We start from the raw sequence: 70,953 nt of genomic DNA on the forward strand, positions 1-70,953 counted from the left end.
ATATGATACAAGCCTGATTGCAGTAAACAAGTAGCTGTATATAGGAGTTTATGATGCTCAAGTTCCTACTGGAAATGTATTGCATCAGTAATAGTCAGCACTGGTGGAACTCCAGTGTTAGCACTAGCTGCATGAAAGGAAAGTAACAAAGATTAAGTATTGTTATCTGTATTAGACTAAAGTATTAGTATCATCTTCATATATCTTATATTTGTGCCTTGACAATTTTTTTTATTGTTTAATGGAGAGTGATTATTCCAAATATCTCTACATGATTAATATGGACAAGGAAATAATATCTCTATTCCCAGAAAAAGGAGACAAATTGTATGCATTTTTTAAGAGAGTAGAAAATGGCAAGCATTTTCAATTTATTCATATGCCTTAAGGTAGGCAGAGGACTGCCTGAGCTTCCCCTCACTTTCAGGTGTGCCAATTTATTAAGTACAGAAAACTATCTACCAAAATGATGACAATTCATTTTGGGTTGTGAAAATGAATCAAACCTTTTACATCTGGAATCATTTATTTATTTATTATTTAATGTTTATGCCACCCTTACAAAGTGACTCTGGGTGGCTTACAAGTTATAAAGTTTGACATTGATTAGGCATATTCATTGGAAAAAATATTTATGCTCAAACTCTTGTGTGTGTTCAGTGCATACGAAGGCATTCATTTCCCAGGCACGGACTTTTTTATTTTTTACTCATGATTATGGCAAAGAGATTATTTATGTGTTGAGAATATGTTTTGCATGCCTTCTGATACTGAATGTGCCGATATGATGTTTTGCATGCCTTTTGAGATTGACTGCGTTCTTTTTAACCGCACTCCAGATAGAACAAGCTGTGAAGCCTGAAGTTCCAAGGCTAAATCGTAGGAGCCATAAGTTCCCATAACTTCAAAAGAACTTTCTTCTTTTAAAAAACCCACCTGTTTTCAGCCTAAAAATGCACACCCAACCAACCCAAGATAGCGATGGCATTTCGTGAAAATGTCAAATGTGTGAAAAAAAATTGAAAAACTGAAAAACATCTGAAGTCCCATAATTATTATTATTTGCTTTATTCTCTTTTTATAGGAAGCAGAAATACAAGTTAATACTTAGATGCAGGAAAATTTGAACTAGCCGGGAGCAAAGATTTACGTTGTTTTTGCCAAAAAGCATTTATTTACTTGAAGTGAAAGCTTCAAGCTGGTATGCAAATCTAGGCTAAAAGAAAAAAGAGAAATCATAAGAAATTTGAAATATAGTAAAATATCCTGTTTATTAGTTTAGTGGAAATTCCAATGTAACCACAATAGATCCCATGCTATTCAGAACAAAACATCTTTTGCTTGTAATTCTTTCTTTTTTTAAAACCATTGGCTGTCTCCAGGAAACTTTTGTATATAGCCCATGTATATAGCCCATGATCTTTTGTATCTTTTGTATATAGCCCATGATCTTTCTTCTTTTACCTGCAAAGGTAAAAATGCAAAATTCCCCTGGAGATGGTTGTATAAAAATCAGGAAGCCCACTAATGCAACTGTACTTCAAATACTTTACACATTATTAAGTTTCATTTTAAAATTATTCCCCTTTTTTTCAGAACAAAGTACATTTTAATCAGTAAAAATCCTAGTTGTTCCAGCATTTACACCCAACGATCAGTAAACTGATTACGAAAAACAAGCACAAGGAAAGAAAATCCAATTTTTAATAAGTGAAATGCTTTTTAAGAATACCTTTGGCTATCATTAGTTATTATGGAAATATTTGGGCTTAGTAGTCTTTGGGCATTTTCTTCCTCACAGTTAAGTCTCTGTGTATAGTTTACAACTTCCATCATGCCCAGTTAGAGATTATGTGCTAAGCAGTCCATTTGGAAAGCAAAGCTGAAGTGCTCTGGCGTTATTCCAATTAAAAGATTGGAAGCCTGTTAATTTTGGATGTTACTACCTATGAAGATAAACTTAAAACCAAGCATGTCCAACCTTTTGACTTGCCTGGGCTGCACTGAGTGAATGTCTCAAGCATCATATAAAATATAGTTAATGTATGTCAATTACAAACTTCCTTTATTTTTTTTATATTTTATGATTTTGGGGGTCACATTAGTAGTTGTCCAGGGGCACATACAGCCTGTTGTTTGGACATGCCGGCTTTAATCCTATAACCCCCGAACCTATCTTTTCTGTGCTAAAACAAATTAAGTGAGAAATTATAATTACCAATATAAAAATAATGATGGGTTTGAATTTTCAGGATCTATTTTTTTATCTGAAGCGTGAAGTCCATCACTTGGAGTCAAATATAAATTAATAGTTCAGGAACTGGGAAATGGCAGCACCCGGCGATTCTGAGCATCAGTCTACAAATTTGTTTTTAGTAGTAGAGACTTACAAACAAATATAGTCATATTTCTCTCCCTAACCTAAGCATTCTTACCAAACATAGAAGAGGAAAAGGCTAGTTTTCAACCAAAGAAAATGGGAAAACTTTTTTTGATTTACAGAAAACACAATTTTCCAGCATATTTAATCAAGCTCTATCGTGTTAAATGACATTTTAGTTCCACTGTGTTAAATAAGATCTACTGTTAAGAAAGTTACACTTGTAGCCTTATATGCAGAAGAACTGTATGAAAAAAAATCCCATTCACAAGGATGAGATGAAAGGAAAACAAGTAATTGTGTTGTAAGAGTTCAATACCTTTTAATGCCTAGATAGTTTTTTAAATACAGTAAACTAATTGCTTTACAAAGGAATTGTAGCTCAAAGGAAGGCACCAAGAGGCTTACAATTGTAATAGAATCACAACTGAACAACAGGCATGTCCTATCAATCCAAATATTATTGGACTAATACTTCCACCATAAATTGATTGGGATGCTTTGAACTATAATCTAAATTAAGGTTATAAATTAAATACTCTGGGCCAGAATTCAAAGATTACTTCAATGATTATTATAGGATAACTGAGGATTTGATACATTGGCTTTCCCTAATCTTACATCTCTAGGTGTGTTAGCATGATTATTTATTTATTCAAATTATATGCTGCTCATCTGATTCTCAAGTGATTTTTGAGCAGCTTACAGTATTATAATAGCAATATAAAACAATTAGAAGGTCAAAAGCATAAAACATTGAGCATTAAACGTGAAAACATACAAATTAAGAACAAACTGGATAAAAAGGACCAACGTGTTAAATAGGGTGGAGGTAGGATCTTCTCCTAGACTATCAGCCCCTTCCAGAACGGGATGCCCATACTGGAGCCCCCATCAATTGCCAGAGTCTGGTTCTTAGAATTCCTGAGATGAATTCTGGGATTTGCAGTTCCAATACATCTGGACAATACTTATTTTGGAAAGACTCAATACATAATTAGCTACTGCAGATATATTTCACAAAAGCAGTAACAATGCAATGAATTTTAACATTTATTGTATGCAAGTTCTGTTTTCCATGATCTACTGTGCTAATACACTTGGTTATATTATTCCAATTATTCCAAATTAGTCCTTGTATCCCTGAACAGGAGTTGTAGCGCTAAACAAAGAAAGTGGCATTGGAACAAACTTTGTGGAGATGTAAGAAGCAGAAGACAAAGAAATTAACAAAGACAGCATGACACTAAGATCAGACGAAGCATAGGCAATTGTCCCTACCCTCCAGATACTGGATTTCAATTCCCAACAACAACCTTGGAAAGCAAGAAGCTGCTGAAACAAATAAAAGATGACAAATTGCCATCTTCTGAATTCCTCTGGGTAAGAATATAAGACAAGGACTCTATCATTTCAAATCCTAAATTAATTTTGAAACATTCTAGAGGGTTATAATATAGTGTACATAATACTGGACTTTGAATAAGATGATAATTGTTTGCTTAATTATGGCACTTCCTCACTGCCTGCAAGCCATGGTATGGTTTAAAACTATGTTTTGCTGAACATGCTATAGTGAGATGGTTCACACATAATACTATGTGTGAACCCATAATACTAAAACAAAGCAATGATGTACAAAATCCAATGTTTAAACCACAATGCTATCTGTTTGTTTCCATGAACTCAAACATTGGCTAAAGCTATTCTTGACCAGCCTGTTTTATCTCGGGTTCTACAAGAAGCTATTGAGTTAAGAGAAAATCATTTAGTTTGAGGCCTTTGATCCTTTGAGTTTAAATAATGGGTGAGAATAAATATCTCAACAATGATTGAGTTATAAAAAGGAGATGGTAACAATTATGCATTAGAAACTCTGTTAAAAAAGAACTTAAGTAAAGGCACTACAACACTGCCTGAAAAAAAAAAGAGCTAACAAACTGCACAATTAAAATGTAATAATTGTTATAACAGTCCCACAGAACCCACTGATCATTGTGCAGTTGTGTTTAATACACATTTTTAAAGGCACTTGTTAAACAGGGTAAGGAAGCTTGATGGTTAAAAACAATGGGAGTTTAACTCCAACAAATCTGGCATGATAAGGTTGGGCAAAGTTGGGTGCAAAAAATTAAAAACCAAGTTTCCTTTCACCTCTAATTTCTATTCTTTTGGACATAGAATACTGGATTATGTCTGCCTTTGACTCATCCTGGTTACCCGAGGAAGTCTGAAGGAAATAAAGGAGTTCAACTGCGTCAAAGTCCAAGGTGATTTCCCGGGGATGTTGCCATATAGTCCAGTCTGAATGAGATGAGTTGGTCTGTTCTTATGGAGATGATCATGAGGACTACCAATGTTCCAGACAAAGATGATTAGCTATTCTTTAGACTCTGTATTTTGCTTTGCCGTGGTTATTGATAACACATAAGTGCTGAAACAAGAGAAGTTTTAACATCGTCACTCACTGAAGGCAAATATTAGTTATACAACCAACTCTGGGCTACATTCCTTAGAAAATGCAAAGTACCGGAAGTTAAATACCATTGGGTCACTGGCTTTTTTAATCTATTGTTGTCTACATTGGGGTGCATAGCTACATTTGGCCTTAGAGTAGCATGCCTCAGATCCCTCCCAGATGCCAGCAGGGACCAACAAAAAAATAGCCAGGGGCAGACCAGTTACATACAGTTTATTCTTCAAGAATGTAATAATTTCTTCTATTGCCACATTAAAAATTTACTGTATTGAGAGTTTCTAGAGGCTATATTCAAGGCTTTGATAGGTCTCAATGAGTCCTGAATCTCATATCTGCATTGACTAGCATAAATTAAGAGTTTCTAGAAGCTATATTCAAGGCTTTGATAAGTCTCAATGAGTCCTGAATCTCATATCTGCATTGACTAGCATAAATTCTCCAGGATTTCAGATAAGAGATTTTGTCAATTTATTTGAAGATGTCAAAAACTGAACGTTTGCAGTCAGACCATACATTCTACCAATACTAATTTGCCCCCTGCTTTTCTTTTGCCCTTCTGTTAACATCCTGCCAAAAAAGCACTTTGCAAATTGCTACTGTACATTATTTTTTTTTTAAAAAAAGAAGCTTACTTCAGGAAATTGAGAATGCTGAAACTTACATTTAAGTCTCTGAAGTATTCATTGTAGTCTAAGGCATAACCCACCACAAATAAATCCGGAATTTCAAATCCATAATCTAACATAGGAGGAAGAAAAAGAAAAAGGGATATAGTGTTAAAATGATAAACTGAGATCATTTTTCTTTCTTTCTTTAAATCATAGTTCAGTAACTGAAAAAAGTCTTTATTAGCCAAATTCCAGCTATGTCTGATGTAAAAAGGCTTAGAGGAGAATGCTTTACAGCTGATCCCTTGAATGAGAGTTGACTAGAAGTGTCCAATTAGATCACATAAGCTGTCCCCAAGTGATCCTCTTGATTTTGACTTGGAACAGGGAAGAAAAATCTGAAATACTTTAAACTTTATTTTATCCAATCAAATTTCTGTTTTAATACTTTTCTTAATAACATTTTTGGAGAATAGAAGCTTGAGAATGAAAGTTTTCTTGACTATCCTTGAATATAAAGTAACTCACAGAAGGGTACTTACAGTCAGGTCTGAATCCATCTGGTAGAGCTGTTCTTTTCACCAACAAGCTGTAATTAAATGAAGAAGAAAATGTTTCCATTATTTAAAAAAGTTTCAAATAATTTGTCCCATAAAAGTAAAGATTCACTAAAGTGAACCATGGCCCATATTATGAACGGCCACCCTGCCTTATTTCAAGCTAAAGTATGGACATAATAATGTCTTTTCGAATGAGCAGTGACCCTCTTCAAATGCTAATTACTTCTTTTTAAGTGGCCACTGCACGGTTGGAACTTTGGTCTTCTCCTTTTCCCTTCCAGCAGAAGTTAGAATCGCAGAATTAAGAAGCTCTCTGTTCGATGCAAAAATCCAGGTTAAAATATCCCAAATAAATGTATATTCAACTTCTGCATGAAGACAACCACCAAAGAAAACCCACCATTTTCTGAATAATCTGCGTTGTTATCAAACTATTTTTAGCACTGAGAAGTTTTCTCTAATGGACGACTGGAATCTGCCTTCTTGTCACTTAAGGCTATTATTTTATGCCTTGCATTCTGGGGCAAAAATGGCTTACTCTGTGTGATACCTTTTCAAGTATGTGAAGAATGTTACCATGCTTTCCCTTCTCTTCTTAAACATAGCTAGTTCCCTTGGTATCTACTTGAGAAACCTAGTTTCTAACCCACTAATTGTTCTCCCGGCCTTCCTCTGTCTTCAGTCGAGTGGACTTTGTATCCAGCATCTTCATATTTCTGGTTGCTATTTGAGATTTTGAAAAACTAATCAGGACAAAATCTCAATCAATATTCTGACTTTGATTTCTGGTCTTTTGGCATCCGCATCAGAGGCCATCATAGAAGCCATCAAAAGTTGTTGGCATTACACTTGTGATAAATAATCTGTCTATCAAACCAAAAAAGATGCAATGGAAAACGATAACTACCTGAAAATCAATCATGCAAGATGTACCAACATTTATTTATTTATTTATTCATTCATTCATTCATTCATTCATTCATTCATTCATTCATTCATTCATTCATTCATTCATTCATTCAACTTTTATACCACCCTTCTCCCGAAGGACTCAGGGCGGTGTACAGCCAAGTAAAAACAATAATACAAAAGTTAAGAACAATTTTAAAAAACTAATTTTAAATTGGCCAAAATTGTAAAAATTTGCTAACTCCCATTAAAAACTGATTAAAACTATTAAAAAGCTATTAGGCTAAGCCTGCTCAATGAAATAAAAGAGTCTTCAGCTCACGCCGGAAGGTTCGAAGGTCAGAGAGTTGGCGCAACGTTGGAGGTAGTTTGTTCCAGAGGGCTGTGGCCCCCACAGAGAAGGCCCTCCCCCTGGGGGTCACCGGTCGACATTGTCTGGCCGACGGCACCCTGAGGAGACCCTCTCTATGGGAGCGCACTGTTCGATGGGAGGCCACCGGTGGCAGCAGGCGGTCCCGTAAGTATCCTGGTCATTAGCCATGGAGCGCTTTAAAGACGGTCATTAATACCTTAAATTGCACCCGGAAGACAACCGGAGCCAGTGTAGCTCGCGCAGGATAGGTGTTATATGGGAGCCTCGAGCCGTTCCCACTATCACCCGTGTGGCCGCATTCTGGACCAGCTGAAGACTCCAGGTACCCTTTAAGGGGAGCCCCATGTAGAGAGTGTTGCAGTAGTCCAGACGGAAAGTAACGAGGGCATGAGTGACTGTGCACAGGGCATCCCGATCCAGGAAGGGATGCAACTGGCGTATCAGGCGAACCTGATAAAAAGCCCCTCTGGCGACGGCCGTCATATGGTCTTCTAACAACAGCCGTGCATCCAGGAGGACGCCAAGATTGCGGACCTTCCCTGTGGGAGCCAACAACCCGCCCCCCACAGTCAGCGATGGAATCAACTGATTATACCGGGATGCCGGCATCCACAGCCACTCAGTCTTGGACGGGTTCAGTTGGAGCCTGTTTCTCCCCATCCAGACCCGCACGGCCTCCAGGCACTGGGACATCACTTCAACAGCTTCGTTGGGGTGGTTAGGGGTGGAGATGTACAGCTGCGTATCATCAGCGTACAGATGACAACTCACCCCAAAACCACGGATGATCTCACCCAGTGGCTTCATATAGATGTCGAACAGGAGAGGCGAGAGAACTGACCCCTGCGGCACCCCACACAGGAGGTGCCTTGTGGTCGATCTCTGCCCCCCCCCAACACCATCTGCGTCTGGTCAGAGAGGAAGGAGGAAAACCACCGAAAAACGGTGCCTCCCACTCCTAACCCCTCCAGCCGTCGCAGCAGGATACCATGGTCGATGGTATCAAAAGCCGCTGAGAGATCTAATAGGACCAAGGCAGAGGAACAACCCCTGTCCCGGGCCCTCCAGAGATCATCCACCAACGCGACCAGTGCCGTCTCCGTGCTGTAACCAGGCCGGAAACTGGATTGGAATGGGTCCAGATAGTTTCATCCAGGTACCGAGGAAGCTGATGCGCCACCACACTCTCAACAACCTTCACCACAAAGCGAAGGTTGGAGACCGGACGGTAGTTTGCCAAAACAGTTGGGTCCAGGGAAGGCTTCTTGAGAAGGGGCCTCACCACCTCCTCTTTCAAGGCGGCGGGGAAAACACTCTTCCTCAAAGAAGCGTTCACGATTCCCCAGAGCCAACCTCATATAACCTCCTACGTGGCCAGTACCAACCAGAAGGGACACGGGTCCAATAAACATGTGGTTGCGTTCAGCCGTCTCAGTATCCTGTCCAAACTTTATTTGATGTTAATTATATTCAAATGTAAAATTAAATCAAATTTAGTTTTTGCCCTAGCCATAACAGTTTATTGCACTGATTTCCATTTCTGGTCCTTAATACACCACTAAAATGCCAAATGTTGTTAAGATTCTTGTCTGGAAAAAAATGCTTTACATGGAAGTGCAGCCATAGAAATTAATTATTTAATACTTAGAATTGAGACTGATTAAAAATAATTTAACTTAGTTCTGAGTAAACAGAAGGATTATATCATATCTCTTCACCTTCTAAGTATAATCAATGAGGTCTTTTGTTTTCTTTCTAACTTTGATTATGCAAAATGACCCAAGTGTTAGTCTTTCAGTGCCAATAAAGAGCTTTCACAAACACACCCTAATATTTTAATATCAAGAGCAAAGAGTAAGACAGGCTATGCCTGCTTCCTTCTCTTAAACTCTAATATGGTTGTTCAGCTTTTGGATTAACGCTAAACAATTAATTAATTGAAAATGGCTGATAAAACTGTGGTTTGATACTACTTTTGAATTTAGCAAACAAATCAAAGTTAAGGAAATTTTGACTTGGCACCAGACTGAATTAAAACTGAATATATTCTTTAACAAATGGACACTTACCTTGCTACTTTAACCATGCTGGGTTTATATTTTTTAATACTGTCAAGGAGTGCTTTCATGGTTCTTCCAGTTCCAATGATATCCTTTGTAAAATGTACAAAGAATGTTAGCAAAGCGGTATAAAATGCTATATATTAATATTCTAAAATTTAAATTATATTAACAATAGACACATAAAACATATTGTTAATTTTTAAAAATAATCCAGTGATATTTTGTTTATTATAAAAGCCAAGGCCCACTCTTCCAATAACTTTTTAAATCTAGAATTTTAAATAGATGATTTACAAATATTCTATAGGTACTTTCTGTTAAATTATCAATTTTTGTTATTGTTTGACATTTAGCCAGCCATTCAAAAATTACTGGTATTTCTCTAATTAGAATATAATAAGAAATCCATGCAAACGGCTCTTTGACATAGACAAATATATGAACTTACCTCCACAATAAGCACATTCTGCAAAATAAGGAGAAAAACATTTATTTAAAGTAATTGAGAACACAATTCATTTGTTTAGCATCTCAACCACATAATTGCTTTCTGGTTCTCAACCCTTTCATCATGGCTAGCCCTCTGAATGCTTGTTCTATTTCAAGTCCACTTTCTTTACATATGAGTTATAAGACTATAGAAATCTAAGACTATATAAAATGTTAACTAGATAACCCATATTTTACAGGTGGGCAACAATGAAGATCAAATCAGCTAAACTCAATAGCAATTCATAAATAAGTTACTATATCACAGGATGTAAATGAAACTGTCATTATTTTCTTAACAACGCTTTGTTATCATAAAAAAATATCCTGAAAAATGGAGAATTCTTAGTCAAAGCAACTTCTAATTTGATATGTGAATCAGGTATTTAAGAAGATGCATCTGATGAGCCTTTCTCCATTGTTAAACTGAAAAATTCTCTACCTATCCTTGAATCAGAAAAAACTATAGTAGCATTTACTGTCTCGGCTTCTGATCCTTATCCTGATCCTTTTGCCCGTTTTAAGTCATTGTGATTGCTTGACTTCTATCCAAAGCCTAACAGGTTTGTATCTCGTCTGTCCTTGGACTGCACTGGAATAAGAAGGATAAGACTACTTCAGTACTGCTATAGCTAAAGATAACTTAAGCCTCTGTTGTTGATAGTCTGGAGATGAGATAAAGAAGCATAGTCAAAAAAAGAATATGTTGCCATTGGATTTTTATGCATTGATTAGGCACATGTTGGGAAAAATGTCTGAAGATTTTATTAAAATAATTCAATATGATTTAAAGGGGACTCTAATAGGTAATTTTGTTTGTCTACTATATTCTCAGAATCTTGCTTTGTACAGATGTGCACTCTATAACTATTAACATGCTATTTTAGGAACATTTGCTGGACTATCTTGAAGGCTGAGCTAAATTAAGTTGGTATTAATATAAGCACTTTAATATATCTGAAGACATACGCTAGCAAACACTACAGGTAGACCTCAATTTACAACAGTTCATTTAGTGACCATTCAAAGTTGTAACATCACTGAAAAAAGTGACTTAAGACCATTTTTCACACAACCATTGCAGCATCCCCATCCCACATGGTCATGTGATCAAAATCCAGATGTTTGGCAACTGACTCATGTTTATGACAGTTGCAGCATCCCTGGGTCATATGATCACCTTTTGTAGCCTTCTGACAAGCAAAGGACCTCTGTGGCTCAAACTGGTAAGACAGTCTGTTATTAACAGCAGCTGCTTGCAATTACTGCAGGTTCAAGCCCCACCAGGCCCAAGGTTGACTCAGCCTTCCATCCTTTATTAGGTAGGTAAAATGAGGACCCAGATTGTTGAGGGCAATAAGTTGACTTTGTATATAATATACAAATGGATGAAGACTATTGCTTAACATAGTGTAAGCCCCCCTGAGTCTTCGGAGAAGGGCGGGATATAAATGCAAATTAAAAAAAAAAAAAGTCAATAGGGAAGCCAGATTTCACTTAACAACTGTGTTACTAATTTAACAGCTGCAGTGATTCAATAACAACTATGGCAAGAAAGGTTGTAAAATGGGACAAAAGTCACTTAACAAATGTCTCACTTAGCAACAGAAATTTTGGGCTTAACTGTGGTCGTATGTCAAGGACTACCTGCACTCTGCAAATCTGTCACCACAATTCCCAACATTTTCTAATTAGTTCATACTTCACATACATGCTTACAGATTAGTAGCAGCATCAAGTTTACGTTTCTGATGGGGACAGAAGACTGACTTACTAATAAGGTCCCATGTAAGCCCCTTTTCCCCCAAAAGCCAGAAGAGAAGAACTATTAAAGAAAAAAACTGCTTGCTTCCTAAACAATCTGAAGAAAATGATTTACACAATATAATCCAGTAGGGCAGCTTCAGAGTAAATTGTAGTTTATAGATTTCAAATCTATAACCTCTTGCAATGTAGTGGCATCATTTCCACCAGCTAAACTATCAGTCTACTGTAGACTGTACTGTCTACAACTGTTTGTGCCCCCTGTTTTGGGAAGGAAAGGTCCCAATACTAACCTATATCATTAGCTGAAATGCCTCCATATTTCATTGTTATAGACTTTTCAGAAATTAATCTCAAAATTAGTTTGGGATGGTCTGAAAAATACATCATACAAAACACATCACAGATACATTTCATCCTTTAAAAATAAGATAACACATAGCAACTAGAAAAGGAAGAAAAAAAAACCCTTCCCTATCAGACAGCAAATTACCAAGATGTCTATGGAGATTCTCAGTCATCCAGGTCATGGTTGTCGCAAAGGTGCTTTTTCAAGAGGCAATTGGACTTTCTGGTTTTTCTTTGAAGATGCTTTGCTTCTCATCCAAGAAGCTTCTTCAGCCCTCAGCTCTGAAGAAGCTTCTTGGATGAGAAGCGAAATGTCTTCAAAGAAAAAAAAAACAGGAAGTCCAGTTGCCTCTTGAAAAAGCATCTTTGGAACTATCAAGAGGTTAAATTAGCAGCACAATCTATTTTGAAAATCAATTTGCAGATCACATGCTGGCCATTTCTTTGAAATAACTATGAGATGACAACAACAACATTGTTGTTAAGTCTTAACTCATGGCAATGGCAGAGTGTTGTTTTTAAATAGGCCATTAGTAGCAAAATTCTATGCCCTCTTTGCCAAGAAAAGCTCCAAACCTCAAACATTCTTGAGAGGAGGTAAAAATCAATTTACGGAGAAAACTACAGTCAGTTTTCTCCTAGTTCAAAACCATTTGTAAGGTCAGTATTTATAAAGCTCTAACAACAAAATCTCTGAAACTGGAACAGCCAGTCCAATTGTGACAGCACAATAGAACCTAGCAATTTACATGTTGCTAACAATGAGCAGAAAGTAAACGTTCCATTCTGGAGGTTGTGATGTGGATTCAGTTATGCACAAACCGATTTTCCTTTTTCTAATAGCTCCCACTTTTATTCTGCTTCAAAATAAACTCAATCATTTTCTCTCCTAAACCAAAACATGCAACTATGTTAATGATATTGGCAAGCAAGTAGCTGCTTGCTTCACGGCAGCAAGGAAAGCTGAACATGGAACTGGGAATTTCAATACCAGCAGCAAATCATAGCTGCCAGCCTCTTTGTCTTGGAGAACTGTAAAGAAGCAAAAGAATTTGGGTTTTCTAACAAGTGTATAAGTTGGCAGCATTTCTGGGTTCTTTGTTGAGGTAATTTAGATTGGAAGCTTCCCTTGCAAAGGGAAAAGAAGTTTTGGCCAAGGAGTGATCTTTATCACTTGATCATTCATGTGTCCTGAACTGCAGTTGTTCATAAAAGCAGACCTTGTCCCTACTTTCCTGACTTCTTAGCAAAGAAAGCCAACAACTACACTTCAGGTAAGAAAATAGACTGAAGAACAGTGTTTACAATTCAGCAGAACTTGGCTCTTTTTTTGAAGAATCATTTCATTTCATTCTTTGACAAAGTGCATAAATTAGTAGACCAGCCAAATACTGTGGACATAGTGTATACTTAGATTTCAGTAAGACATTTGACAAAGTAGACCACAATCTACTTCTTGGTAAGCAGGAATAGCTAAATAGCCCAAAAGGCAGGCTCAAGATCCAAATGGATCTCGACAGACTTGAACATAAAGCCCTATCTAAAAAAATGAAATTTAATGTTGAGAAAAACAAGGTTTTACACTTAGGCAGGAAAACCAAAGGTACAAATACAGGTTAGGTAAAACTTTGCTCAAAAACAGTAACTGCGAAAGGGACCTTGGAATCTTAGTGGACAATCACTTAAACATGAGCCAGCAGTGTGTGGCAGCAGACAATAAAGCTAATACAATCCTTGGTTGTATAAACAGAGGCACAGAATCAAAATCAGGTGAAATAGTAGTACCACTTTATAAAACCTCAGTAAGACCACATCTGGAATATTGCACCCAGTTTTGGTCACCACATTACAAAAAAGATGTTGAGACTTTGGAAAAAATGCAGAGAACAGCAACTAAGATGATTTAAAGGCCTAGAGACGAAAACATATTAAGAATGGTTGCAAAAATTGGTCTGTCTAGAGAAAAGGACTAGGGGTGACATGATAGCAGTATTCCAGTATTTGAGGGGCTGCCACAAAGAAGAGAGGGTTAACTTATTTTCCAAAGCACCAGAAGACTAGATGAGAGACAATGAATGGAAACTAATCAAGGAGAGAAGCAACCTGGATTGTGTTTGCTAAAAATTGGAAAAATGAGAAGTTACCTTTGCAAGACGAAATAATTAGGAAGATGATGGAATGTACAGAGATGAGTAAACTGACATTTGAAATTAGAGAACAAGAAGATAAGCAATTTTATAAAATATGGGATTTATTTCATTATTGGTTAGAAGGAAAGATATGTTAGAAAAGACAATATAAGATATACGTATGAAAGAGATGTTTATTTTGAGATTGCACAAAAAGATATGTAAACACCCCTTCAGCACATTGTAATTGGTTTGATGAGTTGTGTTTTTTTTTTTGTTGTGAAAAAAAATAAAAACTTTTTATAAAAAAAAAAGGAGAGAAACAACCTGGAATTAAGGAACTTCCTAACAGTGATAACAATTAACCAGTGGAACAGCTTACCTTCAGAAGTTGTAGTTGCTTCATCACTGGAGGTTTTAAGAAGAGACTGGGCAGTTACCTATCTGAAATAGGATCTCCTGCTTGAGCAGGGGGTTGGACTAGAAGACCTCCAAGGTCCTTCCAGCTCTATTCTAATTGAAACATTATATGTAAATATAAGGAGAGTTATCCTGGAATATTGTTAATATATGCCACACAATGGCCAAGTACATATATATCTAGGAATCTCAGAAGTTAAAAGTAACAGCCTGCTCTTCCATGAACTGATACACAATCTATGGATATGTCTTGTCTCTCTTTAAATCCATCCTGTCTGATGGCAAAACAGACCATAAGTGAGTTTGGTCTTGTGTAAAATATAGTTCTGGGTAAAGTGGGTAAAGGAGACCCAAGTAAAGGCATTGCAAACAACAGGTCCAAAGCCGAGACCATAAACTCTTTTTCTGTGATGACCCATTGAATTTATTTTTATTTATGTATGAAATTTAGAGGATGCTAATTTATAGTAAAACTATAAATTTAAAAATGTCCAGCAGTCAGACAAACACATCCCCTACAACAGAAAACAAAATTAATTGAGTATCTATGGAGATTTTCAATCATCCAGGTCATGGTTGTCCCAAGGGTGCTTTTTTTCAAAAAGAAACTGAATTTTCTTGGCTTTTTCTTTGAAAATATTTCGCTTCTCCTCCAAGAAGCTTCTTCTTCTAAACTAATTGAGGTTCCACATTCTGCAATGGACTATGACAATGATCTTGGAGGACAAGAGGAAAAGCCAGAGCCCAGGCAACCACCATGAAAAAGGTATTTCACCTACAGAAGGTCAGAGGGCATGGGAAACATTCCAGAAAAAAAACACACACACACACATCAATTTTCTGGAAAGTAAAAAGAAGGTAGAAATGCTTTCAGACTTGCAAGTTTTTGTTTCAATAAAGCTAATATAGGTTTGACATATTCTATCCGAGGCCTGGAGAACAGCCAATTTTCTAAAGATTTCTAGAATGTAGGTGGATGGGAGTCAGATACATGGCTAGGTGGGAATATCATTCCAATACTGACTGCAAAAGTCAACCATAGACAAAGGTAACGGCAGGTGTTAAAGTCTAACCAGGATATAATTTGCCTCTCTACCAGGTCATTTAGCACTGTATGCTATTCTAGTTTCTCTCTGCCTTGTATTTCTGTTTAGGCTACCCTGTTGCTGTGAATTTAATGAAATTAGTGTCCTATAAAATAAGACCAATGTCCTCACGCGAACTCAAAGATGCAGAATTCCCAATCTAATTTAAAGCTGTCACTAAAATAGGCTGAAAAAAAGCTTCTATCCCAGGGCAGTAACTATATTGAATTCTACAGTATAGTGCAATATTAATGCAATATCGGGTTTTCAATTTCAATTATATAGAATATGAAGGATTGTGTTTGTGTTTTTATTTTTACAGTTATAATGTACATTGAAGATGGCATTTAATTTCGTTGTACGATGTGCAATGACAATAAAGTAAACTAATCCCAATTATTTTTGCCTTTATGAGGCAAACTGAACAGAAGGAACTAAAATGGAGGAAAAAATGTAAAGTTCAAAGTATTTTGGCAGAATGTTTCAATTACTGTGCTTCACATAGAACATTTTTTCCTTCACAAAAATAAAGTTAATTGTGGGGCTTGAGCCAATGGATGTCTTCAGGAGAATTTTTGAATGAAAACAGCACAGGAGGAACGAATTACATTCTTTTCCATTCCCATTTCCCAGGCAAATTTGCACTTTGCTTTAGGTAAAGAAAAGAGACCTGTGCTAAACAGAGTGGATCAGAGATGAATGACTTTAATTGGGGTTTCTAGATTTTGGACAATAATGAGAACCACAGTGGGAGGGAAAATGATCCGAGATGGTTCAGATTGTCTTACATATAATGGCAGGTTCAGGATCTTCTGTTTTTAAAGAGGAATTTCTAAAAACAATGTTAGGCCCATTTGGAAATTTGTTTTTGGGTTTCCTACCTAATATGGCAGGAAGCTGCGCTACCTATTGTTTTAGGATTTGTTGCAGTGGGGACCTCCAGGGGCTGTAAAAGAAGAACTCAAGAGCCAAATACTTCAGGTTATACTTTTCTGAAGGTAGATAAAGCTCATCAGTAACATACTGGAATTTTGACACTTCTTCTGGCAAATAGTGATAGACCAAGAACCATCCCTGACCAATTCTTCCACCATTAAGTATCCTGCCGTTTCATGAAAGCAATTGGCAAACTCATGGGAAACACACCAAGGGACTTCTTTCAGCACAATCCAAAAATGGTATGGATTTACCAGGATTTACTCTCCTGTTCCCCAAAAATTTGGCTGTTGTAGTAAGTAGCTATGGAAAGTATTCATCTAAGAAGAGGAACATGGGGTTTATTTTCCAAACCACTCTTGTCTGCTTTAGATCGAATTCCTACCCACCAATTTGCGAAAAACTGGTCTTTATTATCTTTAAAGGTTGAAGGATTGAAGAACAGCCAATCTTTTTTTCTCCCACAAAATCAATGATTCAAGCATAAGAAGAGGTAAACTAGGAGTTAATATTTAGTTTCTCTGTTTAATGCATCTCAAAAGGTGGCATGCAAGCCTACTTCTGCAAAATAAAAACATAAAAATGTCTACACATTTTCTAATCTTAACTAGTTTGATACGGACCATCTGTAAGAAGCCACGAAAGTAAAGTATGTACTGTTTACAAACTACTTTGTTTTTGACAGATAAGGCTGCTGCATGTTTAACTGAAAATATTTATTGATTCACTTCTATAATCTTTGTGAGGAATGCATAATATTATTAGAAAGGAAAGCAGAAGCCATAACATATTAGTGATAAAAACCAAATTCATCCTTGACCATTGAAAACAACCTGGGTGGCTGGATGGTAAAATATTTACGCCTTTCTTATTTTTCAACGGAATCTTATTTTGTGGTTTTGCACAAAAATGTACATGAACGCGCATTTTACAAAGTTACAGGATGAACCAAGGATGGCTTTCAAATGGCCTATTTTTCCATAAAAAACGTCTTTTATAGCTTTGAGTAAATGTGCAGTTCCACAGCCTATTTCAGTAGTCGTAATAGGGCAGAGTGATTAAATTTTATATGTCAACTCACAAGAACCAATTCCTCATCCCAACCCAACAAGCACATTTCAGAACTTTACTTTTTTGTTTTGCAAGAATTTCTCCTTTCAATTAACTGGTAAAAATTAGACAGACGATTGAAAGACAGCTAAGGCAAATATTTCTTAATTAGACATTCCTACCAAAAAGGCCTCAGAGTTATCACCATTTTCATCACTCCTGACAATGGAATCCTGACTTTGGATGAAAGCACTATCAACTAAACATGGCAATTTTGATTCTAGAATTAAACTAACAGACAATATATGCACAAATTCTTTCCCATGATCATTTCTGAATTTAACCAATCAATATTTTAGATGAGAAAATTAATGACTTACACACGATTATCGGTTTAGGGTGAGGTTTTTACATGGGAATAAGCACTATTAAACACAAATGGAAGAAATATGCTTAGGCTCACTCTGTAAATCAGTTAAACTAATAAAAGATAGCAATCTGAAGACACGAGCTAAAGACATAACATAACATAACATAACATCAGAGTTGGAAGGGACCTTGGAGGCCTTCTAGTCCAACCCCCTGCCCAGGCAGGAAACCCTACATTTTTGTTCCATCGCGCAGGGCTGGCCTAATAGTTTTAATGGGAGATTTTATTAGAGTTTTAGTTCTTCTTAGCCAAACTGAATTAGTTTTTTAAAAATATTTTTAATTTTTGTGACTGTTGTTTTATTTGGCTGTAAACCGCCCTGAGTCCTTTGGGAGAAGGGCGGTATATAAATTAAAATAATAAATAAATAAATAAATAAATAAATAAATAAATAAATAAATAAATAAATACTTATGTATTTATCAGTAGCCAACCCTGCTGAACAAAATATAATAGGTTGACACTCACTGAACTTGTAAGACTGCAATCCTTTAAACACTTGTCTGAAAATAATAATTAAACAAATTTTGAATGTAGAGGATTGGGCACTAATCAATGTCAAATGTATCACTGTTTTTAAAAGCCAGAAAAGAACATTTTAATTATAACAATTTTCTTCTGGAATAGTCAGCTAAAGGAATACATAATCAAACAATTAAGCTACTTAAAAATTGTTTTGGATATGTTAGCAGAACAGAAAATAATAAAACATTTATATATAGACTTTTCTCTTATAGATAATTGTCAGTGGCAACTTTGCTGAATAAATTATAAATTCGTCTCATATTTTCTTCAGTAATTAAAAGTCTGAGTAAGATTTTGGTGAAGGAAAATGTAATACAATCATTTCATTAAAAGAAATTAAAATGAAATGAAATATTTAACCAGTTAAAAGTCAGGATATTATCAAAGAATAATTTACTTTTGGGATAAATTATTTTTGCTATTATCTTTCCTGTCATTTGCCTTTATTATTTTTACAAATAACTCAAGGCAACAAATGCATACAATACTCCTTCCTCCTATTTTTCCCAACAACTCTGTGAGGTGGGCTGAGAGATAGCAAGTGGCCTAAATTCGCCCAGCCAGATTTCATGCCTATGAACAAATGTGAACTCACAGTCTCTTGGTAATTGGCCCAAACTCACACAACCTAAGGGGAAGGGGAGACTAGAACTCAGTCTCCTCATTTCTAGCCCGATGCTTTAACCACTAGACCAAACCTGGTTATGATTTTCAGAAAAAAAATTATCCTGTAATCTACAACTTCTACACTGCAAAAACATAGGGACTACAAATTTTGATCAGGGCAAAGCAATAGATTCAATTTACATAAGACTTCTGTAAAGCCTTTGACTCAGAAGTACATGACAAACTACTTATAAAACTAAAATCCTACGGCATCTCCAGATCCCTCCATAATTGGATAACTGCGTTCCTGTCAAACAGGCAACAAGTGGTCAAAATAGGCAGCACCCTATCAAATCCTGCACCTGTTAATAGCAGTGTCCCCCAAGGCAGCTGTTGTGTCTTGCCCGCTCTCACCGCAGCCGGGGTCTGCTTATCTGCTTCCGAACGCTGAAGAATGTCCTCCCGGCCCCAGCCCTGGCTCCATGCCCAGACAGGCTGAGGAGAGGGCATCTCCCGGCCCCAGCCCTGGCTCCATGCCCAAGCAGGCTGCAGAGGAGGGAGCACCCCCCGGCCCCAGCCCTGGCTCCATGCCCAGGCAAACAGAGCAGCTAGACCCCTCCCCCTCCTCCACAGCATGTGAGACTGAGGAAAGTTTATTTCCAACAGCTGCTGATTGGAGTGACCCTCGCATCAGAAGACTGGATAGGCGGAGGCAACAGAAGGAAGGGAGGGGCAGGCCTTAATGAGTGCTGAGTCATGGAGCCACACCCCATGGCCTATATAAAGGATCTGCTTTCTGGCAGTCTCTGAGTCAGGCAAAGTCGAACTTATCTTGCTGAAGTCACTTTCTGGTCTCCTGCCTGCTCTGAGGACTTTGCTAGGACTTTGGGCAGAGCTGCAGAGGCAAGCCTGATTCGGATTTCCCTGACCCGGCCGTCAGCGGAGGAGTGGGACACGACAGCAGCATTCTAGGACCAACACTCTTCATATTATACATAAACGACCTTTGTGATCATATTATAAGCAACTGCGTTCTGTTTGCCGAGGATGTTAAACTATTTAACACTATCAACAATGCTGCTACCCTTCAAAAAGTCCTTGACTTTATGTCGGAATGGTCAAAAAATTGAAAACTCCAAATGTCAACCAACAAATGCTCTGTCTTACACATTGGCAAAAAGAATCAGAACACAAAATACAAGCTAAGTAGACATGACCTTGTAGATGACCCTCACTCTGTCAAGGACCTTGGAGTACTCATATCAAATGGCATCTCCAGATCCCTAAAGGGCCGGTTTAGCTCTGCCTGGTAAGGCCTGTTATTAAGAACACAAAGCCTGCAATTACTGCAGGTTCGAGCCCGGCCCAAGGTTGACTCAGCCTTCCATCCTTTATAAGGTAGGTAAAATGAGGACCCAGATTGTTGGGGGGGCAATAAGTTGACTTTGTAAATATATACAAATAGAATGAGACTATTGCCCTATACATTGTAAGCCGCCCTGAGTCTTCGGAGAAGGGCGGGGTATAAATGTAAACAAAAAAAAAATAAAAAATGATCTAAATGCCAAAGCCCGCTGTAACAACATCGCCAAAAAGGCATTAAGAGTTGTAAACCTAATCTTGCATAGGTTCTTCTCCGGTAAGATTACACTACTAACCAGAGCATACAAAACATTTGCTGGACCAATTCTCGAATACAGCTTATCTGTCTGGAACCCACACTGCATATCGGACATTAATACAATTGAGCAGAAATATTTCACAAGAAGAGTCCTCCACTCCTCTGCTAGCAACAAAATACCTTATGCCACCAGACTTGAAATTCTGGGTTTGGAAAATTTAGAACTACACCACCTTCGGTATGACCTGAGCATAGCTCATAAAATCATCTCCTACAATGTCCTTCCTGTCAATGACTACTTCAGCTTCAACCACAGCACACAATAGATTCAAACCGCTCCAATCTCGATTGCAGAAAATATAATTTCAGTAACAGAATTGTTAATGCCTGGAATGCACTACCAGACTCTGTGGTCTCATCCCAAATTTCCAAAACGTTAACCTAAGACTGTCTACTGTTGGCCTCACCCCATTCCTAAAAGGTCTGTAAGGGGCATGCATAAGAGCACTAGCGTTCCTACCGTCCCTGTCCTAATGTTCCCTTTAATTGTATTCATTTTATGTATTCAATTCATGCTTATACTTGTATATATTTTTTAATGTGTACTCAACAAAATAAATAAATGAAATAAATAAATAAATAAAATGATCCCAATGTTCTGAGCGTGAAATAAATATTTCATTTTTTGAATGGCTTAGCCTTGGAGCACATCTATAACAAAATGTAATAGTACACAAAATAACATGTTATATGGTGGAATCATCACATATATGTGATTACATAGTTGCATCATCACATATGTCACGGGCACATCTCAATCCTGTACTTTAACAAAGTTTCCATCCACTACTATCCTCCCCCTCCCAAATCATTACATTCAAATATAGTGGAAAAAGAAACACAGCCCAGGTGCTAGAAATGGAATCATCATAATAACTAAAACCATTAAAAAGTTCTGTAGTTTACTGCCTATTTTGATGACTCTGAAAACCAGAAACAGTATTTATTATTTGGTTTAGCACGAAGCACAGAAGAGACTCAATGAATAAATTATAATTTTTTTTTAGTAACCACTTTTTGAAATCATAAGTTGTTGATTTAATGAATGGAATGAAATTGAACATTAGATATCAATATAATATACACATATCACGCACACACATATACACAAAAAGTATCTGGAAGCTTCAATAGGTGTGGAAAGAAGCTGCACAAGCTGTACTAGGTATCCAGAGAAGGGCACATATATTAAATATCTCGGCTCCATGAACTGTACTGTGTTCTAGTTTGTTTCCGGGTCCAATTTAAGGTACTGATTATTACCTATGAAGCCCTAAGGGCATAAGGGCTGGTGACCTATGGAACTGGCTTTGCCCCATTGCATCAGCCTGTCCCACTCGATCAGGTATGGAAGGCATGCTATAGACTCAACAGTCAAAAACTTCTACTGACAAGAGGCAAGTTTCTGCTATCATTCTGCTTTGTGGAACATCTTGCCTCCAGAAGTGAGGAAAGCTCCCAATCGATTTGCCTTCCGCAAAGAAGTCAAAACTTGGCTGTGAAGGCCTTGTGTGAAAGGCACTGGCTGGTCTCATGAGAACCCCCTGCCACCTCTATAAACAATTCCTAGACTCCCTATCTTGGAACTCTCATTTTTTTGGTAATTTTTATAATGTTGTATTACATTTTTAATTTTTTTTAATCCTAATATAATTTTTTAAATGTTTTATTATATTGATTAAATTGTACGTTGCTCATAGCCCCTCCAATAGGGAAATGTACAGTTAAGAAGTTTGATTGATTAATTCTCTCTCTCTTTCTCTCTCTCTCTCTCTCTCTCTCTCTCTCTCTCTCACACACACACACACACACACACACACACACACACACACAGTGGGAGGTTATTGAATTTGTTGAAGCCTTTAGCCAATCCACAGATGCAGCAGGCAGGAACAGTTCAAGACAGAAAACAAACTGGATATAGGCCACAAAAACCATGGCTACTTCGTCTGTAAGCCTGAGCTGCTAAATACATAGCCCTAAGCTATAAATCACAGTTTAGAAATTACAATGGCTGCACAGCCATGCCCCATTCATCCAACAACATGGACTGTAGCTTAGCACAATGTATCAACCCAGCAAGTGACTTTGCTTGTTGCTAACTTGTCCAACAAACCATCAATTGGCAAAATGTGTAAACGGAGAACTACTGCCAAGACCAATGTAATGATACATTGTGAAGCCAAACAGACAATAGCTGCTTTCAGACACCACAATAAGTTATTGTTCATAATTACAGAGACAAGTTTACACAAGGTTTAGGCTCGCGTGCATCCTTCTTCAATCATGTTCTAACAATTGTTTCCATTTCTGATAAACAATAATTAATCATACTGTTGAAATCTGAAATTGTATTCAGGCCCAGGAGATATGAAGCTAGCTTGTTTTAGATAAGGTTAAACCATAGTTTAGCCACTTGAATGCAACATAAACCATAGCAACATAAACCATAGTTAAGTTGTGCTGCATTGGTAGGGAAATACACATATCCAAGATAAGCTACTAAGGCTTGTACCCATCATAAGAAATCAGCCATCCCAAACACAGTGTCTTCCAGCTTTTGTAATTCCCTGCCAGCAGAACAAAAGCATGGGAACCAAGTTCAACACATCTGGTGGATTTATAGGGAAAAAAATAATATATAATTTATCATGGCATTCAAATACAATCACATACATAATTGTATTTTTAATTGTATGGCTTCATGGTGGGTGTGCTGTGGGAATGATGGGGGTTGTAGGAATCCCAGGTCTTAGAAAGGTATTTGATTTACAGCACTACAAAACCGATCAAGTATTGGTAATTTATTACAGATGTTCCTTACTTAATTATAGCAATAGGGGACCAGCAATTCCTCCCCTCAGCGATGCAGACGTAAAGTACAATATCATCTGACTGCATGGATGTATGTTAGTCCCAGTGGTAGTCGGTGGAAAAAATCCTTGTGACTGTTAAATACAATGTTACATGATCACCATTTGTGATCTCTTGCCAGCGTCCTCATTGACTTTGGTTTGTGGAAGCTGGTAATGAAGACCAGAAATCATGATCTTGTGATTGTGAGATGCTGAAAATGCCATGAATGCATTGCCAAGTGCCTGAATTGTGATGATGTGATTGCAGGGATACCGCGATATCTACAATTACAAGGAATGTCTATGAGTTGTCCCCATTGTAACCTTGGAATAGTCACTGAATGAATAGTCACTGAACAAAGATTACCTATGTTTATAAATAATCGTGTATACATTCCAACATTCAACGTTTATTTTCATTATTAAACAAGCAGTTTTTAAAACTCAAACTCCTTTCAGATGTCTACAGACCTTTCCAGCCAGTTTTGAAAAGTCATCTCCTCCTATGATCCGAGTATCTTCCATAGATTGGTCATTCTGCAAAAACAGACATTATATAGCTGTTTTACTTTCAACATCAGTATGAACAAAAAAGAACTGGAATAGTAGAAACGTATCTTGTGATTTTCTAGTTTGCACTGACTGTTTTATCAATTATTCTTCTCTCTTTTTTATGACTTAAAAAATGTGTATTTTTATGCTTTATCATATTTAACAACTCATCAAATCTTTCACTGACAGATCCAGAGAAGCCATTTCAATGGAAAATGTTTTAAGATCAGGGGGATAATTTTTTCATCTGATATTCATTCTCCAGTAGATTTAAACCTATGCAAATGTAAGAAGAATTATAAATGAATTGAAAAGTAACAGCATATTCCTGTACACATCCATTCTAAAATAAGCCCCATATGCAACTAATTAAATATATTTGAATATATTGAATTGTATAAGTTATGATATGGCCAATACTCTGTTCATAAATTATGTATGTGTGTAGGGTGGGAGGGAAACTAAAAAATCAATAAAAACTTGTTCTAAATAAATAAATAAATAAATAAAATAAGCCCCATAAATTCAGGTAGGATAAATCAGTCAATCAAGGATGGCAGGAATGAAAGTTCTCTCCCACAGAAATGAAAGAGTTGTAAAAGACGATGATTCTGTAAAACAGAAATCAAAGCTACTTTTGAACATTTTTAATTAGAATTAATTAGAATTTTTTCAGCATAACAAAATGTATAAGTCTAAGGAAGAAACAAGAAATAAAAATAGAAGAAATTTGAAAAAAACGAAATGAAAATATGTACGCCTCCTGATCCTCTCTATATTTCTGTGACTGACATATGACAATTCCAGTTTCTCCCCCCCTCCCCCGAATTTTCCCCAACTTGTTTGCTCCCTTTTTAATCCCAAATTCCAATTGATTTTTTTCTTTTTTCTTTATAAAAACAACAAAGCTACATTTTGTGAAAATCACTGACAAACCACATTCCAAAATAAAACTATTGATGCAAGTTTTATTCACACAATGCAATAAAATCCAGTAGCATCTTTGGGTAGCAATCAAAAACAGGAATATGGTGGGGTTTCACTATGATTGAATCTCTGTCTCTTTTGGATATGTCCTATGGCTATACAAAAGGGGCAGGACTTTGATTGGGATAGCGCATTATCATCTTGCAGATTCTGATATCCCATTCTTGGTTCACAGGAAAATATAACCTGCTTAAATTAATTACATATTTTGCACCCTACAAAAATGATTTAGAGAGCAACCTTGAATCACTCAAGCCTTGTTGATTTTCTCATTTCTCTTCGGCTTCTATTCCTCTTCCCTTCCCCCAAAAAACTCTTTAATGCTTAATAAAAAACAAGCAAGTTGTTATTCCATTATATTTCAAGGGGTAAAGTAAACATGGAACTCTTTTTCCAAAATGCTGGACAGCTCATACACATGTTTTCCTTTCAAAATGAGGTTGAGCTAGTAGTTTGTATCACTAATGTTATCTCTACTTCAGCCTATTATCCTCCCCAATGCTCATTACGGATTTGCTTACTTTACTGGGCAATTTTCAAGACACTTAACAATTTTTGGATTCTGGATACATCACAGCTCTCCATTTCAAATCAAAAGCATCTCTTAATCTGTACAGAAGACTTCAGAGAAGCACCAGAGAATATAACTGCAAAGTGATTAAGTCCGACCTTGATGACAAGTAGAACTTGGGCAAAGGAACAGAGAAAAGAGTTCAAAGGCTTTGATTTTCTTTGAGCAGACTGGGCTAGCATAATCTGTGTCTGATCAAGACACAAGAACAGGCAATCTGGAGGCCCACTGAACTTTAACCTCGCTCAAACCAAACACTGTATCAAACAGCAAGACCTTGGATGTACTCTATATTGCCATTTAAAAAAAGAAATCTGGAAACCACTAGGTTTCCTGTCTTTGGAAGATACTTTAAAAATGTTGTCAGGTAACAACCCTCAATTCACAGTGCTAATGTGTGAGACAAGAATGCCTAGCCTCCTGCCACAGCTGGCTAACGATTCTGAGAGTTCTTATTTATTTTTCAGATTTATATCTTTTTTACAGGAGTACAAGGAATTAAGAAATGGGAGCTCCACAGTGCATCTCAAAACAACGTTTCCAAAAAAAGCTGCAAGGCTTATATGACAATCATAACAATACATCTTTTAACATTTCTCCTTGAATCTAGTAAATTATCCAATTATAAAGACCAGCTGGAATGAGTATGTATGTATGTGTGTATGTATGTATATGTATGTTATGTGTGTGTGTATATGTTTGTGTGTGTACACACACATTGTAACTGTCATAAATACATACCAGTTGCCAAGTACCCAAATTCTGATCATAGGACCCAGGGGATAATGTGCGTACTAGAATTTGTCTTTTTTTTAGTGTACTGTAATTTCAAACAAGGGACATGATGGCTCAGTGGCTAATATGCTGAGCTTGTCAATCAAAAAGTCGGCAGGTCAGTGGTTTGAATCCCTAGTGCCACGTAATGGAGTGAGCTCCCATTACTTGTCCCAGCTTCTGCCAACCTAGCAGTTCGAAAGCACGTAAAAAATGCAAGTAGAAAAATAGGGACCATCTTTGGTGGGAAGATAATAGTGTTCCGTGCACCTTTGGTATTTAGTCATGCCGGCCACAGGACCATGGAGAGGTCTTTGGACAGCTCTGGCTCTTTGGTTTTGAAACTGAGATGAGCACCGCCCCCTAGAGTCAGGAACGACTAGCACATATGTGCGATGGTAACCTTTACCTTTAATTTCAAACAGTTACTAAAGGAATGGTTGTAAGTCAAGGACTGTGTCTAAGTCAGCGGTCCCCAACCTTTACAGCTTGGCAGCCTGACGGGGAGGGAGAGGGGACCCAGCCCAGTTCTGAACATGCAACAGCCCAATAGTGGCCTGTGGCCTGGGGTTGCAGGACCCTTGCTTTAAGTAGCCTATTTCCCCTATATCAATCACATATCAATGTCAAAGGGCATGAACAGGAGCATCGATAGTGTAAATTATTTGTTCCCATGAAATAATTCCTCATATATAATTGCACATGCAAGATTTTCCTTTCTTGGCTTAGTTTAGGCTTGCTTTTCCATGTATGATCTTTTGAATAGAGAAAAATTCTGCATAATGTTCCAAAATCCACAGCTGAACAATTAGGATCCTTCCAAAATGTCACTAGTGTTGCTCAACTGGTCCTTACAGACCAGTCTAGCTTCCCTCTTTTATCTGCAAATTAAGATTCTGTAACCACTTGGTCAGAGTTTCTATAGCAACATTTAAGTTGCCAATTCTTCCAGTATTAGATCATCTCCACTGAATTGGGTGGGGCAGCTATTATCTTTTTTTTTCTTTCCTGGAGACCAGAGGGATCTTGAATCCATCAGGCTACGTGTGGGTGATCTCAAGAAAAGAAAGCGGCTCTTGTAACCAGGATTCCTGATGACAAGATTGTAAAAAGCAGCCCACATCTGTGGTTTGGGGTAGCTGAGAAGAAAATGGCCTCTTTTTAAAGTGTTCTGGCAGAACAAAAGCTACCTTATCATGACACAAACCAACAGTAATAAATTTCTAACCCTTTACCTCATTAAACTGTGATGGGCTTTTTACTGAAAGAGTAAGGACATTTAGTGAATGTCCTTTGGCTATCAGCTCAAGGCTTGGCACCTGCTTCTCTCTCTCTCTCTTTCTCTCTCTCTCTTTCTTTTCTTCTTTCTTTCTTCCAGAAACAAACCCAAGCAAGACAGCTAATTAGAGTTCATAGAAAAAGCATAAGAGAAGTTTTAAAAATATCAGTGGTTTCAGGGTATTTGAAGAATCTGTCTTTTAATCATCTTGTTTCATTCAATGTTACTGCTATCCTGAAGGCACCCACAGAGTTGGAACACAAAATTCAGTCAGTTCTTATTTTAACATAAACTGACCCAATTTTCACTTCCTAAGATAATATATAGACTGGCCTGCAGGCATATTTTCATTTTTGCACACCTCCAAATTTTGCAGTTTGATTCCCTGATCAGAAAATGTTGCAACCCTTACCTATGTAAAGTTTGCACACAAAAATGTAGATTGATTGTACTTATAAAAAAATAAGCATTATATTTTACACCTGTTTTAAATTTGTTGTTGCTTTATTTAATTTTACTTTGCATGCCAGGTTTTTCCCACCAAACTTTTCCCTCCAGATTTACTTCAATTCCCATAATCACTCAAGCTGCTTAACCATGTTGACTAGGGCCTTTGAAAATTAAAATCTGATACATTTTGGCTGGAACTCAGCAAATTTAAAAAACTATTGTCCACTATTTTGAGTGTGGCAGAATGAAAATACATTATTTTACTGATCATAAGCCTTCTGTATTTATGGGGGGGAGGCATTTTAACCTTAGATAAAATTGCCAGTTGCTAATACAATTCATTCCAAAGCTTGGTCCCTAAATTCAAAAATCGTAAGAGTTATTTTAATTTCTTCCAGACCAGTAATCCCTGCCATCTTTTTAAAGATCTGTAGTGTTTAAAAACTAAATACAGGTAATCCTTTATTTGTGATTCCATTTTGGACCAGAATTTTCATTGCTAAGCAAAGCAGTGTTAAGTGAGTTGATTTGATGACCTTTTTGCCACCATTGTTAGTGAATCACTACAGTTGTTTCCTGCAATCATTATGGAAATCTGGCTTTTCCCACTGACTTTGCCGATCAGAAGCCTGCTTGGAAAATTGCCATTGGTGATAATATGATCTGCAAACATTGTAAATATATGCTAGTGGCCAAGCACCTGAATTCTGATCACATCTCCATGGGGATATTACGATGGTCATTAATGTGAAGACCAGTCATAAGTCACTTTTTAAAGTGCCACTATAACTTTGAATGGTTGATAAATGAATGGTTGTAAACTAAGGCCTGCTTGTAATGCAGAAAGCAAACCAAAAGGGAAAACTACATACATGCAGTGTTTCAGCCCAAAATAAATACTGGAAGTTACGAATTGTAACTTTGGAATTATCTGCATTATTTACTGCAAATGTCCCATTCTTCAAATACTCACTCTTTATGAGAAAGTTCATTGCCAACCATGGCTTTGTTTAAATAATTCTAGGTTTATTTTATAGAGTGATCATAGGATATTCTCCAGACAGATGGTGACTCATATTTCTGACAGCAATATGTCCAATCTCTTGTGGAAAACTCAGAAGCATATTTATTGTTCTCAAGTGCCCTAGAAATATTGATAAAAGTGTGAATACACCTTCTTCTATTTTTAACATGTTGGGAAGAATTTACCTCAAATTCCGTATATATATATATATGAAAGTGGAATGTGTATACTCATAATGCTTACAGCAGGAAATCTCTTTTCCTTGTACTAGTTCCTAAGAAAAGATCCAATATAATGGACAATATGCCATGATTAATTACTGTTTTCAAAGGATACAGCTCTTTTTTTAATTTGGAAAGCACAACAATGAAACAGCAGTTCTCAGGATGCCCAGCAGAAACCTAATTTTAACAGCATTCTAAAATTGTTTAATCTTTTGTTTGACCTATATCTTGACGGTTTTATTGTTTCTAGATGCTTTATTTAATGAGGAATTAATTAATGGTTTTTAAAGAGTTTTATTCTATTAAGCAAGTAAATTGGTCCATGAGTAAATTGAAAGCCTAGATCTTCTAGATCAGGGGTTTCAAGCTCATAGCCCGCAGGCCAGAAACGTCACGTGCTGGCCACGCCCACCCCCATTTTAGCAAAGGAGGGAAAAGTCACGATACATCACGTGACACCAAGTGATGACATAAATTTGACACCCCTGTTCTAGATTGTTTTTGCATAGCATCTTCAAACATCGGCAACATGGATCCACCAGTTTCTCTTCAAGAAAAAAAAATCAAATATTGACAACAACAACAACAACAACAACAATAATAAAGATTGTCAATCTTAGAAGAAGAATGCTAAGGAGTCTGGAAAATCTATGTCTTTGAATATGTAATAGGCTACTCCAAAATGATCGACAGACATTATCTCTTTTCTTTTAAACAGCAGAAATAGAATGTAGATATGAAAATAGCAGTTACACAGTAGGCAAAACTTCCAAACTGTAGGAGTTTTAAGCAACAAAGGAAGATGGCCTCTAGCTTAATGAGACGTTCAAGAAATTGTGGGATAACCATTTCAAAGAAGGTGCAGTTGCAAAGATTTATTCATTGCAGTGACATTTGAACTGAGCAACTGCCAGTGTCTCTCTCCACCAATAACATTCTGTGCTTTACAGCAACTAGGAGAGGATTTATGCTATGTGACTGGAATGAGAATGAATATAACACAACCCTCCCCACCCCCATGGTTCACCAAACAGGACTAGCAGACCACAAGTAGTTATGCACATCTTGTATTTTATAAACTAACCTGAAGCCATAGTTTAGTTTAGAATAATCCTCAATAAAAAAGCAGAAGAGAAAAATAGAAACTCACAAGCCACAAATTTCTGAGTCTAGTTGTACCTGGCTGAAAATAATCTGCAGAAAGATACTAGGGAGAAAATTATATTTGAGTTTGTCTACAATCAGTGTATTTGACTCAATGTCCTCTAGATAGTTAATATGAAATACATATAAATATTTTTATCACCCAATTCCCTTCTGAAGAAAGCATAATCATGCAAAAAAGAATAACAAGTTAAAAAATTAAAAGCTTGAGATAAGAAAAGGAAAGGAAATATATAGCTAAACATATTTTACAGCAACATCTCCTAATCCAGGGGTGTCCAACCTTGGTAACTTTAAGCCTGGAGGACTTCAACTCCCAGAATACCTCAGCCAGCTTTGCTTTACTTTGCTGGCTGGGGAATTTGCTTTGCTGGCTGGGGAATTCTGGGAGTTGAAGTCCACCAGGCTTAAAGTTGCCAAGGTTGGGGACCCCTGTCCTAGTCCACCTTCTACCTTGCAAATCACCTGCTTCCATCAGTTCATATAGAATCACAGAGCTGGAAGGGGACCTTAGAGGTCTTCTAGTACAACCCTTTGCCTAAGGCAGGTCCTTACCTTTCATCACATCCACACCCTCATATCATATACCACCCACAACTTCATATCTAGCCACACCTTTTGATGGGAGGCACACATGCGTCCCATCAAAATACCACTAACTTTAGTATTCCTTACCCATTTATCCATAAAGATGTTCAAATTACTGATGGGATACAGGTAAGTCCTTGATTTACAACCACAATAGAGACCGGAATTTCGATTATAACCCATTGCAGTTCTTTGTTGAGGCATCACATGACCAGATTCAATTTTGTAACTGTTTTCATGATAGTTGTAAAGCAAGCCACGGTGATAGTTAGCATATTACTGGGTTGTTCAGAGGATCCAATAATGGATTTTTATTTTTTTTGCTGGAAACTGTCAGAAATCCCAGAAACCAGCAAAAAAAATTGTTGCAAATCACAATCATGTGACCGCAGTATGCTGCAACTAGCCATAAATGCAAGCCAATTGCCAAACCAGTGATTCTAGGGGTCGGATGTGGGCAGTAGTCGTAACCTCAAGGACAGGTCATAAGTAGCTTATTTTAAACTGATGGTAACTTCAAACGCTCATTAGCGACCAGTTCGAGGACCAGCTTGTTTCAAGCTCATTGTAACTTTGAATATTCATTAAGCCATCAATTGTAAATTGAGGACTATCTGTTTTGCACACCTTTGACTTAGTTTCTGCATAATGTTCAGTCATTTGCTCAACATCCTATCTACTGATATCCATCCTTTATTTACATCATATATCACTCTTATTCTTACTTGATGAAGGTATTTTTCTTTTATGTACACTGAGAGCATATGCACCAAGACAAATTCCTTGTGTGTCCAATCACACTTGGCCAATAAAAAATTCTATTCTATTCTATTCTATTCTATTCTATTCTATTCTACTGCACTTAGCAATTAATCTTCAACTCCTTACTTGAACCAATATTCCCTAACTGAAGCCTATTCCATTTGTTATACGCTTTCTTCAAATCAATAAATGTACAATACTGTCAACTTTCTCTTTTATATGCTTTTCTATGAACTACTAAAAACCAAAAATCTGGTCTATATACACCATGTCAAACTCGTGGCATCACGTTGCCTTCACATGACATTTCATAATGTTTTTCCCATTCGCACAGGTAGGGTCGGGGTGGCCTGCATGTGATACATCCGGCCTGCGGGCCACCATTTTGACACCCCTGATATATACCCTTTCTCCTTTCTGTCTGGCATAAAAGTACAACCAATCTCCTAGGTATTATTCTTCGTTGCCTCTTGCACCTTTTCAATTAAAAAGCCTCTTTCCAGATATCCTTAATAAGCAACTTCACATTTAAGTTTTTTGTATCTGCTTTTTTCTACTTTTTCTTTCTACAGGGGAAAACAATCACATTCCTCCAATCCTCAAGCAGGTTCTACAGCTGCTCCTTAATCAAATCATTTCAATATTTTAACATTTCTCCAATTACAGAAGCTACACTTGCAGCCTCACATTCAAAATTTCACACATTTGAGGCTTCTTCTTCATCCATGTTTTCTTGGACACCAATATTTAATTTTGCAGTTTGACATATAATTATGATTCTTATATAGCTCTAAAATACTCCTTCCAGCATCCTCCCTGCTTTAGATTCATACCAAATCACTGCACCACTTTTATTTTTAATTTGATTCATTCCCCTGGAGCTTTAACCCCCTTTAGCCTTATATCCAAAACATCTTTTTATTTTTAATCAAAACCATTCTATATTTTCTGTGCAGCTTTTAACTAGTCATTGTGTTTTTGATTACATTATTAGACTATATATATATCTGTAGATTTACTGTACATTAAAGGAAAATTATGATACAAATCTAATAGTCACATGATGTAGTATATTTTTTATTGTTATGGTTTACACTACCTATTTTCTTCTATGCTTTTTTCTCATCCAAAACCTTTTTTATTATATATTCTGCCAGATTTTCTATTAAGGTAATGTCACATATGCTTACTCTACACTATTTTTTATCATAATGTTCTAGTCATCATTTATATCTTCTTTTCTTATATATTTTTTCAATTTATGGTGCTGAGAAATTAATCCACCTTTTAATATTTTTATAGGATTCATACCATCTCTTCTTGCAGTCAGTTTACTTTTACACTAGTTTCTTTTGCTTCTTTAATTTTCCTTCTCTGGATCTTTTCTATAAGACTGATGTTGACACTTTCAAAAAATGATCTGGCCAATGCTTATTTATTTTTATTTATTTATTTGATTTTTATACCGCCCTTCTCCCGAAGGACTCAGGGCGGTTTACAGCCAACATAAAACAAATTATAAATAGAATTAAAAACATTTTAAAAATTTTATTCAATTTGGCTAACCCCATTTAAAAACTATAATAAAAATGATAAAAAAACCCAATTAAAACCGTAGTGTATCAGGCCAGCCTTGCACGGTGAAACAGAAAGGTCTTGAGTTCATGGCGGAAGGTCCGGAGGTCGGGGAGTAATGGTAACCCCAGAGGAATCTCATTCCAGAGAGTAGGTGCTCGCACAGAGAAGGCGCTCTCCCTGGGGGTCGCCAGCCGACATTGTTTGGCTGACGGCAACCTGAGGAGACCCTCCCTGTGTGAGCACACAGGTTGGTGGGAGACTATCGGTGGCAGCAGGCAGTCCCGTAAATAGCCCAGTCCTATGCCATGGAGCGCTTTAAAGGTGGTAACCAACACCTTGAATTGCACCCGGAAGACCATCGGCAACCAGTGCAGCTTGGGCAGGAGAGGTGTTATATGGGAGCCACAAGTAACTCCCTCTATTACATGTGCAGCCGCATTCTGGACCAGTTGGAGCCTCCGAGTGCTCTTCAAGGGGAGCCCCATGTAGAGAGTGTTACAGTGTTCATTACTTCTGCAGAATTAACTAATGTTCTCAGTCTTCCCTCATAATGTTACTTATGAAATAAGTGAAAGAAGCACCAACCTCTGATGTTAGTTGTTATTCAGACTGTATATATACATATTTTATATCATTAGGATCTGTAAGTCTCCAAAGTGCTTTTTTTCAAAAGACAACTGGACTTTGTTTTTCATTGAAGATATTTCGCTTCACATCCAAGAAACTTCTTCAGATCAGTTCAGGATAAGAAGTGAAATGTCTTCAAGAAAAAACAAAGCCCAGTTGCCTTTTGAAAAAAGCACTTTAGGGACAACCCGGGGTGAAATCCAGCAGGTTCTGGAGAACTGGTACCGGAAATTTTAAGTAGAGAACCGGCAGCGGAAATATTGAGTAGTTCAGAGAACCGGCAAATACCACCTCTGGCTGGTCCCAGAGTGGGGAGGGAATGGGGATTTTGCAGTATTCTTCCCCTGGAGTGGGGTGAAAATGGAGATTTTATTTATTTATTTATTTATTTAATTGGATTTTTATTTATTTAATTGGTTTACAGCCAGGTAAAATAGAACAAGAATAAATACAAGATAAAAATCATATTTAAAAAACTTATTAAATTGGCCTAAATTAAAATATCATTAGAACAATAAAAACCCAATTTAAAAACTAAAATTCTACGCCAGTACTGCGCAAATAAATAGATATGTCTTAAGCTCACGGCGAAAGGTTCGAAGGTCAGGAAGTTGGCGGAGTCCTGGCGTAAGTTCATTCCAGAGGGTGGGAGCCCCCACAGAGAAGGCCCTTCCCCTGGGGGTCGCCAGCTGACATTGCCTGGAGGACGGCACCCTAAGGAGTCCCTCTCTGTGAGAACGCATGGGAAGGAAGGAAGGGGTGCAACTGGCGAATCAGGCGGACCTGATAAAAAGCTCTCCTGGAGACGGCCGTCAGGTGATCTTCAAAAGACAGTCGCCCATCCAGGAGAACGCCCAAGTTGCACACCCTTTCCATCGGGGCAAGTGATTCACCCCCAACAATCAGCCGCGGCTGCAGCTGACTGTACCCGGGTGCCGGCATCCACAGCCACTCCGTCTTGGAGGGATTGAGCTTGAGCCTGTTTCTCCCCATCCAGACCCGTACGGCTTCCAGACACAGCTTCGTTGGGGTGGCCTGGGGTGGAGAAGTACAGCTGCGTATCGTCAGCATACAGTTGGTATCTCACCCCAAAACCACTGATGATCTCACCCAGCAGCTTCATATAGATGTTGAACAGGAGAGGCGAGAGAATCGACCCCTGCGGCACCCCACAAGTGAGGCATCTCGGGGTCGATCTCTGCCCCCCCCCCGTTAACACCGTCTGCGACCGATCAGAGAGATAGGAGAACCACCGATAAACGGTGCCTCCCACTCCCAAACTCTCCAATCGGTGCAGCAGGATACCATGGTCGATGGTATCAAAAGCCGCTGAGAGGTCTAATTGGACCAAGGCAGAGGAATAATCCCTATCCCTGGCCCTCCAGAGATCATCAACCAACGCGACCAAAGCCATCTCCGTACTGTATCCGGGCCGAAAGCCGGACTGGAATGTGTCCAGATAAGACAGTTTCATCCAGGTATTGGGGTAGTTGACATGCCACCACACTCTCTACAACCTTCGGTACAAAGCGAAGGTTGGAGACCGGACAATAATTTCCTAAAACAGCTGGGTCCAGGGAAGGCTTCTTGAGGAGGGGTCTTACCACCACCTCTTTCAAGGCGGCAGGGACAACCCCTTCCAACAAAGAAGCATTGATAATCCCCCGGAGCCAGCCTCGTGTCACCTCCTGCGTGGTCAGTACCAGCCAGGAGGGGCACGGGTCCAGTAAACATGTGGTGGCATTCAACCTCCCCAACAACCTGTCCATGTCCTCAGGAGCCACAGGATCAAATCCATCCCAAACAGTCTCAACAAGACGGGTCTCCGACCTCTCACCTGGATCCACCCAATTATGATCCAAGCCATCCCGAAGCTGAACGATTTTATTGTATAGATAACCACTAAACTCCTCGGCACGCCCTTGCAACGGGTCATCCCGCACCCACTGTTGAAGGAGGGAGCGGGTCACCCGAAACAGGGCGGCCGGGCGGTTATCTGCCGATGCAATGAGGGAGGAGACGTAGAAACGTCTCGCTTCCCTCAGTGCCACTAGGTAGGTCCTACTATAAGACCTAACTAGTGTCCGGTCAGCCTCCGAATGGCTGGATCTCCAAGCACTCTCTAGGCGTCTTCTCCGACGTTTCATCTCCCTCAGCTCCTCAGAGAACCAAGGAGCTGGTTGAGACCTACGCTGGGTCAGAGGCCACAAAGGCACGACACTGTCTAGAGCCCCAGCCGCGGCTAGTTCCCAAGCCGCGACTAGTTCTTCAGCCGTGCTGTGGGCTAGACCCTCAGGAAACGGCCCAAGCTCCGTCAGGAACCTCTCCGGGTCCATCAGGTGCCTGGGATGGAACCAACGTATTGGTTCCGTCTCCCTGCAGTGTTGAGTTGCGGTCCGAAAGTCCAGACGAAGGAGAGAATGATCCGACCATGACAAAGGCTCGGTAACTAGATCTCCCAAATCCAGATCATTCAACCACTGTCCAGAGATAAAAATCAGATCCAGTGTGCCTCCCCCAATGTGGGTAGGGCCATCAACTACTTGCGTCAGGTCCAAGGCCGTCATGGAGGCCATGAATTCCCGAGCCGTCATTGATGACATGCCGGTAGATGGCAGGTTAAAGTCCCCCATGACCATAAGTCTAGGGGTCTCAACCGCCACCCCGGCAAGCACCTCCAACAGCTCGGGCAGGGCTGCTGTCACGCAGCAAGGAGCCAGGTACGTGACCAACAAGCCCATCAGACCCCTATGACCCCACTTCACAAAGAGGGATTCACAACCGGTAATCTGAGGAACAGTGGTCTCCCTCGGTTCTAGACTCTCCTTTATGACAACCGCCACCCCCCCACCCCTACCTTGGGCCCTCGGTTGATGAAATGCTCGGAAACCCGGTGGGCACATTTCAACAAGGGGCACCCCCCCTTCCATGCCCAACCAGGTTTCCCTGCCATACCCAGCAAGCCACACCATAGAACCGGTAGTAAAAAAAATTGGATTTCACCACTGGGATAACCATGACCTGGATTACTGAGAATCTCCATTGATCTATATTTTTGACATAGGTATACAAAAATTCAGACAATCTAAAAGAGAACAATTATTTTTCATAGACCTGTATGTTTTGGACCGGATGATTTATTTGCAAAAGAACTATAATGCTGCAGCCAAATAAGGATATTTCAAAGGAACATTAAAACCATCTTACATTTTAGAAATAGCAGATAGACATAAAGATGACCCAGGGGAGTAAACAAATTGGATGCAAATACCATCCAAAGCTGAAGTCCTCCTGAAAGGAGCATAACCTCCCTGCACCGTAAAAAAAGTGTAAAATGAATTAGTTTCGTAGCATTGACACTCAACACAATATATCTTTACTGATCTTGAAAAATAGCATATTAACATGCTTTTACTGAAATGCTCCTTCCAGTGGTAATAACATATATGTAACAGGTACATACAGAGAGATTAATGGCACATGTACAGTATGAAAACCCGGCTGATACTAAACATTTTTGCCATCACACTAGGATGGCCTCCATACTAGAGTCTGGGTAACCACAGTTCAGGTGGCCTGCCACAAAGTTCCGGAAACACAGAAACAACACAATATATTGTGTTTCTCTCGTGTGTTTTAGATTAACCTTCCACCCATGGTGTCAATATATAAGCACTTAAAAATGGAGGAGTGAAGAAAAAAGACCATTTTAAATACCATTTAACAAGTAGCCAGGAAGACTTAACTTCCAAATTTAGTTAGATGAATGAAAAAATCAGCAAGGGTAACTGCCAGGAAAAACAAGCCCATATCCCTATGCTGTAAACCATGCAGATCTAATAAATTTACACTCCCTGAAAAGCATCAAAGTTTATTAAACTCTGGTCAATAAAACTATCTCTTTATACTGCAATAAAAAAAAATATGAGGAACCTGTACTGTTTGTGAAAATATTTTCTGCTTTCTAACCATTTTACATATGGCTTTGGTCAGAGAGCATGCTTAATTCCATCAGACACTAATCTAGTCATATTTCTTTATTAAGAAGTTGTGGCAGCACAGTGACAGTAGCTGGTCAAGAGCCATGGTTTGGAGCAATAAAGTATCCCTCTCCCACTTCCAGTAATCTTATCTTGTATTCCATAAAATCTTATGTCAAAAGAAGTCTAGTAAGGCTTCATTAATTTTTTTTATAGGTCATACAGGATTGGGTGTGAAAATTGCTCTACAGTTAGTGAATTTTGGTATTTGGACGACTGGATGAGAATAGGCTGATCCAATATAACTACAGGGCTGCTTTGATTTAAAACGAATCCTTTTTTGATCTCATTATTGACTAGGTTTGGGTCCGTAAGTGATATTATTAGAGTCCAAAATAAAAAGCATAAAAGTAAAAAAACAATCCAAATTCACAAGATAGACTTTTATATCATATAAATCATATATCCCAGGAAATCGTTAAGTGTATAAATCTGCTGGTATTTTCTTGAATATTAGATGAGTCAACATCTTTGACTCATATTATGCACAAAAATGTTAGCTACACTTGAGAAATGTAAACAATAAGAATGCAAAAATGCTGCCTACCTTTATTCTCAAAAGAGGTATAATCAATGTTGAATGGACGTATTAATAAAGAGGGTAGTGAAGGAGAATATGGATCAATATTTCTGCCTTTTCTGACTCACCCAAAGCCAATTTTGTATAGGGATATTTTGATATCTAGCTAAAAATCCCATAATGGCACTAAAAGAAGAATGTATTGTTTACACAATGTATTCAGGCCTTTTCACCAAGTTAATTTTCTTATGTGAACCTGACCAATGCATAGAACATTAAATTGTTCATATTTTCTTATGTAATCAGACGGGTTATTGCAAAATTATTTTTAACATCAAAATGAAGATTAGCCACTTCAGAGTGCCTTATGTATCCTGGAAAGGGAAAATAAATATTGAAATTATTATTATCATTTACAGTTAATTGTAGTATACTCTTCCTCTGAAGGAGCCCAAAACAAGATATAAAATAGCAATAAACCAATCCTGAATCTTTATTCTTTATCAATGGATGAAGAATAGTGTAAGGTTTTATAGGCTTCTATAAAGTGGAATATAAAACAAAATAACATTCATTTTATAAGGCAAACATATCGTAGTGTAATTCTTATCTTTCAAATGTCCAAGCTAATATAGTTTCAGTTCTTTGAAACACAACAGCAGGAACACAACGAACCCTGCCAAGAGGAAATTCCATTATCAGAGGGATACCCCCAAGGAGTTCCTACTTCTACCACCATATTGCTAGCCAGACTATGAATAGGGCTTCCCTAGCTAACCTCAATGTATAGGTTACAGCACTGGGAGAAGTATTTTAGGCACACAGGATGACTGCCATTTAAGGCAAAATGGAATTAGGCTTGAGAATAAGTATCCCTTAGCTACTTATGTACAAATCTTCTTGACTATCTAGCATAGTCATGAATAGAGATTTCTGTAACTGTAGGTGAGAAAAGAGTTCCCTTTGTCCATGGGTTTCTTTCTGCCCAAGGGTGGATAGATCTACCATGACGTTTCTTTGCAAGTGGTTTGGGGCTATAATTTCCAGCTATGTCTGGCAGGGAGCTTTAACTTGGAAACTGAAAATGACCCCAAAAACAAAACAAAAACCAGTACTAAAATTCTGTTCCAGTATCAAAATATTTTTACTTGGTGTGTTAACCTTTAAGAATTAATTTTGCAAAAATGACTTTAAAACGTAAGGTCATATCTTGGGATTGGTCCACTTTCCAGGAATTTCCAAATTACCACAAATAATTTCTGGAATCAATAAAAAGCTATTGGAAAAACAAAGTTACCACACAATCACAGTTTTTTGCACGCACACACCCTTTCTGTGCTATGATATCCAGAGCGCCATAGCTTGCAGCTTACCCTCTAATTCCTTTTGCACAAACTATCTTACAATGTAATCCTATCCGTTATTTATTCAGAAAGAATCTCCACGGAATCAGTGTGCATAGGATTGCATTCCATTAGGCTATACTAGAGGGAAAAGCAGGAATTAGAGCTATTCCATCTACTCAGCTGAGCAAACATTAATTTTGATTTCCTCTTCTTCTTGAGCTGTTTCTGTCCAGCTAGTCCTCATAAGACCTCTGACAACTTCTGGCTGCATTACATCTTCTCATTACAGTTATCAGCATTAGCATGAAGAATCGGCATATCTAAATATCTGCTTCCTTTTCTCCCTCCCCCACTTTTTTTGTGCTAGGTTATCTCTTTTTATCTCGCCAGACTGAAAATTGGAGGGCAGGGATCCTTTCTCCTAAATGTTATTCATTATTAAGGGTCTGCTACACATTCTCTGGGAACAGCATATTTTGAATATTCATAGCCATTCAGAAGGTGGTCCAGCTGTTTTCCATAACGTAATCTTCCAAACGGAAGCAGTTTGCGCTTCCCCAGAGTTCCCTAGACCGATTTCTTTCTGGAACAGTAGGCTTTGCACATCTTCAGTATTGATCTATCTACAAATACTACATATAGCCCAGAAAATGGGATTCTTATGCAAGCAAATTAAAGAAGAATTATGAGAACTTGCATAAAACACTATGGCTCAAACCACAGATATGTGTGTGTGTGTGTTTGTGTGTGTGTGTGTGTGTGTGTGTGTAAAAAACAGAATAACAGAGTTGTAAAGGACTTTGCAGGTCTTCTACTTCACCCTCAATCAGGAGATCATATACCATCTGGACAAATGAATTGTCCAATCTCTTCTTAGAAGCCTCCAGTGATGGAGCACCTATAAGATCTGGATACAAACTGTTCCATTGATTAATTGTTCTGACAGGAAGTTTCTCCTTAATTCTAGGTTGCATCTCTCCTTGATAGCTTTCCAGCCATTACTCATTATCTTGCCCTCAAATGCTCAATATTGGAGAATAGGCTGAGCCCCTTTTCTTTGAGACAATATTGGAGAATTGCTTATCATGTCACCTCTAGTTCTTTTCTTCATTAAACTAAACATACCCAGTTCCTGAAACTGTTCATCATATGTTTCCGCTCCAGGCCTCTATAATCATCTTTGTTGCTCTGTTGGAATATCCTTGGAATCCAATCCAATTTCATTTTTGACCAACATAAAAACCTACAAAATACGACATTCACAACTACAGCACAAAACATTGTGTGTTTAAAAAACTGTTAAAGACAGTAACTATAGAGTTAAGAAAGGGAGAAATAAAAGATGTAAGCCTGCTGTAAATCCAGATCTGTGCTGTGCTATATAATATACTAAAAGAATAATCTGAAACAGCAAATACTGAAAAATGGAGATTAATAACTCTTATAACGTTTTGCCAGAAGCTGTGTTGATGCTGACTGTTTCAAGACCTAGTGGATTTTGCAAGCAGCTGAACCATGCCTGGCAACTTTAGATGTTATTGGGCAGCTGGAATCAGAAATTACAACAATAAGTAGATGTGAAGCTGATCAGGGCATTTGATAATCTGGCAAGTAGTGGAGAACAAGGACATTGCCAAGAACAGAGGAGTTTGCTGACCAACTCAGGGACACAAAACATTTTGGGAAGAGATCTTCTTACACATTCCTTGTAGCACCGTTGAGGGGACAATGTTGTGGTGTGTTAGAATGAAAGCTTAGAATGTGCTTAGACACCTATACTGGATAAAATATCCTTGTGATAAAATATCACAAGGTTACTGATAATCCTTAAAATCAATAAAACCAATATTTATTAGTTTTTAAATTATATTAAACAATATTAATTATGGAATAATTAAATTAATATATCAAATATTATCAATCAATAACATTGTTATAATTGATGGCTTTCTAATCTTTACAGTGGTGTAATTCTTGTAGATAATAGAAATTATTTTTAGGTTTCATGTTTAAAACATGTACAACTGGTATTTTAGGAGTTAAGCATAAGTTATATTTTAATATGGACTTTCCAGCATCTGAATGGTGAAGAAATGAACTGGATTAAGATATAGGATTTAATGGTTTAGTTATTTATGTCTGGAACTGACAATACAGGAAGTAAATTGAATTTTAGTAATTTCAAGTTAATAATAATTCTTTTTCAAATTAATAACAGTTTCACTGACCATGTAAAGAATTAATGATACAGAAAACAAACACTCACTTAAACAAATGTTATTGTGAATATCTAATAAACAGAAACTATATATTGTTACTAGAGACCTGTAAGCTGGCAAATATTAGGTCTTGTACATTAATTTACAGGCTGGAATGGAAATATGAGGGAAAATAGCATGTTTAAAGTCCATCACCATAAAGTACACTGGCTCTGCAATATCTTTATCATTTAACCAGGGTGTATATGCTTCATTCCAGTTTGATGTAGCGGTTAAAGCATTAGACTAACAACCAGGAAATTATGAGTTCTAGTCCTGCTTTAGGCATAGAACCAGCTGGGTGACTTTAGGCTAGTTACTTTCTTTTAGCCCTAGGAAGCAAGCAATGGGAAACCATTTCTAAAAATCCTTGCCAAGAAAAATGCAGGGATTTGTCCACGTAATTTCTGAGAATTTGACACAACTGAATAGAAGAGAAAATGTGTGTTTCACTCAGACTCTATATTGTTCTACTTTTGGACGTGTTTATCCGAAGACCTAGCTGTCTGGAGAAAACTCTTCATTCCAATTCTGAGAAAAATTGAAATAAAAAGTAGAAGAAGACAGCAGGAAGAGCTTTAACTATGGTAATGAGTGTACCACTGTAAGACTTAAAACACCAAGATACTGTAGGAACAGATTGTCGTGCAAAAAAATCTATGTAGTTGCTAGAATTTGATAAATACTTGATGGTATGTAATGAAAAAATATGGCTCATTACCTACACTATATTTATAGCAACTAATAATTTAAAAACCATTTGAAAATAAATTCTTCTTAAAACTACTAATTAAAATAAATGATTATTGAAAAGTCCTGTTCTTCAACATGGTACTTGCACAATCTGATATACTACAGCCCTCATAAATCCTAGTCAAACAGCCATAGATTAAGGTTATTGAACACAATGTTACCTGAAGTATAATTTAATTAGATATCTCCTGGTAGAAAGGTTTGGGATATGTTTGGACATTGTGACAATTCTGAAATTGCATCCCAGCATTGCTACCAAAGCCCACCATCATAAATACAAAAATCACTGATTTCAGTTCTAATTGAAAAAGATGCCGAGGAGCAGTTTTCAAACGTCAACAGATTCCAGCACCCCACCTCAAAACCAGTGTCAAATCACAAGACCACCTTATAGTAACTGAAATATCATAGGATAGGTGGAGTTGACTGAAAAGATATTGTCTTACTCTGTTGCATTTTCAAAGTGTTCTCTAGCCTTTTTTTGCATTAGCCCTCACATGGCAGTGGACTGATTTGGATCTATTTTAAGGAGCAAATCTAAGAGATGCCAGCAAAAGATTTCATCCAAGTCTTTGGGGAAATTATAAAGAATCTGGGGTTGCTCCAATTAATGATGTCCCTTTTCCAGAATTAAATGAAAGGAAACACTCTGCAGGCAATGTTGTTAGCATAAAGGAAAAGGAAGTAAGATAATAGTTATAGCAGGCTAAGCACATTGCTATGATTCAAAATCTCCCAAATCATGAATTACCAATAGGAAAACAGCTATCTCGTTAACAGGTAGTGATAGAATACAGGTTAAGCAGTTATGGCTTTTTACAAATATATTAGAAATTTTGCAGAGAAGGAACTTAAATGTAAAGAAGGGCTGGGATTTGTGGCACGTGTTATGATCTCCAGACCATTACAACTCAATTATAGGAGAAGTAATCCAACACATTTGGAAAGCAGCAGACTGGGATAAGTTAAGCTAGCTTTTTCCTCTTAGAATCACAAGGGTCTCGAGATCATATACCGTATATACTCGAGTATAAGCCGAGTTTTTCAGCACATTTTTTGTGCTGAAAAACGTCCCCTCGGCTTATACTCGGGTCTATACGGCTTATACTCGAGTTTTTTTTTTTTAAGCCCCTCGGCTTATACTCGAGTATATACGGCTTATACTCGAGTTTTTTTTTCTTCTTTTTTTCACATTTTACCGGACTGAAGCCCTGCCGGTGCAGTGAGAGGGCGGGGCGGGGGAGCCGCCAGCCTTCTCAGCTGAGGGAGGAGGTTTCAACCGGTAGGTGCCTCATTTCCTACCCTCGGCTTATACTCGAGTCCCCAGTTTACCCCAGTTTTTGGGGTAAAATTGGGGACCTCGGCTTATACTCGGATCGGCTTATATTCGAGTATATACGGTAATCTAATTCTTTCCTTGGAGCAAGGCCTAATAAGGTATTTCAGAGGGCTACTATCTACCTTCAATATGAAGACCTCCGGTGAACAGAAACATGCTAATGATGAGGCAGTTTGTTTCACTGGTACACAACTTTTATCTTGGGAAAGATCATCAAATCTTTCTGACAGATTGAGGTTTTTTTAGACTGTTTCATCATTAGATGTTGCCTTTTAATGATGTTGCTCTGTCTGTTTTAATAGCGGCTTTTAATCAGTTGTTGATTTTTTAAAAATGTTTTAACACTTTAATGGGTATATTTTTTACCAAATGTATTTAGAGTTGTAAACCTAATCTTGCGTAGCTTCTTCTCTGGTAAGATTACACTACTAACCAGAGCATACAAAGCATTTGCTAGACCAATTCTTGATTACAGCTCATCTGTCTGGAGTCTACACTGCATGTTAAACATTAATACAATTGACTGTGTCCAGAAATATTTCACAAGAAGAGTTGTCCATTCCTCTGCTCGCAACAGAACACCTTATGACACCAGGCTTGAATTCTGGGTTTAGAAAATTTAGAACTACTCCGCCTTCGGTATAACCTGAGCATAGCTCATAAAATCATCTGCTACAATGTCCTACCTGTCAATGACTACTTCAGCTTCAACCACAACAATACACGAGCACACAATAGATACAAACTTAAAGTGAACTGCTCCAATCTTGATTGCAGAAAATATGACTTCAGTAACAGAGTTATTAATGCCTGGAATGCACTACCAGACTCTGTGGTCTCATCTCAAAATTCCCAAAACTTTAACCTAAGACTGTTTACTATTGACCTCACCCCATTCCTAAGAGGTCTGTAAGAGGTGTGCGTAAGAACACCAGTGTGCCTACCATCCCTGTCCTAATCTTCCCTTTAACTATATTTATTTTATGTATTTAATTCATGCTTATACTTATATATATTATCTAATATGTACTCGACAAAATAAAGAAAGAAAGAAAGAAAAATTCCATGTGACAGATATCATCAACCTACAATAATTTTTAAAAAAATGTGATTGAAGACTTTTTTCTACAGAAAAAACATCTAGAACTTCAGTTCAGATAATTAATCCTAGAACTTATCAAGATTTTATGGTTTTTCCCATATCAACCTTTTGTCTATTTCTGCAAAATATCCATTGTAGTCTTACAAACATATCCCTCTCCCTCCTTTGTCAAACATCTAGTTGAGTTTTGCAGTACAAAGCATTTGTTGCTGGAATAAGAGAACACAACATCTGTATTATGTAGCAAATTCCCAATTTACCAATGATCCTTTATTAGCCACCCAAGCCAATATTTTGGATGCAATGAGCTTTCTTGGACAATAAAAATAAAGGGAAGTTGCAGCCTTGTCCTTACCATGAAAGTGTGCCCAACTACCCAGAGTAAGAACCAAGAATAGGGAGAAGTAAATAGCCAGTAAGTCGCAGGAGGGAGAACAATGGAAAGGCAGATAACATTTTGATCAATCAGTGTTTTGTGCCTTTTGTGATTAGTCCACTCTATACCACTGTTTCAGGAGAATGCCCATATCATTTTCATGTCTCATCAAACCAGAAGACTAGGAATATTGTGTTGGTAGAGCACATACGGTCGGCTCTGAAGGCATTAAAATGAGCAATTAAAAAAGACATAATTCACATTTATCCAACATATTAATAGAATTCTCTTTGATCAGAATAAAAAACAAGCATTTCTACCAAAGTGGAGAGGAGAGAAAGACTATTTGCCAAAGATCCCTTGCCAACATTCATAACAGTGGGCCAAATCAAGTGTTAATTTGACTTTTCGTCCCTGGCCCTCCCACTCATTTGAAAACTCATCTTAAATTAGTTCAAACACTGACTCTAAGGGTTATGGAAATTCATTCCACCAGCCAGGCGCCAATTGGTAATTAATCTATGACCACATAGTGAGAGAGAACACAGCACAAATCACCATTTCAACTGCAGATAGGAAAGCACAAGAAAACGAATGCTTACTGTGAGATGTTTCCAAAGGAGAAAAATACCCATTATCAAAAGAATTAAAAGAGATGGTTAAGATGGTGTATTCTTGTGTCATGTGTATTAGGTCACAATTTAGACCAATGTTTCTCAACCCATGTGAGCATTGGTTACAAAGCTTTGCATTTCTTCTTGTAGCCAGTCAAATCAATATTGCTCTTGACATATTGCAAATTTGTCAGGAGCTGCCACAAAGAAGAGGGAGTCAAGCTATTCTCCAAAGCAGTGGTCACCAACTGGTGGTCCGTGGACTACTGGTGGTCCGCGAGAAAATTTTGGTGGGCCGCAGAAAAATTATTTGCATTTTTTATATTGCACTAAATATTATTTATCTTTTTAAAAGGTCGTATTAGTGGTCTGCGGGATTTAAAATTATGAATTTAGTGGTCCCTGACATCCAAAAGGTTGGTGACCCTTGCTCCAAAGCATCTGAGGGCAAAACAAGAAGCAATGGGTGGAAACTAATCAAAGAGAAGCAACTTAGAAATAAGGAGAAATTTCCCCACAGTAAGAACAATTAATCAGTGGAACAATTTGCCTCCAGAAATTGTGACTGCTCCAACACTGGAAGTTTTTAAGATGTTGGATAAACATTTGTCTGAAGTGGTGTAGGATTTTCTGCCTAAGCAGGGGGATGTACTAGAAGACCTCCAAGGTCCCTTCCAACTCTGTTATTCTATTCTATTCTAAATACAAAAAATTATTCTGAAAAGGTGCTATTAATGTTTAGGGATTCCTCCTTCACTACTTGGCAACATAACCGATCCATTTTAACAGAACCTAGTTTGCCTAAGATTTTTAAGGGGTCAGGAGGAGCTTCCTAAGGATAAAGACATAGATAATATCTTCCATCAATCCAGCTGCACACCCCTAAAACTTGTACAAAACATCCCACTTAGGCACAACTTTTCCAGGCCAAGGGCCAAAACCAGTCTTTGACTGCAAGGTGATGGACATGTTCCCAAAAGGTATCTCTAATTTGATTTTAAAAGACAGATAATCCAAATTATTTTTTGTTATCCACTTACTCTTCAGTTATTTATCCCTAATTTCTACTACCATATTAGCATTAACAAATATGTCACAACTTACAGTACATACTTGGACTTCACCCAAGGTTTTCGAGGAATAGGTGTCGACTCAGGTTGTATACCTGAGTGGTAAAATAAACAGTCCTGGTTCTCCTATTTTTCACAGATACTAAGTGTACATTCTAATTTTTGTGGGAATGTTTTCTGTGCTTCAGTTGAGAAGTTCCCTCCCCTCTTTCCCTTTAACATTGCAGTGTGACAGACTAACCTTTTAGCCATGAATGCTGAACATCGAGCAAAAACAACCATCAGCATCCCACTACTGTTTACAAGACTTGGACATGGTTCTTGGAGACAAACAGTTGGAGAGAGAAAAGAGCACAGCTGCATAAAATGAACAGAAAAACAGCAGGACTCCCTTAAGAAAGAGAAATGGGAAACGGTTAGTAGAGGGATCCTCAGAAATAGAAAAATCAATCAAGTGAAGAATATTGCTCTCTGGATTAGGAAGGAAGAGTAAGATATTAAGAACCGAAAAAGAAAGGATAAATTTAAGAGGACAACTGAATGATGGGAGTTAGAAAGCCTGTGATCCACGCTGGCAGAATTAAAGTATTAAAGTCAAAAGAATGTTTATTCACAAATTGCTTGTTGCATCAGCTACATACGTAAATGCTATTGGTGCAAAAATGGAATCCAAGCACATGTGAACTGATCCCGAAGTGCAAATACTAATTTTATAGGACAGGGATGAATTTGGTATGCAATGTCTGCATCCCAGGAAGTTAGAAATGGTCTGAAAACACAAGGACAAAGAGGTGTACCAAAGAAATAACTAGACAACCCGAAATCCTTTTTACTTAAAATATTCTTTGAACTTATGCCTGTAGGTCAAAAAGAAATGTGAACAACCTAGGCTACTGATAGTTCAGCTTCCTATTCCGATATCATACATATTCATAACTCAAAGCGAAGGAAGTATCTACAGTAAACAATGGCAACCATCCAAAGAGCTATTTGAATTCACTCCTAAGGCCTTGGGCAAGCAGAGAAGAATTTTTCACTTTTTTTCGCTTTCAACAGCTGTGTGACCACATCCCTTATACAAAAATGCTTTTGGAATTTTCCAGTTTCTATATTCATTTGCTATATAGCATTATGAGAAGGGGAGGTCACTGCAACTTGGCTCAGAAAAGTAAATTTTGGATCAAACCTCCCACACTAAAAAATAAAATAAAAAATATGGGGTTGCTCAGTTTTGAATTTCAGCTAGCTGGTCTGAAACCCACTTTAAAACAAAGTATAACTTTAAGCAGGCATTAATACAGGTTACAGTTTTGAAGTACCTCCAGAAAACTTCCTGGCAGTAAGTAAACCAACAACTGGCTCAATGTCTCTTCTTTTCACATCACCAAGAAAAAGGGGAATCTGAAGCTAGCTGGGATAAAGAATTCACTATACTAGTAAAGTCAATGCAGGATCTTAAATTAAACATCTTTCCCAAAGATTGAGTATATTTTATTTAGGAAAGAAAAAAACCTATTAAAATACAGTTTATTATCATTACCATATCAATCTACTCATACACACACAACAGCATTAGCTTGAGAAAATTCACTATGAAAGCTGCTTTAAAAAAGGATTAATTTTCATTACTTCATTTTCTCCTTCCCAATTTAAGTCCCCAATTCTACTTCAAACTTTTGGAGACTCTTTGGAACAAATTTGAGTGCATAAGTAAAACAAAAGGGAAACAGTTTTCCTTTTGGTTCTGCTAAAGAAACTAATTCAATTCAAATTTTGTCAATTGTGCTCACAATCCTGTTTTAATTAAGCTTAGAGTCCTCATTTATATAGTAACAATACCCAGAATTCTCAGCCAGCTTAGCCATAGATCACGTTAACTAGGAATTCCAGAAATTCTAGGTGAAATTTAGCTATGGAGCATTAGACCGAGGAAAACTGCAGTAATCAAAACACATTCCATTAAAGATGTATTGGTTTTTTTTTAAAAAAAATATTACTTACCTGATAACTTTTCACTCTAACAAAGTCAACTTTCATGGAGATGAACCTCTCTGAATTTCTACTGAGGTTCTTAATATGCTCCACAAGATCAGCACAGAATTTGTAGCCACCTTTAAGTACACAAAGAACCACGATGTCATTGTATCCAATGTCTTGCATGATATCTTTGGCCAAACGTTCTATCCTAAAGTAAGAATTAAACATAAATATAAGGTAAGATTTGGTCTCTCCAGTCCATGTCTTTTTTGTGCAACACAACCATAATCAATTTCATACACAATTACATTTATTTTTGATTCTCCTGCAGGGCATAAAAAGAGGCTATTTGCAGGACCATCTCTCCTTGAAGGTATCTTACCTGTTCCACCAGAACACATAAAATAAGTGCACTCTAGGACTCTTCCCTTAAATGTTGTTATCTAATGGCACCCAGGAAATGTGTATTTTCTGTGGCAGTCTTTACTCTGAGGAACACCTTTTACTTTGAGATCCAGTAAGCCTGAACCTCTTAACTTTTCTGAATGGGCTTAAGAGAGTTCTTCTCCCAGGCTCTGGGATAAGTGAAATCAGAATTGGAAGAGTACTCTTAACTGCATCCAGGAAGACTAGTTACAGTGTAAGGTTTTTTATTTCTTTATCTCTTTATAATTATTTTATTATTTGTATGGTCTTTGGTTTTAGATAACTGTTGTGAGGCACACAGCGTTGTGATTAGCCATATGCACCAACCAACCAACCAACCAACCAACCAACCAACCAACCAACCAACCAATCAATAATATTTGGCTGCAGCTTAGTGCACTGTGCATTCAATGTTATGCAGTGGAAATTGTAATCATCAATATTTTTCACATATATATGTATGTATATATATGTATGTTAATAGTAATTTTAAATTCTACAGAGGAATTATTGAGTCTGTCATTTGCACCTCTATAACTGTCTGGTTCGGTTCTGCAACCCAACAAGAAAAACACAGACTTCAGAGGATAATTAGAACTGCAGAAAAAATAATTGCTACCAACCTGCCTTCCATTGAGGACCTGTATACTGCATGAATCAAGAAGAGGGCCGTGAAAATATTTACAGACCCCTCACATCCTGGACATAAACTGTTTCAACTCCTACCCTCAAAATGACGCTATAGAGCACTGCACACCAGAACAACTAGACACAAGAACAGTTTTTTCCCGAAGGCCATCACTCTGCTAAACAAATAATTCCATCAACACTGTCAAACTATGTACTGAATCTGCACTACTATTAATCTTCTCATTGGTTTCCATCACCAATCTCTTCCCACTTATGACTGTATAACTATAACTTGTTGCTGGCAATCCTTATGATTTATATTGATATATTGACCATCAATTGTATTGTAAATGTTGTACCTTGATGAATGTATCTTTTCTTTTATGTACACTGAGAGCATAAGCACCAAGACAAATTCCTTGTGTGTCCAATCACACTTGGCCAATAAAATTCTATTCTATTCTATTCTATTCTAAAGGGAGGGGGAGATTGGGGATAGCTTTAATGGAAACAAATAAAATATTCCTTAAGCCTAGCTCTGGTGATATAATTCTAGGGCAGGGGTCTGCAACCTTAAACACTCAAAGAGCCATTTGGACCCACAGAAAAGAAAATACCAGGAGCCACAAAACCCTTCCCGTGCCTGACTATTTCTTGAGTCGCCACAAAACGTTGAATTAAACGTTCTATTTTCTTTTGTAACTTTTCTTTTGGCCTACTGGAGGTTGAAAAGCTCAATAAATTGCGTGCTGGCGGGTGTCACACATTGGCGGTTGTGACACATATTTTGAATGACAGGGAGCTGCAGCAGAGAGGTGAAAGAGCCACATGCGGCTCCAGAATCGCAGATTGCTGATATCTGTTCTAGGGGTACCCAACACCTTCCAGAATCTGGCCAGTTTTGACAACTAAGCAAGATTAGACTTAGTATTTAAACAGGAGATCTTTAAGAAATCTCTAGGGATGTAAGCTAGACTAGGAAATTAAAAAGAAAACATGAATGAATTAACTCTATATTAGGTCAAAAAAACAAAAAAAACATGGCAGGGCCTGGGAAGTTACCAGGAATACAGCTCAACTCAAAAGAGACTTCACCTCCTAAACATATAAATATAAACATATTTATATTTGGATGAGCACCATCTTTCAAATTTTGATGTAACTGTCTAATAACACTTTTACCCAAGAGGATCAGAATTCTTATACACATTATTACCACTCAGAAGTGTGCTTCATATGCAGCACAATTTAGGATTTTTCTGTCAATATGCAGCACAATTTCACAGCTTATTATATCAAATCTTCAACATATGTTGATCATTCAGAAAGAAGTATAGCAATCCTAAATCAATGCTGTTTTAATACAGCAGAAGAATGTTATTTAAGAAAGTCTCTCTTTCCATCATTTTTCTCTGCACCTTGAGTTGCATCTTAGACATTTAGCCTCTAGGCCATTATTAACATTCAAAATGTCTCACACGATAAGAATTTATAGTATACTCTGGAGAATAAGTGATCAAGGCATACTCCTCATTCACCAAGAACAAAAGCATATTTTGACAAGAGTTTATTTTAAACTGTAAATTATTATTTGAAACAGGCAAATCTCCCAACATCTCTCACCAACAACTATGTTGGCTAGGGTTGCTAAGAGTTGTGGCCCACCCATCTTAAGGCATGAAATATAAAACAGACATTTTCCCACTTAATTTTCTACTTAAAGGCAGCCTTCTAGAACAGTGCAGAATGGATAGATCTGAAGATTTATAGTTTTAGTTTTCACATCCAAAATATAACATAACATTCTTGAATTTCCTTGGGTAAGAGTCACTTTTCAGAGTAAGATGGGCAGCATTTAAATTTAATAAATAAATATGTCACATTCAATTGCTTTAAACATGCTAGTAAGTCGAACTAAGCTAGGTTTTGAATTAGCATTTCCCCAAACTAAGCCACGGTAGTTTATTCCATCAATCATGGTTACATTCAAACAAAGTTTGGAACAAGTTGTAAACCTAATCCCTCTACTAATTGGCAAAAAAAACACAAAACAAAACAAAAAAAACCCCTTGCCTGGAGCAAATTAATGTATCAGAAATAAAAACTTCTGTTTAAAAACGGATATACAACCCTATTTTATAATAACAATATTTAATTTAATTATCTGAATTTCTCTGGAAATTACCTACCCCAATAGGGAAAATATATCCTTTTACTGGCATTGCTCCACTAAGATCAGGAGAGAAGTGATAGCATATGCCAAGAGAATGAGCCTCAACATTCTCTGAATGCCCTAAAGCCCACTGACTCAGATCTAGGATTTTAAGTTTTATGGCAAGACAAACATTCTTGAGGGTACACAAGAACAAAATCAAATTAAAAGATGGAGGAAGGAGATCATTGTACAAAGAATAATATTAAAGGAAGATATGGATGAAGGATCTGACCTCCATTATATTACCTGGAGGATGCTGAATAGGTTGGGAGCTGAGTGCCTAAATGTAAAACTAATATACTCAAGGGGAAGCTCTTAGCATCACACTGTGTAATTATGGAGAGACATAGAGTCCAGCTGGCATATTGGATATTATCAGAAATGTGTACTGAAAATGACTTATTTTGGGCCAACAACAAAGCCAAGAAGGTGGCTTCATTCTGGCAATTTAAAGTTTGATCTAGACATGGAAGAAGAAATTTCTCTGGAATTCAGCCACTCCTCTATGGGAAATTCTGAATAATAGAAATGAAGAGAGACTTATAAAGAGATTTCTTCAAGCTATTTGCTGAAAGGACAAAAATGAAAATGGACGAGTAACAAAAAACTATGAATAGGTATTGAAGGATTATACATGTAGAAAATATAAATCACAGGCTTTAAATCAAGATTTTTACCTGTCAACAATGATCCCATGGGGAATGAGCACATAATCAAGGTCTCCACAGTAATGCTGTGGATACGTAAACAGATCCAAGCTATATCCTGGCCAATCATCTGAAATCTGCAAGCAGATATAAGTTAGTTAAAATAAAATTTCTGTATTGCATTGCAAATATGTTACCACATTATCTAAGAAGCAGACTTTTAAATATAGAGAATGAAGTAATAAGGAGAATGGAAGATATCAAAATCTTGTTGCTGCTGGCATGTTGGGTTTCACCTGCCAGTGAATTCACTGGCTAGAATTTCTGGGAATTTGTGCAACTATTATGAGGCAACCAGGCCGGAGGAAATGTATCTAATCAAAAAAAATCAAGCAATGCAAAGAAAAATATGGACTTCAAATTCTTGTACATCAAGAGGTAATGACAGTTTAGCTTAGTTTTATATGGAAATCCAGTTGCTATGGTTTAATAATAAGCTATGTTTAAAAAAAAACCATGGCTGAACACAATGGTTGGCAACAATTGTGCTGGCATCTATTAAGACCTACTCTCTGCTCACAAAATGGCTTCTAGCTCCTCAAAATTTGATTCTAACTCATTTTTATAACTGTCAAATTAAACCAGACAGACAAACCTTACATAATTTTGGCATTCTTAAATTTTGATGATTCCAGAATTTCCAGGGGAAGATGGTATCCAGGGTCATAATATCTTGGCCTCATTTCAGTACAACATACTGGGATCACATTAGTCTTGATAGTTGATGATTCTTTAAATACTTTCACAAGAATACAGAATACCATTTCTAACCTTCAAGTGTTGATCTATGCCTAAAAGTATTGTAAACTACTAGGGGAACTTCCAAACTTGGACAAATTTCCTCTGAAAAGCTTTCATTAAAGATGTTGGCAAGAAGCATCTTCCAGTCCATCTGGACAAAAATTCAAGGTTAGCATGCCACTCTGTCTGAAATTCTGGGAATGTGGAAAACAATCCACAAAAGTTTATGGCATAATTTTTCATGATTCGTGGTTTTTTAGACAACTCCCCAAGTCAAAATCTAGGCTGATCATATCTGCAAAGGATTGCAGCATATTGATAGTACAGCAACAAATGTGCCTAAAAATCCAGATCATATTATCTATATCTTGCTGGCAAAAGAGCCAATTTTCTGCAGGTTTTTTTTTTCCAAAGTAGGTTTTAATGAGGATGGAAACATTAAGGCTTATGGAGGATAATCATTTCCCCCTTCAAATAAAAAATGACTTCCATGTCTAGCCTACAGATCTTGAATTTCTCAGTTATCTTTAATCAAAGTATTAGCTAATCCTGGTCCAACCCTGCATAGCCCAATGGTCAGTGAACATTGACTGAAATGTTACTGGATTAATCCCATTAGAAGTCCTACAGAGGGTCTGAAAATTGCATTGTGATATCTGACCATTTGGAGCCATTTTTCAAAGAAAGTTTACGGGTGGAATGTAAGCAGTTTGCTTCCCCCAGCCCTCTGTCCTTAAATCTCAATCCAAAAAAGGAAGAATTCTGGTCCTCTTCCCCTTAAGAGAACTCCTGCAATCTTTTACAAGGTCAATTGGCCTTGATCCTTCAAAACCCTTTTTCTAAAGAAAGCCAGGCTGTACTCCTAAAATAAGCATAGAGGTAACATTCTGAGTACAGGAAATTTTGCATCTTTATTAAGACAAGCTGTTTCTTTATATGTTAACATTATATGTAACATCCTGATTTAGTCATACGTAAATGTACTGATTTAATGAGTCTATTTTAAATATGATTAATTCAAAAGTTATATAATTTTTGTTAATGTCTGTGGAATATGAAAATAGGAATGATATTCCTGTATTTTCTTTTAGATTTCACTATAAGGAGAACATATATTCTCAGAGACATTCATAATATATTAAATATATTATGTATGTGTGTATATTTATTTATTTATTTATTTTATAGATAGTCCTTGACTTACAACCATTTGTTTAGTGACTGTTTGAAGTTACACCAGCACTGAAAAAAGTGACTTCCAACAGTTTTTCACGTTTAAAACCATTGCAGTATTCCCCATGGTCACATGATCAAAAATTAGATGCTTGGCAACCAGCATCTATTGATTATAGCTGCAATGTCCTGGGGGTCATGTGATTACCTTTTGTGACCTTCTGACAAGCAAAATGAATGGGGAAGCTGCATTCACTTAACAGCTGTGTTACTAAGTTAACAACTGCAGTGATTCACTTAACAGCTGTCTCACTTAGCAACAGAATTTTTGGGCTTAATTTTGGGTCATAAATCGAGGACTACCTGTAAAAAGAAAATTAATGAAAAATTCTGCATTAAGAATACTGCAGCTACTAGTATTGTATATACTATAATAAATATAGGCCATGTTATTTTTTAAAAAAAGATACTTTTGCTCTAGTATACAAATCCATTATATAACTTATCATAAGAATATTCATTTATCTTACTGAACTAAATATGCATGAGAAAATTGACAATGATGTGATCAGGGGAGTAGTACAGAAAAAGAATAGCAGCCCCTATTTCCTAAATGATATTCCTATAGCAAATGAAGAGATTTCTAGCTTGCTTCTGTAGTGAGTACCTTGCTCTCTTCCTATTAGGTGATGTTCTCCTTAAAATTAATATACAGCTGTGAAAAAGAACATAAAAATTGAAGGCAGCTTCACAAAATTAGAACCAACAGAACACAAACCATAAGAAGGAAATTCCATTGAGTTCCTATAAGTGTGGCAAGGACTGAAGCTTGCAAGGATACAATGCAAATAAACACATATTGCTTTATACTTCAAAGCAAACTATCCTGTATTTAAACCATGGTTTATTGCATAAACCAGACATAATTTGCTCTTCTCAATATGGCGGCAGATAGATCTTCCTACCAAAGAAGTGAGCTAGAAATTTGTCAATATTTTTTGTGGAAATTTTTCCACTTTAGGTATTTGGTTGTTTCAAAATTGGATGAATATGGCTTTCCAGGTGATTGTTCTAAAAAAGAGGAGCAATTTCATGGTTGTTTCCAGTCGATAGGCTAGAGAAGCTACAGAAAACTGAAACAAAGTGAGAAGTTGCTGGGTTAAAAAGTGTATCCTGCCTAAAAACACTAGTAAAGTTTCATTACAAATAGTCATCAATATTCATTTAGTGACCAAAGTTACAATGGCACTGAAAACCATTGCAGCAACTCTGTGGTCATATGATCAAATCAGATGCTTGGCAACGATCATATCGTTAGGGTTACGTAATCATCTTTTGTGACATTCTGATTAGCAAAGTCAATGGGAAGCCAATGATTCCCCATTGACGTGAATCCATCATGATTAGATTCAAAACGGTGTTACTAATGTAACAATTGCAGTGATTTACTAAACAATCCTGGCCAAAAAAAAAAAAAAGATTGTAAAATGGGGCAAAATTAACAAATGTCTTGCTTAGCAGTGGAAATTTTGGGCTCAATTGTGATTGTAAGTCAAGAAAGATCTTTATTTGAATCTGGGACTTTCCAGTCCTATTACTATTCCCCCAGAATTATTAGACAGACTCTTAAGAAGGCTACAGCGTATTTCTCAAGTATGTATTTTGCGTAAAAAAACCTTAGATTTAAAGATGAATTATCATCCTCTACCTAATATGAGCCAGCAGTGAGCAGCAGCTGACAAAAAAGCTAACACAGTTCTAGGCTGTATAAATAGAGGGATAGAATCAAGATCACGTGAAGTGTTAATACCACTTTATAATGCCTTGGTAAGGCCACATTTGGAATACAGCATTCAGTTTTGGTTGTCACGATGTAAAAAAGATGTGGAGACTCTAGAAAGAGTGCAGAGAAGAGTAACCAAGAGGATTAGGAGACTGGAGGCTAAAACATATGAAGAACAGTTTCAGGAATTGGGTATGCCTAGTCTGATGAAAAGAAGGACTACGGGAGATACGATAGCAGTGTTCCAATATCTCAGGGGCTGCCACAAAGAAGAGGGAGTCAAGCTATTCTCCAAAGCACCTGAAGGCAGGATGGTTGGAAACTAATCAAGGAGAGAAGCAACCTAGAACTAAGCCTAGCAACCTAGAACCTAGAACTAAGGAGAAATTTCCTGACAATTAGAACAATCAGTAAGCGGAACAACTTGCCTGCAGAAGTTGTGAATGCTCCAACACTGGAAATTTTTAAGAAAATGTTGGATAGCCATTTGTCTGAAATGGTGTAGAGTTTCCTGCCTGGGCAGGGGGTTGGACCAGAAGACCTCCAAGGTCCCTTCCAACTTTCTTATTCTGTTATATTTTAATGCCGGCAACAACATATTATCAAAGGTAGAATATAGTTCTGTGTCTACAGAATATTCACCCAGAAGCAACTCCTGCTGTGTACAGTGAGGCTTATTTAAGAAGTGCACATAGGACTGATCTTTTCTGCCAACAAATCAATCAGGCACTTTAAAATTTCTATCAAAATAGAAATATTTAATAAAAAATTTGTATAATGTAAGGTTTAAAGTATATACATTTCAGAGTAAAAGATTTACCCAGCACAATTAGTCCTAATCAATATACAGATAGTCCTTGACTTATGACCACAATTAAGGCCAACATTTCCATTACTAAGTGAGGCAGTTGTTAAGTGAGTTTTGCCTCATTTTATGACCTTTAATGTCACAGTTAAGTGAATCACTGTAGGTTATAATTTAGCAACATGGTTGTTAAGATTGGAAGGTTGCAAAAAGTAATCAAATGACTCTATGACATGGCAACCATCATAAATAGTTCACATGACCAATGCAACAATCATAAGTGTGAAAAATAATAAGTAACTTTTTTCAGTGCCACTGAATGATAACTAAATAAATGGTTATAAGTAGATGACTAGCTGTATCTTAGAAGAGACTCTTTTTTTTTTCAAAACAAAACAAGATTTTTCTGAGGTAAAAAAATGACAATATTCTCCCCTTTTCTACAACTGCTTCATCTCATCTGGCCACTTTAATCATTTAAATCATGTGACAGTGCAATTTCATACCTATTAGCCATATTAAAAGAAGTTCAATCCTTGGCTTAGAATTTTGTCCATAATTTCCATCACTAAGCGAGAGTTAAGTGAGTTGCACCCAATTTACAACGTTTTTCCATGGTTGTTAAATGAATCGTAGTAGTTGTTAAGTGAGTCTGATGGTCATTAAGAAAATCTGGCTTCCCCCATTTATTTATTTATTTATTGCTAGTTGGAAACAGGCTGGGAAGCTTTCAAAAGGCAATCACATAACCCCGGGATCCTTAAAAAATCATAAATACACGCTGGATGCTAAGTGCCCAAATTTTGATCACATAATCATGGGGATACATATATATGTGCAAGGAGTGGTCACAAGTCACTTTTTTCAGGGTGACTTTAAACAGTTGCTAAATGAATGATAAGACAAGAACTACCTGTAAAGATGTATTTGAGTCAAATTTTACTCCTCCTGTCTACACTGCAGTTTTCTGAGCAGTATTATAAAAGTGTATTATTTTAGGAAGTTTTTAAACAATTAATTAATATCCCTGATATTCCTTGCTATTCTCCCTTCCAAGTACAACCCAGCCCAAATCTACGTTGGTAATATGCTCCATTCATAAGGGCGTTTATTTTTAAATAAACACATATGCAATTTAGTCTGTGATTCATGTGTTCAGGAGCCAGCCATATTTATTATTTAAGAAATCGAAGTATCACTGAACGTTGAATATTGAAACACTTAGAGTACTAAAGCTATAATGTCCCTTTATAAGCATCTTCTTAAGAACCTCCAAATCATCTCCCTAAAGAACAGTACAATCTTCCACACACCTTTCTGAAGATTGATTGAATAAATAAAACAATCCTATGAAATAAATTAGTGAGGGGGGAAAAAACACACCTAAGAATGGTTCCACCTCCTTTTTTTCATAAGCTTTATACCAATTACGCAAGAGGACAACACTGTATCACGTGTAACTTCTCCAGGTCATGGGGGAGTCGGGGAGGGGAGGGAAGCTGTGCAAATAAACCTTCTACCAGAACTGATGCGATTAAAGTAATTTAGTGTGATGCATGAATGCAGATCCTGAATGCGTGGCTTTTAAGGGACGGGGGGGGGGGTGTCTGACGTGTCTCTTGCTATTCCAAATCATATTCACTATGGAGGGGATCGGTGAAAGATTTTCCTGCCCACAAGAGGATCGTGTTACACTCAATTAGGAAGAGGATCGAGATCGCTCTATATGCTGTACTGTAGTTAAAAGTCTGCAACCCCAGGCTACCTATTTCTCGGAGAGAAAACAAGCCCCATAGCCTTCCACAGTTGAGTGGCGAGCAATGCAATTGTTAAAAACCTGCTCCCCTCCCACTCGTGGCAAGGAACTTATTCCCAGCTTGCTGCTTCATAGCTCCCTCTCGCTTCAAACGTGCTTTCATTCTGGGTACCCTAACGATGAAATACTAAAAAAAAAAATCCACCGGGTCATCTAAGCTACCGACCGAGGAGGGAGAAGGCAGAGGCTGAAGTCAAGGAAGGTGGGGAAAGGTGGAGGGGGGGGGGTGTCAGGTGAGCGAAGCGTGGTCGGGTGGGATGCCAGGGTGCTGAAGGGACTGGAAGGGGAGCCGGGCTGGCTATCAAGCCTGCAACAACTATTGCAGCAGGCCGATCCGGGAGAGGGAAAGTTTTCATTTACCACGACCCCTCGGCCGCTGCTTCTCGGTGCCTCTGCCACGCTAGTCCTGCTGCTCAGCCCCGCCATCTTCACAAGGGGCTGGACAAAGCCTTGAGGAGGGAGAACAGAGAGGCGAGGAGGCGGGCGGGGGGAGGAAAACGTGAACACTGAGCCCGGCCTCCTTTCTCGCTCTGATCGGATGTGGTGAGCCGTAGGAGGAGAAGGCAGCAGCGGCGGCGCCGCGCTCAGGCTGGAGGAAAGAAGAAGCGACTGCCAAGCAAACCGACCCGGGGAGGGAAATCTGTGCAGCAGCTCCTAGTTGCTTGGAGGCGATTTCTCCCTCTTCTCGGTCTTCGGCCGAGCTCCGTAGCTCAGGTTTGGCTCGCCTGTTCCTCCAACGGGGGATGAGGTAGAGGCAGAGCTGGCTTTTGGGGGAGAGGTCTCTTCCCGGCAAAGATCCGTTTCTAATCACGTTTGAGCCAGGATTAAATTTTCCTGGTCTCTTATTCCGAGGCCTCTGCCTCCTCTTCTCGCCTTCCTAAAAACGGACCAAAGCAAAGGCTAGTTCGTTGAATAAACCACAGGTGGAATAAATCTTTGACCTGGTTATTGTATACCTAGCCTCGCTGGACAAGTTGCATTTCACTACAATGCTAAATTATAGCACGGTTTATTTGGCTTTGATTTACAGCATACAGCAAGCTACAGTCTAGCTTTAGCCCTAGAAACTTACTCTATTGGTTCAGCTGGCCTTGCACATGGCCTTTCTTAAACTGGTATGAGTCAAAATAAGCCAAGCAGAAGAGAGGGCATTAAATTCTGTAAAACTTTACAACTTCTTAACATTCCCTTAAAGAAGATGAAATGTAAGACCCTCTGATGAGTCACAAATAAAAGTTTACTCACTTTTATTCTTTTGCTACAATAATAGGACAAATGAGCCAGTTCCAATCCCTGGCAGTTCTATATGTAAATATAAATGGAGTGACATTCTTTGGATTCTCAGAATGTATTTTGTCCAACTTCCTGGAGAGGGGGAATTGAATAAGAATGTTTGCCTTGTGTCTGTAGCTCAAATGGTTTTCATTATGACATTTTTTCTCTATAATCAGCAATACTGATGACCTTCATGAAAGAATACACATCTGTTTTAAATGGAATGAGAGCAGCTTTGATAGATGCTTCATTGTGCCTGAAATAGAGAAAAGAAGCCTTTGCCATTATAATCAATATTATAATCAATATAATAAAAGAAGGTATTCCATAAGAATTGATTGATAACTATGTGCTGTAAAATCAGTGTTGACTCTCAGCAATCATATATTTTTTTCCAGAATGATCTGCTCCCAATTTAGCCCTTTATGTCTTCCAACAATTTTGCTGTAACTGAATCCATCCACCTTACTGCTAGCCATTCTCTTCTTTTGTTTTACTTATTTCTCAAAATCATAGATTTTTCAAGAAAGCTATCTTTTCACATAATGTGTCCAAAATATGATCATTTGAGCCTGGTTATATGTTTCTTGAGTGAAAACTTTGGATTGCTTTGTCCTGGGATTCATTGTACTTTGGTAGCTTTCTGTCGTGAGTTTCAAAGCTCTCTATGGAGAATTAATCAGATTCATTTTTGATTCAGACTCACCATAGCTGAAGCCTGTGATTAATGTAAACACATACTAAAATCCATAAATGTGTCTTCTCTGGTTTTAATGTAGGTGAGTCTAGCCACTGTAGTTTGTAAACTTGGGTTTATGATTTAGTAGCTTGCATGAAACTGGCTAATTGAAGTTCACTGAACAAAATGTGATTAAATAAAGCATTGCCTGATGCTATGTGTGAACCAGGATACAGTAGTCCTCAGCTTAATGACCATTTGTTCAGCCATTCAAAATTATGATAGCACTGAATGTAGGGATTTATGATCTTTGCCTGAAGTTACAACTACTGCAGTGCCCCCATTGTCATGTGAATAAAATTTATCCACTTGGCAATCAGCTCCCCTTACATTTGACTGCAAGGACAGTGCATTCTCCCTGCCTTTCTCCTCCATCCCATCATGCCCCACTGGGTCTTCGTAGATCTTGGGCCTGCTTCCTACCTCATTGGTTCCTGCACTCTCCTCCTACCTTTTTGGTAGATCTTCTTTTGGAAGTAGCCGTTCCGCTGTTCAGCTCCCTCTGCATGCATCATCCCTGAAGGGGGTGCTATTTTGGGAGCAGCTGCAATTAATCTCTTGTTGGGGAAGGAGACTAGGCCACTGTGCTTTTTGGGCTCCCTAGAGGCCACATGACACTGTTCTGGAAGCAGGTGCCTTTTGTGAGCAACCACAATTCATTGCAGCCTTTCTAAAACGGTTCCTGCTTCTAGGATGCCATCACACTGTCCTTTGTCTAGGACAGTGATGGGGAACTTTTTTTTCCTCGGATGCAGGGGTGAAATGCTCCCGGTTCGTACCGGCTCGCCCGATCCTGTAGCGATGGCAGCTGGTGGTTCGGAGAACCGGTAGCAAAAATCCCTGGCTCCGCCCCCTGCCCCTGCCGAGCTGTGCCATCATCAGAGGGTTTTTTTTTTTACTTTTAAAAGCAGTTTTTTTTCCCCAGCCGAAAACATGCCTTTAAAAGTAAAAAAAAGCCTTTGATGATCCCGCGGCTCAACTGAGATCATCAGAACCCTTTAAACTCTTTTTTTTAAAACAACCTCTTTGGGCGAAGAGGTTGTTTAAAAAAAAGGTTTTAAAAGGCTCCTCTGGCGATCCCAGCTGAGTGCCCCATCACCAGAACCTTAAAAAACATGTATTCTACAAGCTCTTTAGCTGACGAGCTTGTAGAAAGCCTTTTAAGAGGTTCTGGGCTGATGAGGGAACTTCAGCTGGGATCGTCAGAGGAGCCTTTTAGTTTAGTTTAGTTTATTTAGATTTTTATATTTTATATTTTTTATATTTTATATTTTATATTATAATTTAGATTTTAAAATCTTTTTTTCCTCTGGCGATCCCAGATGAGTTTCCTGATCATTTTAAAATCATTTTTTAACAACCTCTTACAAGAGCCCCCACCTATGCCCACCCAATCCCCCCCTCCTCACTTACCTATAATTACTGCTCCTTTCGGGCTGCCAAAGCCATGCTTTACTTCAGCTACTGTAATCAGTTGCATCAGCTAGCAACTGACTCTGCCTTCCTAAAATCCATCTCCTCGTCAGCAACTCAATCTACCTGCTTTGCTGGCTGAGGAACTCTGGGAGTTGAAGTCCACAAACCTTAAAGTTACTAAGGTTGGAAATCCCTGATCTAAATAAATAAATAAATAAAATAATAAAATAAAATATTTGTGCAGCTTTCTGAGATTTGGTGTGTTTCTGTAGTGTTTCACTCTAACTACACAAACACACAAAATCTCACAAAACTGTATGTGGCATTTTGTGTCTGTGTGTGAGTCAGTTGTGTTGTGTTGTGTTGTGTGTGTAAAGTATGAAAGTGAGGTTCCTGTTTGTTGCAGGGGGCATTTTAGGTGAAGTACAGCTGCTTTTACATTGTGTGTGAGTCAGTTGTGTTGTGTTGTATGTGTGTAAAGTGTAAAGTTGGTTTTTGAGCTTTTTGTGGCTGTGTGAGGTTCCTGCTTGTTGCAGGGGCCATTTTGAGTGAAGTGCTTTTACATTGTGTGTGAGTCAGTTGTGTTGTGTGTGTGTAAAGTGTGAAAGTTGGTTTTTGGTACGTCTTATTGTTTTGTATACTTTGTTTATTATTTTTATTATTTATTGTTATTGGCCATCTGTCATCTGACCACCAAGCCACACCCACTAATTAAGCCACGCTGACAGAACTGGTACGGAAAATTTTTAGATTTCACCCCTGCTCGGGTGCCTTAAGTGCGTGTGCCAAAACCCATAATGCAATGCCCCCCTTGCAGGCCCCGCGCATGCGCACACGAACCCACCTGTTCTCCCCTTGCACATGCATGCACGACCTCCCATGGTCCCCCCAGTGCATGCGTGTGTGACCCCAATTTTGGTGCTAGCAGGCCTGCCTGAAGCCTCCTGGGACCAAAAACAGGGCGGGGGAGAACCTCCCCACCCCCTCCGTGCATGCGCGCGTGACCCGCCCCACCCCCGCACATTTGTACATATCTTCCGGCAGAGACCCAAAAATCAGCTGGCTGTCGGGAGGCATGCGGGCATGTGCAGTGGAGCTGACCTGGGCATCAGCTCATGTGCCCATAGAGATGACTCCTCATGCCACCTGTGGCATACATGCCATAGCGTTGCCATCATGGATCTAGGAGGAAGGTCTCATGGGGGAGCAGCTGCAGGGACCTTGTGGGGTGTAAAAGGAAGCCCAATGGAATGGGTAAATAAACCTAAGGCCTGCAGTTAGGAGAGAGAAGCAGAGTAGGGGAGTAGGGGAGTAGAGGAGGCCTTGGGGTTTATTTATTTATTTTATTTATTTAATCAAATTTTTATACTGCCCTTCTCCCAAAGGACTCAGGGCGGTTCACAGCCAACTAAAACCACAATAATAAATATAATAAAACAATAATTAAAAAACCTATCAAATATGGCCAATTTAAAATATATATAAAACAATAAAACCCAGTTAAAATTTAAAACCCCAATAGCAACATATAAAATTCTAAAATCCTATGCCAGTCCTGCTTGAAGAAATAGATATGTCTTCAGCTCGTGGCAAAAGGTCCGAAGGTCGGGAAGTTGACGAAGTCCCGGGGGAAGTTAGTTCAAGAGGGTAGGAGCCCCGGGGCCACAGAGAAGGCCCTTCCCTGGGGGTCGCCAGCCGACATTGCTTGGCTGACAGCACCCTGAGGAGTCCCTCTCTGTGAGAGCGCACGGGTCGGTGGGAGGCAAACGGAAGCAGCAGGCGGTCCAATAAATAACCCGGTCCTAAGCCATGGAGCGCTTTAAAGGTGGTAACCAATACCTTGAAGTGCACCCGATAGACCACAGGCAGCCAGTGCAGCTTGCGTTGGAGTGATGTTATATAGGAGCCACGAGCGGCCCCCTCTATCACCCGCGCAGCTGCATTCTGGACTAACTGGAGTCTCCAGGTGCTCTTCAAGGGGAGCCCCATGTAGAGAGCATTGCAGTAGTCCAAGCGAGATGTAACAAGAGCATGAGTGACCGTGCATAAGACATCCCGGTCAAGAAAGGGGCGCAACTGGCGGATCAGGCGAACCTGATGAAAAACCCTTCATGAAACCTGATGAAAAATCAAATGGTCTTCAAAAGACAACCGTCCATCCAGGAGGACGCCTAAGTTGCGCACCCTCTCCATCGGGGCCAATGACTCGCCCCCAACAGTCAGCCGTGGCTGCAGCTGACTGTACCGGGGTGCCAGCATCCACAGCCACTCCGTCTTGGAGGGATTGAGCCTGAGCCTGTTTCTCCCCATCCAGACCCATACGGTTTCCAAACACTGGGACAGCACTTCGACAGCTTCATTGGGGTGGCCTGAGGTGGAAAAGTACAGCTGCGTATCATCAGCGTACAGTTGGTAACTCACCCCAAAACCACTGATAATCTCACCCAGCGGCTTCATATAGATGTTGAACAGGAGAGGCGAGAGAATCGACCCCTGTGGCACCCCACATATGAGGCATCTCGCGGTCAATCTCTGCCCCCCTGCCAACACCGTCTGCGACCGGTCAGAGAGATAAGAGGAGAACCACCGATAAACGGTGCCTCTCGACTTCCGGTGGCTCCGCTTCGTTAATGGTGGGCTATTTCAGACTGCCAGTTCTGTGATTCTGTAGAGCTGTTTAGACAGCGTTAATCTGCTGTCAAGCAGCTTGTAAATCTCTTCCCTCGGGCAAAGAGGGAGAGGTGAACATTCAGGCTGAAGTAGAGCCCCCAAGGAAAGCCCCAGGAAGATTTCTGGTGGTTTGTTGGGAACGCTCCTTCTATAGCCTGAAAAAAGCTCCAGAATCCAGAACGCTTCTGCCAAATGGCAGAACAAAACGCAGCGTCCATCTCCGTGACTGAAATGGATTATTGAAGGATTGCTAACGCGGACAGAGCTGAAAACAGGAGTGTTGGCATTTGATTGTAAGATGATTTTAACTCCCTGACAGAGAAGGTATTCGTATTCAAGAGTGGAGATGATGAAAGGAAATGGTGTTTGTATTGGAAGTGAAAGCTAAGCTAAGCGAAAGCTAAGGAAATGCTTATTACAATTGCTGGCGTGGAACCTTTTAAGAAGAATATAACAAGATATTTTTTAAAAAATGGAATTTTTTTTAAAATCTCTTTTTTTAAAAATCTTTTTCTTACAGTGTTTAAGAAGAAATGCTTACTGATTTTTTTTCTTTTTTTTTCTTTTTCTCTTCTTCTTGGTATTACTTAGTTTAAAAATGGCCTTCAATCAAAGAGATTTAACCACTTCTAAAATATTGGAAATTTCTTCAGTTCAGATACGGAAATTGAAAGAAGATATTAAAGAAAGTCTAAAGAATTTTTTACAGGAGCTTATGGAGGCTCATCTTTCAGAAATAGATCAAAAATTTAATGATACGGAGAAAGAAATACTGGATTTTAGAGATATGGTGGAAGAGCAGAGGAGGGAGATGAAAAAATTAAAGGAATCAATTACCCCATTATTGTTATCTAGTATTCAGACAGAAGAAAGACTGGATGAACTTAACCAAATTAATTTAGATTTGCAAAGGAAAATAGACGAAGTTCAAATTAATTTGAATTCAGAAAATAAAATAGATGATATTCAGGTTAAGGTAGATAGGGCAGATGAAGAAAGGGTTATATTACAATATAAATTAATGGAATATGCTATAAGGGTAAGGGGTTTAAGAGAATGTAAAGAGGAAAATTTGAAAGAGATTTTTATTCAGGCCTTTGCTCAGATAGAGGAAGTGGAACCAGAAGATTTTGAAGTTAATATTGAAAAAATTAATCGTGTTAATTCTTGGTTGGCAGGGCAGAAGTGTTTACCGAGAGATGTGGTTATTTATTTTACAAATAAGAAGATTAGGTATGGAATTTTGCAAGCATTTTATAAAAATAAATTCCAAATATTAGGACAAGATATAATAATGATGAAGGAAATTCCTCCTAAAATGTTAAGAAAGAGAAAAGAATTTGCCTTTTTAGTGGATGAGCTTAAGAAACATCAGATATATTTTAGATGGGAGGTTCCAGCTGGTTTAACAGTGAATTATAAAGGAAGAAAGTATTTTCTTAATACAGTTTTTAAAGCATGAGACTTCTACACTAATGTATTAAAGATTGGGAACCCTTTATCAATAGATGTTAAGTTGAATGGTGAATAGATGGTGGAAAATGTGTAAGACAGAAGAAGGGGAGGGAGAATATTTAATTCTATTATATATGATTATGGTTAATTTTTGTAAATGATTTATTTTGGATATAATTGTGTAATTTTAGGGGTACTATTTGATATATTTGAGGTATAAAGGAATAGGAAGATGGAATATTGTTTAACTTTGGAGGATATATAGTAAAATTTAGGAATTTGGATTAAATATTATATTTAAGAGATGGATGTAATGTTGTTATATGGCTAACTAGAATTTAATTGTTATAACAGATATATTTTGGATAAGTTATAGGTGTAATTTTAATAATGTTATTTGATATAAGCAAGGTAAAGTGAAGATTTTAATTATTACAATTGATATATTGGATATTTGTAATATTATTTGATGTATATAAATGATATCAAAGATATGAAAAGACGGATTATTGTTTACCTTTGAAGGTTGGACAGAAAAATTTAAGAAATTAAGTTGGAAATATGAACTATTCTTGAGAGACTGTTTAAGGAAGAAAGACATTTTAGAAGAACCCTTGGTGAATATTGGAAGATGGAACGTTGTTTTGATATTGATTGATGAAGGTTAGATATTAAAAATTATGTACTTTACTCAAGAACAAACACTAACTCAATCGGAAATTTCTGAGAACTCTAGGAGTGGAATGGTCTGATATAAAATGGATTGGAAGAAATGTACTTTCTTTGTTTCTGGAAGGGGAGTTGAGGTTTTAAGGAGTGACTATGGATTATGATTTGTGTTATATTTTAATTTTTGTTGTTAGTTTTATACCCTGTATTCGGTTCTGGGAAGTTCCGGGGTGGGGAGGAAGGGAAGGAAGGGGAGGGGATGAGGTAGAAAATGGATTGATAGTTAATGTACAAAGATGATTGAAGATGTATAATTAATGTAAGATCGGAGCTGCCTGGCTACCATTTCAGAATGATGGGAAAGAAGGAAGTAGAAGAGAGAAGGAGGTAGGAAAGAGAAGAGAAGGAAGAGGAAAGGAAGGAAGAGGGATAGAAGAGGGAGAAGAAAGGAGTAGGGAGGAAGGAGGAGAGGATGTAGATAAGAGAAGGGGAGGATGGTTGTGGAAAGTAGAAGAAGGTAGAGAAGGGAAGAGAGTTAAAGGAAGGGGGTGGTGACCGGGCAGGTCCAATTAATTGTATATGATGGTACATTAAATATGTTATTGGATATGATTGTTAAAATAAAACTTTTTTATTAAAAAAAAAAGATAAACGGTGCCTCCCACTCCCAAACTCTCCAACCGGTGCAGCAGGATACCATGGTCGATGGTATCAAAAGCCGCTGAGAGATCTAACAGGACCAGGGCAGAGGAATAACCCCTGTCCTGAGCCCTTCAGAGATCATCAACCAACGCGACCAAAGCTGTCTTTGTGCTATACCCAGGTCGGAAACCAGACTGGAATGGGTCTAGATAGACAGTTTCATCCAGGTACTGGGGTAACTGACGTGCCACCACACTCTCTACAACCTTCGCCACAAAACAAAGATTGGAGACTGGATTTTTAGGATAATTTCCTAAAACTGGGTCCAGGGAAGGCTTCTTAATGAGGGGTCTCACTACCGCCTCTTTCAAGGCGGAAGGAACAACCCCTTCCAACAAAGAAGCATTGATTACCCCCCGGAGCCAGCCTCGTGTCACCTCCTGCGTGGCCAGCACCAACCAGGAGGGACACGGGTCCAATAAACAAGTGGTGGCATTCAGTCCTCCCAATAACCTGTCCATGTCCTCAGGAGCCACAGGGTCAAACCGATCCCAAATAATCTCAACAAGACGAGTCTCTAACACCTCACCTGGATCTACCCATTTTTTTTATTTATTTTTTTCATAAAAAAGTTTTATTTTTACAATCATATCAAACAGCTCATCCAGTGTACAGTTATATACAATTAGTCGGGCTTGCCCAGTCACCACCCCCCTTTTTAACACTCTTCCCTCTTCTACCTTCTTTTACTTTCCAGACCTTCTTCTCCTTCTCTTATCTACATCCTCTCCTCCCTCCACCCTACACCTTCCTTCTCCCTCTTCTACCCCTCTTCCTTCCTCTTCTCCTCTTTCCTACCTCTTACTCTCTCCTCTTTTCTCCCTCCCCGACCCTACATTAATTATATTTATACATCTTCAATAATTTCTGTACATTAACCATCACTCCATCTCTACCCTCCACCCCCAATTCCCTCCCCTTACCCCCCACCCTCACCCCCCACCCCGACTTCCCAGAACAAAATGCAGGGTATCAAAACTAACAATCATAATCCAAAATAATTCCTAAATTATAATCTCTAGTCACTCCACACATAATCACACTCTCAATTTCCCTCTCCTTCAGAAATATTGGTTGGGATACAGTAACAACCAAGTCATCTGCAAAAGCTCTTAATCTATAATCTTGATGTTTAACTCTAATTTCCTTTATTCGATCGGAACCACGTATTTTATTCAGAAGAATTTCTAAAGTTAAAATAAAAAGTAATGGGGACAGGGGACCCTTTCCCAATTTTAAAAGTTTCTGTTAACCCACCATTTACTATTATTTGTGCTGTTTGCTTCTGATATATTGCTTTAATTGCATGGATAAAATAATCCCCAAATTGCATTTTTTTATTACTTTAAACAAAAACTGCCAATCCAATCTGTCAAAAGCTTTTTCAGCATCCAAAAAAAAGAATGCCGCTGAGGCTTGGTTGTTTCATTCCAAATATTCAAGTAAATTTACAATTTGCCTCACGTTATATCTCATCTGCCTATCTTTAATAAATCCTGACTGATCATTATGAATTATTTGATTCATCACTGGCATTAATCTATTAGCAAGTATCTTGGCAAATATCTTGTAATCAGTATTTAAAAGTGATATAGGCCTATAATTCTCTGCTTTAATACCATCTCGATCTTCCTTCGGTATTAACGAAATAAAGGCTGTCCTCCATGAAGGGGGAACATCCCCTTCCATTTGAATTTTATTAAATAACTCTTTAAGTGGTTCAATCATCTCATTTTGTAAATTTTTATAATAAACAGCTGTTAAACCATCTGTACCTGGTGCTTTACCGATTTTAATTTGCTTAATTGCTAACAAAATTTCCTCTGAAGTAATTAATTGATTCAGTTCTTCTCTTTGATTTTCTGTAAGCTCACAAATATTTTGTTGTTGTAAATATCTTTCTATCTCTGTATCATCAATCATATCCCTAGTATATAACTTACTATAATACTCTAAAAATGCTTTTTTAATCAAGTTCTTTTGATAAACTTCCTTACCCCTATATTCTATTTTATCAATCGTTCGTGATTTCTGTTTTTTTCTTATTAAAGAGGCAAGCCATCTTC

General features: G+C 38.0%; 1 protein-coding gene across 2 annotated transcripts; it reads right to left on the minus strand.

The window, feature by feature from the left end:
* Positions 1–1,049: 1,049 nt before the first annotated feature.
* On the minus strand, positions 1,050–60,454 carry PRTFDC1 (phosphoribosyl transferase domain containing 1). Of its 2 annotated transcripts, XM_058181821.1 has the most exons (9): positions 60,322–60,454; positions 53,614–53,720; positions 49,690–49,873; positions 24,162–24,227; positions 9,821–9,838; positions 9,379–9,461; positions 6,010–6,056; positions 5,521–5,597; positions 1,050–4,814 (listed from the first exon to the last, which is right to left on the minus strand). In XM_058181821.1, exons 1-9 carry the CDS (start codon positions 60,385–60,387, stop codon positions 4,767–4,769), a joined length of 696 nt encoding a protein of 231 aa, XP_058037804.1. In that variant the 5' UTR covers positions 60,388–60,454; the 3' UTR covers positions 1,050–4,766. The 2 variants fall into 2 exon arrangements, with proteins under 2 accessions (XP_058037804.1, XP_058037806.1); XM_058181823.1 differs by lacking the exon at positions 24,162–24,227.
* Between the last annotated feature and the right edge of the window lie 10,499 nt (positions 60,455–70,953).

The sequence above is a fragment of the Ahaetulla prasina genome, chromosome 4 (assembly GCF_028640845.1).
Source record: "Ahaetulla prasina isolate Xishuangbanna chromosome 4, ASM2864084v1, whole genome shotgun sequence".
Classification (NCBI taxonomy): Eukaryota; Metazoa; Chordata; class Lepidosauria; order Squamata; family Colubridae; genus Ahaetulla; species Ahaetulla prasina.

Bases quoted from the DNA above. Each gene is read 5' to 3' on its own strand.
- PRTFDC1 (XM_058181821.1), bottom strand. From the start codon at position 60,387: ATGGCGGGGCTGAGCAGCAGGACTAGCGTGGCAGAGGCACCGAGAAGC. The intron at 49,874-53,613 runs GTAAAAATCTTG...TTCTTACTTTAG, and splicing joins CATGGGATCATTGTTGACAG to GATAGAACGTTTGGCCAAAG. The intron at 6,057-9,378 runs GTAAGTGTCCAT...ATTTAATTACAG, and splicing joins AGCATGGTTAAAGTAGCAAG to CTTGTTGGTGAAAAGAACAG.